At 42.3% G+C, this 55,627-nt stretch overlaps 1 protein-coding gene across 1 annotated transcript; it reads right to left on the bottom strand.

The window, feature by feature from the left end:
- Nucleotides 1–23,096: 23,096 nt before the first annotated feature.
- On the bottom strand, nt 23,097–53,227 carry LOC143109691 (uncharacterized protein C14orf132). Its single transcript, XM_076272493.1, has 2 exons — nt 53,030–53,227; nt 23,097–23,498 (listed from the first exon to the last, which is right to left on the bottom strand). Exons 1-2 carry the CDS (start codon nt 53,054–53,056, stop codon nt 23,265–23,267), a joined length of 261 nt encoding a protein of 86 aa, XP_076128608.1. The 5' UTR covers nt 53,057–53,227; the 3' UTR covers nt 23,097–23,264.
- Nucleotides 53,228–55,627: the final 2,400 nt, after the last annotated feature.

Here is a 55,627-nt window from a genome sequence, read left to right as displayed (position 1 = left end):
TTGAAAACATGTTTTTATCACGAGAAAAAAGAGATCTAATGGATCTGATTAGCAAACATTAAATCTCTACCCCTCACCAAATACTTGGCCTGGAGCCTGTACATTTGATTCAGTACAATCTTGTAAAGGCCACTATGAGTTGGCCTCAAAGTCTCATTGTAAAACTATTGCATTACATAATACTTTCCACATTGGCTCCTGGGTCCACTCTCTAAAATGCTTCATTTTTCCTTTTGGCTCATTGTGGGAATAATGAATCTGGCATGGGAGGTGAGCTCTGGTTCAGCTCGACTACCTGTACTTGTCATCTGTCAGTAAATGTAGATGTCAACATAGATCAAAGACTGCACTTCTGAGTTTCTGATTCAACTCATGGACCCCTCACTCTGATAGCTGCTACCATAAGGGTAACGGCAACACTGTTGCTCACATTCTCATGTCAGTCTCATAGCAGTGGCGAGATGGCATGAGGGTCTGGGTGGGCCCGCACTGGCCTGATAGACAGTTGGCTCATCCAGTCAATGAGCTTGATAATGAGGGCAGAATATGATCTCATATACTATGGGTTAAAAGATCAGAATATCAGAAACTCAGAAGTGCAGTCTTTGATCTAAGATATTCTGATCATTTGATCAGAATATGATCTCATATACTATGGGTTAAAACAACACAAGAAGTGTTGATGAATAATGCTATGGGTAGTCCAGATCGTTGAAGCGAATAGAATAGTCTGCACACAGTCTAAATATGCAGGCTATTTTATTCTCCCTTAAAAGGACAGTGCTTCTATCCACACCATCCACTCATTTTAGAATATCGTGGGGATCGAAACCTTGCCCTTTCAAGACCGCCTGTTCTTTTTAACATATGGTCTAGCAGGTTTTGGATTTGCACACACTTTTCCATAAGTTTTCATTCTCATCCAAGTGTCAGTATAAACCCTTTTTACGTAAAAGGCTAGACAATCTGGCTACAGAGCTGCATTCAGTTCAATGGCAATGCAGTGATTGTCAATGGGAATGTCCTATCTTTGCCAAGCAACACTACTCTTCTTCTACTTCGTCTTGAACGAGAATTAATTTATAAATTAGAGTATGCCAAAGTCAAAGACTGTACTGTGATTCAGTGCAGAGCTTTATGTTTGGTGTCTGGGTGGTCTGACTGTACATTTAGCTGCGTGTCCTGATGAGACTTTGAGAAAGTGTGTAACAGCATCTTATGGTGATAATGAATCTTTAAACTATGACTCACTGCAGGCCAGTCCTTTGATGAGCATTGCATTGCACACAGCTCATCCAGAGCTCCAGAGGCTGGGGAATGCAGCCACATTTCCCTCAGCCGCTGTCGAGTGTTTTTGCCCAATCACAAAGCACTTGTAAATTAGTAAACCTCATCATTGAGAATGCTTACAGCTGTGATCGCCTCATGTAAATATGAGAGCCGGTGGAAATATTTCTCATCTTCTCATCTTCAACTTGTCAAGACAAATAAGGAGTGCGGGAGACTTTGGGGCTTGTTAAAAAATGCTGGGGCTAGGGTGGGGGGTGGGGCTGCTGATTGTGTGGAATCTCCATGGCAACAAAAGAGCCCTGCTTGTTTCAACGTCTGTCTGCTGAGCAGAGTTTAATATCGGCCTCCCTGGGTAGACTCCTATTTACCTGCCAACAAGATGTCTCAAAAGAGGCATGCAGTGAAAACTGAGAAGCGGATTATCTAATTCTTGGCAAGGTGATTCCAGGAAAGGGTGGTCACATGGTTCTATGTTCTGCATTTACTACGTCTTGCGTGTGTGTTGCATTAATCTTCTCTCTATGCAGTCTGTTGTCAATATGGATGTGGTGAACATTTGTAACATTTAGCTAAGTGACTACCTGTATGGCTTAAAACATAAATGAATTATGAAATCTTTGCTTCATTCAGCTCTAGGTTTCAAACAGTAAAATAAGACAGAGTTAAGTATTACACATAAAATCATAATGGAGTCTCATAAAAGTGAGGAACTGCTAGTTTGTCTGTCCTCCACTTTTGCATTAGCAAAGATGGTAATTGTTAAAGACATAAAAGACAAACGGCACTACTTTAACGGTTTTATGGATTATGGCAGACTGAAGAATGGAAGATAGCTGAATAACATCGGCAAAAAAACATTGGGAAGGTACATCTGAGCTTTAGGCAAGTTGAAGATGCTGTTCAAAACATGATCTGGAATTGGTTGATCAAATTGCTACAATTTCCAGTGAACAGAGAATCAGTGTAATCTGTAAACCTTACTTCCCATTCCCTTAAAAACATACTCCCTGGCAACTGACCTTGGCAAACATGTGTTTCAGCGTCCTGGCTACCATGCTCACTTCCCATTCGGCTGCAGGTTTGAGTCCAGTATACCATGCCCACACCTCAGCCCAGCTCTGCTCCTGATGAGGTTATGTGTGCGCCCCCAGAGTCGGCCTGTTCATGAAATTGAATTGGGGAGGAGAAACTGTAGAGAACATTTGAACTCTTCACCCTGTAGGCTATGGTGCCATATCCAATTTAAACATAGCTTCTCTTCTCTCCTTTATTTTTTATTTGTCTTTGTCACAGTTTTGGTGCCATATCCAATTTAAACATAGCTTCTCTTCTCTCCTTAATTTTATTTGTCTTTGTCACAGTTATCAATCAATATGTTGTTATGGTTTAGCTATCTGTTGTGATCATATTCAAAATTGATGTATTTTTTGTGATATTTATTTGTCCATCTGTCACTTTGTATTGTGTGTGTGTGTGTGAACACTTTGTGTTGTGTGATCTGAACCTGACCTTTCTGAAAGGGTTTGCAGTAAGGTCTACCTGCCAGCACAACTTTGCCCAGTTCACTGGCCACTGCTAAGGGACGTCGTCCACACCAGGAACAATAACTATAAAGATGACTATAACTTTAACGCTGAAAGCACCTACACTGACCAGTGATAAGGAAAGTCTGTCCTCATGTTGATGAATGTGATGGCTATAATTTAATGGATTCTGCTTGGCTGTCAGCTTTTTATCGTTCTCAAAATCGCTCTGAAAGTGATTCCCTACAATATCGTCCTTCATGTTGTTATCGTTATAGTTTATGTGTGGACGTTGTCATTCATATTAGCTATAACAATACTTTTTTGTTGTTTTATTGTCATAGTTATTGTTCTTGGTGTGAACGGCCCTTTACACATCCCAAGAGGATGGGCCAACTTGTCTGCGCAGGACAGAGCGACACAAACCATCCATAGAGCATCAGCTCAACTTAAAAACTGGCAATCAGGCAACGCTTATGCCACGTTTATAAAGAATGATTCACCAATTCACAAGACAGGGAAAGTCCTCCTTAATCTTTAGGCATTTTACTCATCCACAGGCAAAGGAGGCCCAGACAGAAATTTCATTATGTCATGAATGACTGTTAGGTAAACTGAGCTATGTTAATCCACAGTCCAGACCTATAAAACCTTGTCTCACAATCTGTTATCTATATACCATCATGATGAAGTGTGGTTATGGAATCTATGAAACCTTTGGCTGTTTTACAACTGATGGAAAAAAAGACTTGAAAATGTTGTGCACCAGACTTTTCAGGCAAATTTAATTGAGATTGTACATTTTCTCCAAATTATACTTATTACACTTCCCAAACTCCCCAGAGAATGTCAGTAAGTGAGTTTGAATCAGCCAGACTAGCTCTCTCTCTCTCTCTCTCTCTCTCTCTCTCTCTCTCTCTCTCTCTCTCTCTCTCTCTCTCTCTCACTCACTCGCTGTCTCTCCTGATCTCCCCAAGAGAGATAACAGCCTAACTTACAGGAACACATTAACCTTGTTATCTGGGGGAGGGGGGAGAGGCACAGATCATTGATGCAAGATCAGGGTGAAAATGCCACCTTATATGCAATCGAAAAATCCTGTTAATCACACTGCTGCAGATTTATAAATGATCAAAACCTGTGCACTAGCAATATTGCATAATGCTTTTATGTATCTGCTACACGTGTCTCATATTATTTCACTATTTTCATCTGTTTCCTTTATTTCACATTTCAGTACCTCTCAAATGCATCACAAAACAATTTAAGAAATACTGTGGTATTATAAAAGCATTTGACTTGGATTTAACATGTGCATGTCTTTCATATGACAGTGTAATAAAAACATGGAAGCATCATAATCATAACCATGATGACCATTTTATCCCTTTCAGATTTATCGGGAGGAAGTCTGTATGGAGGAAATATAAAGTACATGTATTCAAATATACAATACTCAGTTGTTCTGTCTCAGTTGTTCTGCAGTACCCTTAGTAGAACACTTACCGACCTAACCATACATCTGTATATTAAGAGTCAACAAACTAGATTCCTGTAATTTGCATCACATGTGCCAGTGATTTCTAGAGTGACCCAGTGCTGTCAGTGTTGGCTGAGGAGATGGAAAAAGCGCGGGGCGCCTCTGTCCATTTCAGGAACTTCCTCCCTTTGCTCAGCCACACGTCAGGCTTCACGCTCACGCACCCGCGCACATTCTCCCGGACCAAAAGAGGCCTTCCTCCTGCAGCGAGCCAAGCTGTGATATCTCCACAGAGACCCAGCTATTCCCCCCTCCCACCACCACTCACTTGCCTGACACCCACACTCAGATCTGACTGGAGCAAGAGAGAGAGAGAGAGGGAGAGAGAGAGAGAGAGAGAGAGAGAGAGAAAGCGTGGCCTTAAATCAAATTATTTAGTGTTGGAGAGCTCCCATCCAGGCACATTTAACAGCCTCCTCCTCCTTTAGTGGAGGTGGTGTTTGCTTACAAATTCTATTTTGGGACCATTTTCTTTTATATTATTGAAGGTCAACTTGTTGACCCCAGACTCATGTTTGCTGGTTAACACTGCCCCCTCTGGTGATGGGAGGTGAAGGAGCAGTCGCCTCCTCTTAAAGGGGAATTCCGGCGATTTTTCACATAGATCTCCGTTTCTCAAGGTCACCAAGTACTGTCGGTACGAAAAAACCGAAAACAATCAGTTTCACCTAGCTCGAGTTACTGCAACCAGCAGCTAAGGCAGCTACAGTCTGGGGGCATGAAATGGGGCCTGTCCAATGACATATTCACAACACATGATTCTCAAGAAGCATTGAGGCAAGCACGGTCTGAAGAAGATTGGCGTGATATGCCAGTTTTAAACAGTGGTTCATCTCACTTCTTCATTCCTGCCAAATATTCGTTGTTTTTGTTTACATACTCCCATTCTGAAAGCATTTTTTTTTTCATTACAGTGTCTCTATTGAGTCCTGGTCCTGCTCTGATATTCAGGGCCGGCGATTGCTTTGGGGGCGCCCTCGGTCGCCCTTAGGCCTACTTCCTATTAATCATAGAATTACAACGACAAGCAAAATAAAACATATTTATTAAAACTATTAAAACATGATCATCCTAGGACGCCCGCTCAGCCACACGTTTACTTCTCAACCTGATTATTAGATAGAATTGATGACTATTGTCGATCATTTCCTAATTGGGGGAGGGGGGGGTGGGGGGGGGGGGGGGGGGGGTTACATTACATTAGGCAAGTGCTCAGTCAGCTGCTGCAAATGAAGCGATCCAAACCCTCTGGTGCACAGGGACCAAAGCGGAGAAAGGAAGAAAATAAATGGTTTATACAGTACACACACACAGTAACCATTTTAGTGATAGTGGTGGTGTTCACTCTTCTGAACAGTTCCCTCGAATACACTGAAATGTATGTTTTTTTGTTATGTCTTGTTTTTTTAATTGGCCAGATGCACTCTATAAGACTATAAGAGCATTTGGTAACGCTTTAGAATAAGTTAGAAGGTTGGGCTTGTGGAACTATAGGCTACATGGTCCTCGCTTTAGATTGGGGGGCTGCAAAATGTACTACAAATAGGTAAGAAAGGTCTTATAAGCGTATTAGTTATCCACCTCTTTGTCTTATACACCATTAACAAGCATTAACAAGCTGCTTGTTAACACTTACAACTGTTAACAAATATGCTTGTAAGTAACCTAAAAGGCTGCTTATTAACACTTAAAAGCTGCATGTTAACAGTTAGTTAATGTTATTAAAGGATAACAACAGTTAACTAACTGTTAGTAATGAATTGTTAACTGCTTATTATGCACTGTTAATACCTAATAAGCACATGTTATTCTAAAGCGTTACCGAGCATTTTTGTTTGTTCATCCATTGTTTGAGTCATAATTTGTTAAGTATAAGTAAGTATAAATACTCTTGTGATCCCGTGAGGGAAATTTGGTCCCAATCCGTGAATTAGTGAAACACACAACACACAGTGAACAGAAGCACACACCTTGCTCAAGGGCACTTCAGCCGTGCCTACTGGTCGGGGTTCGAAACTGCAACCCTCCGGTAACAGGTCCGAGGCGCTAACCAGTAGGCCACGGCTGCCCTGAATGTTGTTAAATATCCTTGAACATTCTTTGTAGCATTTTATTATCTAATTTACAATCTATAAGAGTGTATCAATTATGTAAATTTGCCTGTTGAAGTGTTGGAGTGACTAAAAGAGCATTATTGTTTGTATAGTTTCTCGAGTACATCCATTCTTTGAATCATTTGTTAAATATTCTTGAGTATCCTTCATAGTATTTTGTATACAATTCATTAGAGGTGACCCTTTTCAGTCATAATTTGCTTGTTTTTTTCAGTGTCCTTAAAAACACTTTTATTTCCACAGTTAATAGAGTTAATTTCATGTTAAATATCCTTAAGCATCTTTAATTTATGTATGGAGGTAGACAATTAGGCATATTTAGCTTTTTTTAAGATTTCTACTATGAGCATCTTTACATTTTATGGAGTTCACCCATGCTTTAAACCAAACTTTGAGTGTGTAATAAAATAATAAAAAAGAAACTATTCTGAAACTTCTGGTGTTTGTTGTCCATTCATCACTTAATTACTTATTGTTTGACTGCAATGTAGAATAGTAGAATTATAAGTGGGTGGAAAAATTGCTATGCAAAGTAAAGCAGTTAAGTTATATACTGTATGATTCTCAGAGATGTTAGGGGGGGCTAAAGCCGACCCTGCTGATATTGGATGTTTAAAGCAGCACTATGTATTTTGTTTTACCTTAATATAACAGCTTTGAAGTAATTTTGATGGTAAACAAACTTGTAATGGGAAGAATCGTGCCCCTAGGATAGCTGTCAGTGCCCCGCAGGCGGAAAACCAGCCTTGCAGTTTGGCTGACGGCGACTCAGAGACATCTCACGAGAATCGTGAAACATTACCTGGTCAGTAAATATAGCTATTTAGAGATTGTCTTGACCTTGACCTGTTTTGAGTCCTTCAGCTCCAAATGCATATGTACCGTGTCCAGGGGGAAGGGTTCAAGACGTGAGAAGTATTTAGAACGTCAAGGTAAACTAGAAAAGCATTTCCTGAAGGAAAAACAGTGCATGCAAAGTTGTTGCTGGGTTGGTTGCTAGAGTAATTATAGTGGTTGCTAGGCTATAAAGTGGTTGCTAGGCTGTTGCTAGGGTAATTATAGTGGTTGCTATGCTATAAAAGTGGTTGCTAGGTGGTTGCTAGGTTGTTGCTAGGGTACTTAAGGCAGTTGCTAGGTTGTTGCTAGGGTACTTAAGTGGTTGCTATGCTGTTGCTAGGGTAATTATAGTGGTTGCTATGCTATAAAAGTGGTTGCTAGGTTGTTGCTAGGGTATTTAAGGTGGTTGCTAGGCTGTTGCTAGGATAATGATAGTGGTTGCTATGCTATAAAAGTGGTTGCTAGGTTGTTGCTAGGGTCATCATGTCAAGTCAAGTCAAGTCAAGTCAGTTTTATTTTTAAAGCGCATTTAACATGCACATAGTGCAACCCAAAGCGCTCCAACAAACAAGATACATAACAAGACAAACGATGCCGGATGGAGCGGCGTAGTCGCCAGCGTGCCCATGACATCAAGACATGACAAATACATTTAAAATACAAAAAATGCTGGACGGAGCGGCGTAGTCGCCAGCGTACCCGTGACACCAAGACATACAAGACAGACAACAAAACAAATAAACAAATAAAAAGTGAAAAAAAAAAGAAAATATATTTAAAAAGGGGAAAGGTGATGTTAAAATTAGTCCAATTTCCAAACCAGCTGAAAATGTCCAAGGGCAATGATGATCCGTGAAAACTGCACAGAGTGTCTTCACAACCGATAGGCTATGCCAACAAAGTTCTTTAACGTTAGCAAATGATCAACCCGGTGAATTCACTGGCAGTCAGGAGATCACTTTAACGTTTAGGCCTTGTAGACTGCAGTCTGGAGATCACTGGAAGCACAGTCTGAAGTAGTGGGCGATTGTGTAGATCCGCAACTCGGTGGACTTCTAACAGCGACCGTCTGTTACTCCGTGAGACTGCAGCCCCTCACCGCTAGGCTAACGTTAGTCTGCAGTTGGCATGGCAGCTCGCAGGCCAGCAACAGCTCGTCGGCCACGGCAGATCTTTCGCAGAGTAGCAGCTAGCTAGCCTAGGTCCAGCTGTCCTGAGAGATTCCCTCGACCAGACAGTGAAATGCACCGTTAACGGATGGATGGATGTCAGAGGCCCAGTTAGTCTGCAGTTGGCATGGCAGCTCGCAGGTCAGCAACAGCTCGGCGGCCACGGCAGATCTCCCGCAGAGTAGCCCAGGTCCAGCTGTCCCGAGAGATCCCCTCGACCAGACAGTGAAGTGCAGCACCGCTCACGGATGGATGGAAGGATGTCCGATGCCCAGCTAGGGCAAAAGCTAGCCATATCAAGCTCCCAATGGACAAACGTCAACGACGTTTCAGCTGACTTAGATGCAGTAAAAAGGACTAAGAATAACACGAAAACTATCGAAAATAACGTAAATAAATAGGGAAAAAATTTAACTAGACAAACCAATACAAAAAATAAATATGACATTACATAAAATTACGAACATTACATAAAAACAAACAAAAACATGATGCCAGACGGAGCGGCGTGTCTCGCCAGCGTCCCCGTAACCTAGCAACACCATTATAGTGGTTACCATGCTTTAAAATGTGTAAATAATAAAATAAAGTAAGAATAGTTAAAAGTTATTGAAATTCGGAGAAATAGAGAGAGGGATAGAGAAAATGAGGGAAAGTGAAGAAAAGGAAGTGAAAGAAAGTTGGGATGAGAAGTGAGCTATTCAGTTGAATGGAGAGGGACACAGAGAAGAGGTTCCATTCAAGTTGCTGCAGGCAGTCAGTGAGAGAGCACAGGTGCAGTTGATTGCATTCTATTTCCTTAATAGCCTATTATGATGTCATAAAGCCAATGTTAAGTCTATGGAGATTTTAAGTTTAGTTTTTATTTATGGTTATGGTTATGGTTATGGATTTAGCAGACGCCTTTGTCCAAAGCGACATATAAATACAAAAACAACATAATAATATTTAAAAATGAACAGGGAACAGATTAAAATCTAGGTCAAATATAGTAAGGAGAATAGTTGTAGTACACAATAATATCAATTCAATCAATAGCCTAATAAAAAAAGCAATGTAAAAAAAGGGGAAAGGCAATAATAAAACAATAATGTCAATTCAATCAATAATATAAAAACAATAACATGCTAAGACTACATTAAGGAGAATATCAATAATAAACAATAATGTCAAATTAATTAACAGCCCAATTAAAATAAAAACAACATTATATAAACCATAACACATAAGCGCTTAAACAACTAAGTATATGTTGAATAGGAATGTCTTTAGACCCCTCTTAAACGACCCAAAACTACCACAGGAACGGAGAGCACTGGGCAGTTCATTCCACCAACATGGAACCACTGAAGAAAAGAGTCTGGAATTAGACCCAGTTTTTATGACTGGTCGACACAACATACGCTCACCAGAAGACCGCAGTGGGCGGTTGGGCATGTAAGGCTTGATTATTGAATTAAAATAACTAGGAGCAGATCTAGTTAGTGTCCTATAGGCCAAAGTGAGAGATTTAAATTTAATTCTGGCTACTCTAGGGAGCCAATGGAGAGTAACTAGGAGAGGAGTTACATGTGTCCTCTTTGGCTGATTGAAGACCAGGCGTGCTCCAGCATTTTGAATCAGCTGTAATGATCTTGTTACACAAGCGGGTAAGCCAGCTAATAGTGAATTACAATAGTCCAGCTTAGAGATGACCATGGTCTGAACAAGAAGTTGTGTGGAATCTTGTGTCAGATAAGGTCTGATCTTCCTAATGTTGTAAAGCATAAACCGGCATGATTTTGCAATAGAAGCTATATGCTCAGAGAAGTTAAGTCGGTCATCAATTACAACGCCCAAGTTTCGTGCCGATCTAGTTGGGGTCAGTGAAGTTGAGTCAAGCTGGATGTTAATCTGTTGGGGAATAGCTGTTTTAGCTGGAAACACCAAAAACTCTGTTTTTGAGAGATTAAGCTGAAGGTGCCGATCTTTCATCCAGGCTGAAATATCCTTAAGGCATGCAGAAATCCGGTGGGAAACACTAGAGTCATCAGGTGGGAAAGACAGGTAAAGTTGAGTGTCGTCTGCATAACAGTGATAGTCAAATCCATGGGAGCGAATGGTATCACCTAAGGAAGTGGTGTAAATAGAGAAAAGCAAGGGTCCTAATACTGATCCCTGAGGCACACCTGTGGTGAGGGCATGAGACTTAGATACCTGTCCCTGCCAAGACACGTTGAAAGAACGCGCTTTAAGGTAAGATTCAAACCAGTCAAGAGCTTTTCCAGAAATTCCCAGTTCAGATAGTATAGATAGGAGAATGTCATGGTTAACAGTATCAAAGGCTGCAGATAAATCTAGTAGAATTAATACTGATGACTGAGCAGAGGACTTAGCTACTCTCAATGCTTCAGTCACAGACAGAAGAGCAGTTTCAGTAGAATGACCACTCTTGAAACCAGACTGCATAGGGTCTAGTAGATTATTCTGATGAAGAAAGTCACAAACTTGCTTGAAGACCACTTTCTCCAAAACCTTTGACAAGAAAGGAAGAAGGGAGACAGGTCTGTAGTTCTTCACCTCAGTTGGATTAAGTGTACTTTTCTTTAGCAGAGGTGTAACCCTAGCCTGTTTAAAAGAATAAGGAACTATTCCAGAACTGAGAGAAGCATTAAATACATGTGTGACTGCTGGTAGAACAGCGGGTGAGATAGACTGTAGAAGAGTGGACGGGACAGGATCTAATGGGCATGTTGTTGGACGACATCGCTGAAGCAATTGAGAGACTGCTTCCTCATCAAGAGGAGAGAAAGAGTCAAATGATGGGGTCGTACTAACACAAGGCAAAGCCCTCCTTATAGGAGCATCAAACTGAGCACTTATTTTAGCAACTTTTTCAGTGAAAAATGTTGCAAAGTCATTTGCTGACAGTGAAGTAGTTGATGGTGGTGGTGGAGGATTGAGGAGAGATTTGAAAGTAGAAAAAAGTTGTCTACTGTCAGTGGCGCTCTCAATCTTGCTTTGATAGAATGCCTTTTTTGCAAGTGTAACAGTGGATGAAAAGGATGACAGCAAAGACTGGTAGTTACTAAGATCATTTCCATCTTTGGATTTACGCCATTTCCTCTCAGCAGCTCTAAGTTCCTTTCGTACTGAGACTATACTGTTCGTCAGCCATGGATGGCGAGGTTTAGAACGAGTAGGTCTTGAGGAAAGAGGACATGCTGCATTCAGACAAGATGCCAGTGTAGAGCAGAGAGTCTTTGTAGCGTCATTAACCTCAAGTGTCAAGAATGAGCTAGGAGTAGGTAAAGCAGATGTTACTAAAGTTGCAAAATGGTCACTTGAGAGGCTTCTGAGATTACGCCGGACCGAAATTATCGGAGGAGGAGCTGCTGGGTTATCCAGGAGACGCACAGAGAATCTGATAAAGTGATGATCCGATACATGTAATGGATTAACCAAAACGTTGTCTGTATTACAGTTACGTACCAGAATTAAATCAAGATCTTTACCAGCCTTGTGAGTAGGAGGACTGTGGACACGTGTGATATTAAATGAGGAGAGTAAGGACAGGAAGTCAATTGCAGACGAGTTATCCAAATGAATATTAAAATCGCCAAGGATTAATAATGGGCATGCATCCATTGGAATAGCAGACAGTAGAATGTCCAACTCGTTCACAAAGTTCCCAAGTTGTCCTGGAGGGCGATAAATAACCACCAAGTATAATTTGTATGGTTCAGTTATCATGATGGCATGATATTCAAACGAGTTGTGGACCTGAGCAGGCAGCAACTGTGTAAACCTCCAATCATCAGAGACGAGAAAGCCTGTCTCGCCTCCTCTACCAGACGAACGACTGGTATGCGAAAAAGCATAACTGGTCGACAACGCTGCAGGCGTGGCAGTATTCTCCGGCCTAATCCACGTCTCTGTAAGCGCAAGCAATTGAAGAGATAACTGTGAGGCCAGAGCAGGAATGAAGTCCGCTTTATTCACTGCAGATTGGCAATTCCACAACCCTACAGAAAAAGTAGGACAAGCCTGCTGAACTGATTGTTGCCTTTCAACACCAGTACGCTTATTAACCTGACCGGATACAGGGATATGTTGAAGGCACATTATTAGAAGGATTGTCAGCTAACAAGATTGAGATTTAATATCTCAAAAAGTAAAAGTTGTAGAAATATGAAAAGTCATAGAACGAAATTTGCAGCAAGAGCTACGCATCAAAGTTTGAACCAAGTTTCTACGATAAGGGGTTCAAGTCAAATTAGGGCCTGGAAGAATAATAATAACTAGAAAAGCATTTCCTGAAGGAAATACAGTGCATGCAAAGTTGTTGCTGGGTTGGTTGCTAGGGTAATTATAGTGGTTGCTATGCTATAAAGTGGTTGCTAGGTTGTTGCTAGGGTACTTAAGGTGGTTGCTAGGTTGTTGCTAGGGTACTTAAGTGGTTGCTATGCTGTTGCTAGGGTAATTTTAGTGGTTGCTATGCTATAAAAGTGCTTGCTAGGTTGTTGCTAGGATATTTAAGGTGGTTGCTAGGCTGTTGCTAGGATAATGATAGTGGTTGCTAAGCTATAAAAGTGGTTGCTAGGTTGTTGCTAGGGTCATTATAGTGGTTACCATGCTTTATAATGTGTAAATAGTAAAAAAAAGTAAGAATAGTTAAAAGTTCTTGAAATTGGGAGAAATAGAGAGAGGGATAGAGAAAATGAGGGAAAGTGAAGAAAAGGAAGTGAAAGAAAGTTGGGATTAGAAGTGAGCTATTCAGTTGAATGGAGAGGGACACAGAGAAGAGGTTCCATTCAAGTTGCTGCAGGCAGTCAGTGAGAGAGCACAGGTGCAGTTGATTGCATTCTATTTCCTTAGCCTATTATGATGTCATAAAGCCATGTTAAGTCTATTGAGAATTTTAAAGTTTCGTTTTTATTTAATATCTCAAAAAGGAAAAGTCGTAGAAATATGAAAAGTCATAGAACGAAAATTTGCAGCAAGAGCTACGTGTCGTAGTTTGAACCAAGTTTCTACGATAAGCGGTTCAAGCCAAATTAGGGCCTGGAAGAATAATAACTAGATGTACCGCAGAGCGGTACAAAATATGACCGCCGCCCAGTCCAGCACATGTTTTCCACAAAAAGAAGTCACGCTGAAAGGCATATATGATTCTAACTGTCTCACTGAATTGCATTATGCACACTCAATTCTCACTGGTATCTGCTAGACAACAAGTACCAAAACATGATTAGTTCATAGATTTCACATGTAATATACATTTTATACAACCCCACCCCCATCTTGCCTGTTCATAATTCTGAGAAATTCTTGAATTGTGTGCATGTGTGCGTGTACATGTTTATGTTTATGTGTGTGTGGGTGTGTGGGTGGGTGTGTGTGTGTGCATGTGTGTGTTTGCCTGTTTATGTGTCTGTGTGTGTGCATGTGCATGCATGCGTATATATGTCTACTGTGTGAGTATGTGTCATACGTAGGATTACTGTGAATGTATGTGTGTGCGTATGTTTTGACCATGTCAGCCAGAGATATTGTGATGAAAACACCTAATGTTTTGCTTTTTAATTTTTAACTAGGTGGCGCTATACATGAAATAAGTGGTAATGGGATAGGTTGACATGCCCCCTGAAGACCAACATACAAAAAAAAGGTGGACCTCCTAGGCCCTACGGTTCTCGAGATATTCACAGAAAACTGTCTCCGGCCACCTACAGGCCAGTTGGTGTATAGTAACATAAATTAATTTATTTTGTGGCCCCCCATGAACGGAATTCCAAGAAACTTGGCGTGCATTCAGAGGGTGTCATAATGATCCTACACTTCCAATTTCGTGAAGTTTTGACTATGTTAGGTCACAGATACCTGCGATTACAACACCTCATTTTTACTTTTTTGTGTTTAACTAGGTGGCGCTATACTTGAAATGAGTGGTTATGGAATGGGTTGACATGGCCCTTTGAGATCAACATACAAAAAAAAATGGTCCTCCTAAACCCTACGGTTCTCGAGATATTCACAGAAAACTGTGTCTGCCCTACCCTCCTTTCGGGGGGTCCAGTCCAGCGGGGGGGCTACAGATCAAAACGAAAACAGGAGGTTCCATGCTATCCATGTGGGGTTACATGCCCACCAAGTTTCATGTACCCCGGTCTTACAGTGTCCCGGGAATCCTTGACGGAAATTTGGACATGCGAAAAAGAAAAAAAAAAAAAAAATCTGACTAGACCTATATGACCGCCGCTTCGCTGCGCGGCGGTCATAATAAGTCGGAAGAAGCCCGTGGAATAACAATACAGTGCATTTGCATGCACTGTAATAAGTCGGAAGAAGTCTAAGGAATAACAATACAGTGCATTTGCATGCACTGTAAATATTAATACTCTGCGACTCTAGTGGGAGCTCTAGAGTTGTCAATATACCTTTTGAACCTTTTAACACAGATAGGGGGTAAAGCGATGCAGTGCTTTGAGCGCGTGCTGACGTGGAGGCGCTCCTTGACTGTGGAGGTCAAAGCCACCCCGTGGCTTGAGGTGCAGGAGTGCGGCGACTCCCTACCTGCTCGGCCCGGGAGTAATGCTTGAGCACCTTGAGTTCCGTTTGAGCTTGACGAGGGAGGATGCTCATTGATTTTCTGTCCTGAATCTCCATGGAAACACCCCCTCCACACACACACACACACACACACACACAAACACACACATACACATACATGCAGACAAACACACTCACACACATGCATGCACAGACACACACTCTCTGTCTTACACACACACACTAATGGACACGCACAGAATCACATGGATGGGTTCACCTGGTACACCTCTTCTCTGACATGTTTTCTCTTTCTCTCTCTCAATCTCTTTCACTCACTCATTTTTCCACTGCCCTCTCCCCCGCCTTTTACCCTCTATTCGTATGCCTTTTTTTTTGTTTTTTCACCTCCATTACTTTTCTCTTTCTTTTCTTTAATCCCATCTCTTATTGTATCATTGTAATTCTCTAATGATTGCAATAAAGGCTATTTAACCTAAATCTCTCTCTCTCTCCCTCTCTCTCTCACACACACACACACATTTGCAGCAATGAAAAAACATAGAGAGGGCCTCTGTTTCTTGCAAGTAGACTCTCTTCATCTTCTGCTTCTCTCTCTCTCTCTGTCTGTCTCTCTCTCTCTCTCTCTCTCTGTCTGTCACTGTCTCTCTCTCTCTCTCTCTCTGTCTGTCACTGTCTCTCTCTCTCTCTCTCTCTCTCTCTCTCTCTCTCTGTCACTGTCTCTCTCTCTCTCTCTCTGTCACTGTCTCTCTCTCTCTCTCTCTCTCTCTCTTTGTCTCTCTCTTAGGAGGTGCACTCTTCAGCATCAGATAAAGGCAGTGAGCATCAGACTGACTGGAGTCCCAGTGACATGCATGGGGCCTACTACCAGCACGGGCCCCAGTGTGACATCTTCCAGGAGAGAGCGCAAAGGCTTGGTAAAAAACAGACATCCAGACAACCAGACATCCACTGCAAATGTCCCTTTAAAAGCTTACACACTCAGCCTTTCAAGATATCAGAGCATCGTGTTTATATAGCACAGACAAGAGTCCCTGCATTGCAATCAGATAAGACACATCGAGGTCTGTTTAAAAATGTGGGCTTGTGACTTCCATGCAAGCGATTCCGGCCATTAATCCGTTCAGGCGGTCAGTGTTTTCCGTAAACGGTCGGACAACCTTGTTTCCTGTCAGTGTGGGTGCATTAACAGTAGCGTGGGAGACAGTAGTGAAACACATTCTGCAGCAGAGTGAGAGGAAGTTTTGTTTAAAATCCCTGTATCACTGCAACATATCTTCATGCTATTACACATTTTTGACCCCAGCTCTTATAGTAAGAGTGATAAGTCATGTGTAGTCAAATATTTGTACTGACATGGAAAAAGGACAAACTTGAAGGTCAAATTGTGTGAATGCCTCATATTAATAACAAAAATGAGCTTGAGGGAAAGATAGCAATCACCTGATTCATTAACCTTCAGCTAGGTACAAGGTCTCTTAATTAAGTGTGAGGTTGGATTGGGTTGCACAGCAAAACTGAGAATATCTAAAAGTTATCATCTGCCAATCATTTCTATATCCAATTTATCTAAATAATGAATGCAATTCATTCCATAATCATGTAGATCTATGTGAATGTATTCTATTAATATATTCTGGAATAAATTCATATGACATATACACTTATGTATGCATATACATACTTTTATGACTTATTTCCTTAAGTTGTAAGTTGTAAATGTATTCCCAAGGCCCGATGAGCCACCTGGGCTTGTTTGTTTACCTGACACCTAAATGTCACACACAGTCGGCTATCCATCACTCTGGCTGCATTACAGGACGTGTGATAATTGGAGCCAGATTTCCCCCCTCCGCCCTGCTGCCAGCGCGTAATGAACAGAGGTCCCCCCCATCAATCTCCCTCACTCAAGCAGCAGGGCTCCCACACCCCAAATGAATCAGGGTGACACACACACGTAGAGACAGATAAAGGGGGAGATGAGATAGCAGGGAAAAGGGGAGAAGAGAGTCGGACTGGGGAGTTTTCAGTTACCATGAAAAGTTTGCGATTTTCACATCTGTGGGTTGCTTGTTATGGAACTGTTCAGCGAGCATCACATTTAATGAGGAGGAGTGATCTTTCATGAAGATTAACTTCAGCCTCGAAAAAAAAATCACAACAGAGCAACACTTTCTCAAGCTAAAAAGGTAATCATTTATCATCTATTTATCATTAATGACCTGAAAACCCAACTGTGTGAAGTGTGAAGCGAATCTATCCCTAGCCTGCCTGCCTCCAGCAGATTGCCTTTAAAAAGGTCTCATGGGCCCAGGTGTCTATAAATATGCCATTCAGCCAATGTCACCGCCAGCAGAGGCTCAAGAGCCTGGGAGTTTGAGAGCTAAACACATGGTCACCATAGCGACAGGGCCATGTCGACAGGAGAGGGCCGACCCACATGTCCACGGGTTTGTCCGAGGTTCTGCTCAAGAGCCTTGCCTGTCTGCCCGGTCACATGAAAAAAATGTATTTCACGGACCTCAGCTAAAGTTCAATGTGCAATGGAGCATCTGACTTGGAATAACAACACAGACATTTCAAGCTCCTCACAGCAGGAACGCAAACTCCATTAGCTAAATCTATTTATAACACACTAATACTGGTGGCCTATTTCCATAAATATGTTTGATTATATATATATATATATATATATATACATATACATATACATATACATACATATACATTTCTCTCTTACAACAATGATGTTTTCTAACCAATACTTATATACTTATACTTATACTTATACTTATACTTAATAGCTGAAAGTAATGTTTGATACACAGTACAGTATATACCTACACACATTTCTATATCTCTTTAGCTCAGGCTGTGGATTCAGGCTGCATTCATATGCAGTCTACCTTTGGTTGAACCCCTTCCTGAATTGCAGATCAGCCACAATGGCACAGATCCATCACGCTGAAGGGGATTCACCGAGTGACCCTGAGGAAACAAACAAGACTAACATGACGCCGCATCCACACAATCTGGGGGGGAAAAAAAGAAAGATGGCTGGCCAAAAAAGAATTACAAATTAATTCAATTTGGAGATTGGCTAGAAGCAGCGCTGGGCTCTGATAAACCACCACTGCCATTGAATGTCACTTTGCAGAAGATGGAACAGTGTGACAGTACTGAAACAGCAGACACATTTGTTGCACCTTTTCTGAGATTGAACATTCATCCTCCTTCCCTTGCGTGCACACACACATACACAAACTGACACACACGCACGCACACACACACTCACACAAACAGATATCCACAGCTACAAATCACATGGGACACGTCCAGCCAGGAAACGGTGAGCACAGTCATTCTTCACATTTGCAGCGACGTGAACAGCTGTGCACTGCGACACCAAATCAAAAGACAAAATAGATGTTCGCTGGAAGAGAACTTGAGACCAATACCTCCTGTTTTTCCTGGTAAAAAGAAACCCAGTTGGGATTCTGCTCAGAGAAGGGAAAGAGAGAGAGAGAGAGAGAGAGAGAGAGAGAGAGAGAAAGAGAGAGAGAGAGAGAGAAGCAGGAAGGGAGAGACACATCCTACTGAGAACACTGACAGCACTACATTGAGAACATGGCAGGTAGGGATGGGTTCTCTGTTGAAAAACCTCCTTCATTAAACATCCCAGTGTAGCGCTCTCTCCAGGAGCCTTTTCTAAATACTTGCTAAAAGGCTTGTGAGAGTCTGCATTTGACAGCAATGGAAAAACATAGAGAGGGCTTCTGTCTCTGGCAAGTAGACCCTTTTCTTATTCTTCTCTCTTTCTCTGTCCTTTCTCTGTCCCTCTCTCCCTCCATCTGTCAGCACAAGCTGGGCCCTATTAATGAGGGATTAGTATGGGTACCCAAGGTTAGCCTCTCCAGTCAGGTGGGGTTGGGGTGCTATGGCTGACATGTTCTGATGAGGCTTGCGGACAAAGAAACAACATTGTGTATGTATGTTTGTGTGTGTGTGTGTGTGTGTGTGCGCGCCTGTGTGTGTGTGTGTATGTGTGTGTCATGGATGTGAATATGTTTGCTTTACTTGCATTTTTGTGTTTGTGTTTGTTTGCAATGTGTGTTTGTGTTTGTAATGTGTGTGTGTGTGCTTGTTTTTATGCATGTGTGTACAGTATGTTGTTTTGTCTGTATATTTGTGTTTGTCAGTGTTGGTGAGTGTTGCGGATGTCCTTGGGGGAGTTTGGTCTTGTCATCTCAGCTTTGGGAAACCACAGTGGCAGCAGCAGAGTGGCAGAGGGGGCCTGGTTGAGTGGGCGAGCACTGATGCAGGAGTCGCCAGAGGGACAAGGGTGAGGAGGGGTGTCCAAGATATGTCAGGACTCACAGCTGGACCTCTCTGACCGCCACACTGTGAGCCACTAACGGGAGGCTTGAGGCGCAAGGGAACTGAAGACAGGCCTGAGATGGGCTTTGTGGTAGCAGAGGCCTGCGGGTGAAGAGCTGTGCTGTGTGTACATCCCTCTGACCAATAAGATGAGAGATGTGCTGGTGACAGACATTAGCACCTGTGGCTTTTAGCCTGCTAGCAACCCCCAACTTCCAAGGCCGAGGCCCCAAGGCTGTCAATCTAGCCAGTGGTTCTCACTATTGTGACAGCTAGCTCTTTGCCAGCTATTCTGTTCAGGATATGATGCTGCTTCTATTCATAATTTCTTACCCCTGTTAGTGTTCTCCTATATTAACCATTAATAATGAACTCCTGTTCTATCTCGTTCTAGTCCTTACAGTACAATGTAGCTTCGCTCCTCCTCCACACCTTGTCTCAGCTATCGAGTACTTCAGCTTGCTGACACTAACGCATGATTGTTATAGCCCTTAATTTCTATTTTCATGGTTTTAATAGCCCTTACTTTGTTGTTTTCTCTTCATTTGGTCAGTTGTGTTGTGTTATACCTCACTTACCATATAAGTTGCACTGGAGTCACAGTCACAGAATCAGCAGATATGGGAGAGCTGTAATAGTCAGCTTGGTCACCGAAATTAGTACACAATCGTAAGGCCATCATCTACATCACATAACAGGTCCAACAGACCATATAAGAAAGGAATGTTGAGAGCTGACACCAAATGACAACACAGAGCCCTGTGACATTTAATGAGGACATTTTTAATATATTTGTACAAAAAGCAAAAAAACATATCTGTGTGCAAGTGAGGTACAATGTGACTGTCTACCACCATATGTAGACATTAGAATTCTCTGTAAAGACTATTCACCCACATCAATATACAGAAGCTCTCTGTTCAGGATATGAAGAGCCTACACAAAATATATATGTATAGAAATCTGTACAGTTTCTAAGCAGATACCATTGCAGTTTACCACGTTTAACTCAGAGAAGACACGTGAATGATGCTGTAGATTTGGTTGAGCAACACTTTCAGTGTAGAAATACTGCCTACAACACAATGTTGGTTTGGACACATCCATGAATTTAACAGGTCTTTTTTACTGCCTGTCAGGCTTGTATCCTCAGGGGGAGGCCAAATTTACAACATCAGTGTTCAGTGAACATGTCAGGATCTCAGGTGTAATACACACAGAGATGCCATCACTTTTACCATTGCGTTCTCAATGTCACCCTTGAACAGTTTAGATGCTGCTTTGCCTTTATCCGCCACTTAGTGTAAATCAAATGCAGCACAACGGAATTAAGAAATCTCTCCCCTTGCTTGGCCGCCTCTTCACCTCTATCTAACCCATGAGTCATCCGTCACAGGAGAGAGGGGGTAAAAAAGATGACCAATCAATTAAGATCAATAGAAAACCCACCCCGGTAAGAAAACAGGCAGCAGATGTGTGTGTGTGAAAGGATTGCCTCGTAAATTAAAACTCTCAGAAAAAAAGGGTCTTCCAGAAATGCCACCCAGAAATGGATCGTTAAGCAACTGTCACAGATGCAGGCGCTGGTGGATGGGATGTGTGGCTATCCACTAACGGCCGACGATTTTTGTTAGCAAGCTTGGCTTGACCTCTCCCTCACACTCGAGGGAGTGTCTGAGATTTACAGACACTTTATTAGCCAACCTCCCCCACACACACACATCTCAAGGGAATTACACCACCCCATCTTACCCTAATGCTTTTACTGATGCTACTGCCAGGACCTAATGCCAGGCAAGTAGTTGGCAGTGTGTGTGTGTGGTGGAGGGGTGTTCCAGCAAAGGTAAAATATGAAGGTGTCAGTTTAGAATGTATAAAGCTGCTTCCTTGTTCCGGGTACTGGGTACTGAGTACTAACCTGACTCTCGCCAGATGAATTTCGTTCTGCCTAGCTCCACTCATCCATCTGGGATCGCTCCATTGGAGAGGTGTTTCAGAAGGCTGGGCATATGATTGGATAAGCCACTTGTCCGTCATCTTTATTGACGTGCTACTTCAACCACTCACATCGAAGCCAACCCTGTGACGCTGATGACGCTTGCTTCCTCGATGCGAGCCATTGTCTGAATCAGAACAGTCTCACAGTCGCTTCTCCGCTACGTCACATCTATGAAACTTCCGCCCTGCGTCCTGATTGGCTCTACCATAAAATCTGGTGCTGAAATCACTCCTAACGGAAGCGATCCCAGATGGATGTGTGTGGAGCTAGGCGGAACGAAATTCATCTGGCGAGAGTCAGGTTAACTGAGTACAACTCACACAGGTGACTCATGAGGATGGTTATTTCTCTTGAGAGAAAAACGAGCCATAGCTAAGGAGAAAACAGTTAGGCCTGTCTGTACTGCGCTAGAGAAGAGCTTTGTTGTCGTTGCACTGCAAATAAGAGTACTCCATCATATCTTGGCATGGGGGAAGTTTGTCAGTGTTCAAGTTGCATGGTGTGTTTTGCAGAAAAGGGGCCGTAAATGGGTACCAAATCCTCTGTGTTCTGAAGGAAGGGGGACAGGATGGACGGGTCACCATGGCAACGGCAGCCTCTTATCCAGAGCTCATTAAGAGCAGGCAGGCTCTTGTTTTGTCGAGCTGCAGTTGGCCAAATACAACAATGAAGAGGCTTTTGTCCACTTCATAATCATTTCTTTCTGCACAGCTATATCGCAGCCCACAGTCAAACTGACTTCTCGCGATTAATGTTGGCAGATCCCAGACGACCTTTTTTTCTGAAATCAGAAAGATTGTCACTGCGATTTGAGACTGCGTCAAAATGAATCTACCTTCACAGCCCTTACCAATCAGATTTAGTATTTATTAAGAATACATAAGGCCGTGGTGGGCCAGACTGTCTGGGAATTTAAATGTTCTCAGTTGCTGTGATCAAATTGAGAATATATCCCTTTTGTCATTTCGGAAGAGACAGAGTGGCAAAAGTTGGCATCGGAGAGAACTGCAGGCAACAGATTGTCTTTAGCAATCAATGCGATAAGAGAGAGGGACTTACTAAGACACACCGTCATCCTCACACTGCCCTGCCTCTCCCAGAGAGTTCGGAGTCTTCGCAAAGCAGAACTGAGCTCACCTGTGAGTTTGTGGATGTTGGCGTAACATGCAGTGGTGCTTCTTGCACGATTGGTCCTTTAGTTTAGATATTTGTGACTCTTTACAGCCCCAATCCCAACTCCATGATTGTTGCCAACTTAATATTTACCTATGACACCGACACCAAGAGCCACTGTTGATTACAAGGCAGTGTTAAGATGTTCAGATCTGTACAATAAACAGCGACAATAATTTACAGTTGACTGTACAGGACTGCACTTGGTAAAGGTAAGTTCTATATACCAACACTGAGTACATTTAAAGCTTATGGTAGTACATGTTGCTCAACTAACAAAAAGGCAAAGTAAGAGCGAGGAAAAAATGCTTAACAGCCTAAACCTTTGGCAGTAGTTTTTGTCCGGTTTTGATCATTCATTTAGGTTTTTGAGATCAACTCACACCGGGGAGTATGCCCAGTCTCTTTTGAGTGAGTCATTTGCAATGTTGCAAAACATTTTCTCCAACCTGTTGGATTTTTTTGTAGTAAAGAAAAGAACCAAACCAAAAAGGAGAAGAAAGTGAAATTAATCTATAAATATTTAATAACTAAAGAAAAAACATGGGGGAAATGGGGGAAAAAGTGCCTTCATTGGGGTTTCCCATCCATGCTCTTGGCAGCTAATTTCTCTGGCTTCTGATCACTCTTCTCCCATACGCAGTCCAACAGGCACTCCATACATCCGTCTGTCCCTTATCGGTCCAGACCTCAAAAGGTGAAGGCGTAGACCACACCGACCACCACGATGTTGCCGATGGTGGCGGTGATGGCAATCCAGAGCCAGATGGCATCGCGCGACATGGGCTGCTGCTGTTCCTCCGGCTGGTTGTGGGTAGTCATGGCGGCGGCGTGGACGCTCGCTGACGAGTTGAAGAGTGAGTGGTCAGTGCTGTAGTCGTCGTTGGGCGACGAGTCCATGAAGGCGCCCGTCATGACGGGGATCTGCGGGAGGGGGAATAAACAAAAAAAAAACTTGATGAATGACATAAATGGTGTTGAGAGAGACAGTCAATTCCTATGGAATAAACATGAATGTGCTTACATTTCGATGAGTACACAATATCCCACAGTGCATTGCACACAGCATGAGTGCCATATACTATGCAAGCTTCAGCATCAAAAGCAAACTGCATATAGTTAAAGATATTCTCAAAACAGCTGGACGTCTTCCCTTGTTTGGAAGATGTAATGCCTCAAATGTGAAATACCTCCGCTTTGAAAGACATAACGGTCATCTTTGGAATTCCAATCAAAAAGCAATTTCCATGACAGTGGGAAACTGCAAACATGGATGATCATGCACCATGCTTTAAAGAATAAACATAGCGTCTCAGAGAGCTTTGTAAGCAGTTTAAAGGTGTGGGTGCTATGTTCTTAGATGGGTGCTCTTAGTGGGCGTTTGGTGACAGTGGTCCTTCTTGGAAGACCAATCATGGACTAAAAATACCACAGAGAGATGAAAAAACAACATCCTTCGTTCCCCCTGGTCTTCCTCACTCCTCCCTTCCCCCAAACATGTCTCCTTGCCATCTTTGCCTGCCTCACACACACTTACTGCCAGAGAGGTCAGTCGTCACATCTTCCTCATATCTGCAAGTGACAGATGCATGCACTACTGATGTGGGGGGTATCTCTGTGTGTGTTTGTGAAGCGGCGGTCATATAGGTTTAGTCAGATTTTTTTTTCTTTTTTCGCATGGCCAATTTTCCGTCAAGGATTCCCGGGACACTGAAAGACCGTGGTACACGAAACTTAGTGGGCATGTAGCCCCACAAGGATAGCATGGAACCATTGTTTTTCGTTTTGATCTGTAGCCCACCCCCCCCCACCGCTGGACTGAACCCCCGAAAGGAAGGTAGGGCAGACACAGTTTTCTGTGAAAATCTCGAGAACTGTAGGGTTTAGAGGACCACCTTTTTTTGTATGTTGATCTTAAGGGGCCTGTCAACCCATTCATTTCATGTATAGCGCCACCTAGTTAAAAATTAAAAAGCACAAAATGATGTGTTGTAATCACAATATCTCTGGCTGACATGGTCAAAACTGCACGAAATTGAAAGTGTAGGATCATTATGACACCTTCTGAATGTATGCCAAGTTTTGTGGACTTTCGTTCATGGGGGGCCATACAATAAATTAATTTATGTGTACATTTAGTGACCGTACACCAACAGAGTTTTCTGTGAATATCTTGAGAACCGTAGGGCCTAGGATGACCAATTTTTTTGCGTATGTTTGCCTCCAGGGGTCATGTTAAGCCATTCCATATGCACACATGTTCATAAACAGATATTCACACACTCACATATTCACAGTAATTATATGTATGACACATACACACACAGTAGACATATGTACGCATGCATGCACAGGCACACACACAGGCACACCCACAAGCACATGCACACACACACACACACACACACACAAACAAACAAACATAAACACGTACACGCACACATGCACACAATTCAAGAATCTCTCAGAATTATGAACAGACAAGATGGGGGTGGGGTTGTATAAAATGTATTTTACATGTGAAATCTATGAACTAATCATGTTTTGGTACTTGTTGTCTAGGAGATACCAGTGAGAATTGAGTGTGCATAATGCAATTCAGTGAGATGGTTAGAATCATATATGCCTTTCACCTTTTGTTTTTAGCCAGCAGCCAGACCAGCAGATACCCTGACTTTGCTGAATTACTAAAGCTAAGCAGGCTTAAGGCTGTGATATGCTCCTCCGTCACATTTGCGCGTGTGGAAGACGTGCGTCATAGTTTGTACTTGGATTAGAAACTTCTTTGGAAGAGTAGGGTCCTGCTGGAAGTGGTGTTGGTGGCTGGCCAGTAGGTGGCACTCTTCCCTGTGACCAAAAGCCACCAAACAAATATCAATCCCAATGTCCTATTGCAGTGACAGGGACAGTGTCTAAATTTGTCAAAATTGTCAAAATTTCACTACATGCTTTACGTTAGTATTTCCATGTGTGACAAATAAACCATCTTGTATCCTTGTATTTTCAAGACATTGAGGTGGACATTACAGTGTTTTTAAACAGGTATTGGGAAAACAAAACTGTATTCACTCCAGGGTAAAGGACAGTTATCTTTTATTTTTCATGCAAAACCCTCCGTTGGAGTTGCACAATTGCATTGAAGCCACTTTGCATCCTCTACACAATCTACATGACTCTGGTTCAGTATGGGAGATTCTTAGCCTGACGAACCAGACCCACATTAAAATGTAGGGTCTGGGCACTCACCGTTCGCAGTGCTCAGTCCGAGGGGCGGGATAATCAGTTGTCTTTCAAATTCCCTCTGCATGCAATAGGACAGCGGCAGCGCTATGAGTCCCATGCGTTTCCCACCAGCGGAGCTAGTTGGCTAGTTCAAACGTTTGCCAACTTAATAAAAGCTTAACTCGTGTCACACTGTTCGCCAACAGCAACATCCATCTTATTTGTTTTCAAGTAGCAGGGAATTCAAGCCAAACCGTTGCAACTCTGCCATCAATCATTATGTTAAGCCCACCTAACGACTCTATACACGATTTCATTGGCCAGATTGAGTTTCGATTTCTGGAGCTCACAAGCCAACGGAGAGTTGCTAGACTAGCCCTGTGCTTAGCCACCATTCGAGACCGGATCAGACAAAGGAGAACAAGACAGAGGACAAAAACTATAGAATCTGTTGAAACTTGGCTGTGGCCAAGACTGATTCGGAGAAAGGGAGAAAAGGGAAGAAGTCACTGGATTCTGGGCTGAACACCAGGGCGTATAAGCCAAACCACGCGGCTAAAGTTGCATCTGCTAACGTGGACACCACTCAGGGAAGGAGGCAGCAGGAAGATGGAGCTCCTGGAAAACTCCAGGACAGAATGAAAGCTTCTCTGCAGGCTTTTGAGGAGCGGCGCAAGCCATACTGGGTGCTCCAGAGAGAATGGAGAGAAAAAAACATGGATGATATAAACAGGGAGGCCTCTCAGGCCAGAGGGAATCTCCAGCCCGGAGAACCAGCTACTGAGAAGGTGAACATGGAGGACACTGAGGCAGAAAAGGATCTTCAGCCTGAACCAGCAAGTAAGACTGCAAATCTTAACACTGATAATTCATGCCCATAGTTCTATTTTTATGGGAACATCATAGACTTTAAACGGATTAGTCATGCCCACAGTTAAGATAGCCTTTTCTAACAGGCTGGGTTGTGGCTAATGGCGAGATGTGGCAGAAGATAGCCCAGGATGGTCCTGTCATTTGCAAAATGCCCATCATGAACTGTAAGTGAAGGTTTTTTGGTATTCTGAGTACATTTGTATTGACAATTTGAAGTTGCTACAATTTATATGGTTAGTTTCCCCTTACACACATTTAAGCCTAAACCTAGACTAAATGCATATTTTCAATGGATATCTTTACTGTAATGGACTATATTATTCCATTTAGTCTTTTAAGTGTATATCACCTTAATAAACTGCTGCTTTTAAATGTGCTTTACAAATTTAAAATGAACAGTGACATAGACAAAAATGGCTAAATGTTGAATGGTGTTTCCTGTTTGACTTGAGTATTTTATTGTTATTTTCACAGCTGACCCATGCTCCCGTTACCCTGCCCCAGTCGAAGGGTCCCTTGACACCCAAGCTGGAGAGGATGTTCAGCCTGATGAACCAGCAAGTAAGAATGCAAATAACATTGACCTAAATCTGCTAACTTGTGATCAAAGTTAACTTTTTATGTGAATACCATAGACTATAAACTGATAGTTAGTGAATTAACATCCAAAAATATTTGACCTTGTAAACCTAGTACCAAAGTACTAATCCTGTGGTGCATCATCAATATTATCGGTGAATTTAAGTACCTACCTACAGTACCTACAGGCTTACTGTACCAAAAATAACCAAACCGTGACTTTAAAACCAAGGTACACACCGAACCGTGATTTTTGTGTGTTACGCCCCAACTTATAGTTGTTACAATTTACATGGCCGGTTTCCCATACAAGGATAAAGCCTAAACATAGACAAAATGTCTATTTTCAATGGAGATCTTCATTATATAGGCCCATGTTCAATCCATCTTGTTTTGAGATCATACAGCAATTGCTGTTGTTTTAATGTGCTTTACAAATAAATTGACATTAACTGTAACATTGACAAAGATGGGTGAATGTTGAATGGCGCTGCTGCCTGTTTGACTTCAGTGTGTTATTGTTTTTGTCACGGCTGACCCATGCTCCAGCTACCCCGTTGCAGGTGAAGGGTCCCTTGACACCCAGGACGGAGATGATCTTCAGCCTGATGAACCAGCAAGTAAGACCACAAATACCATATACTTCAACCTGCTAATTCATGCCCAGATGACTGTATGGGAATAGAGTAGACAAAAACTGCTAATTCATGCCCACAGTTAACCTTTTCCAAACCTTTTCTAACTGGCTGGGTCGTGGCTAATGCCCAGATGTGGCAGAAAATGGCCCAAGATGGCCACATCGTCTACACAACGGCCATCATGAACTGTAAGTTAAAGTCTTTAGATATCCAGAGTACATTTGTAGCGACAATTTACAGTTGTCACAATTTATATGGCCAGTTCTGAGTACAGGGAATAAGCATAATCCTATACAATGCAGATCTCCATTGGAAATAGGTATTTAGACTACGGTTTTTGAGCAGCTGCTGTTGTTTATAAATGTGCTTTATAAATAAACTGACATTAATTGTGACATTGAACAAATGGGTGAATGTTGAATGGCACAACTTGTTTGACTTGAGTGTGTCATTGTTATTGTCCCAGTTGAAGGGTTGCTTGTCACTTGGGCTGGAGAGGAGCTTCAGGCTGATGAACCAGCAAGTAAGACAGCAAATCATAGACCTAAAAATGCTAACTTGTGCCACTATTCCATTCCACAAGTCCACTATTCATACCCAGAGTTGACATTTTTTAAACTTTTTCTAACAGGCTGGATTGTAGCTAATGGCCAGATGTGGAAGAACTTGGCCCAACAAGACGGGCCTGGAAGAAGGCCCTCCCAAATCTTTACGGAACTACATCCTAAATGACTGTGAACAGCCAAGAATGGTTCAACTACTGTTATCATCTACTATTCTTCAACAGTTCAGTTGTCCCTCAAATGAGCTACATTATATTACATTATTATAACATAAAGGATTACCATTGGTAAAGTTATATTATTGATTATTATATTGACATTTCATTAGTATTCTACATGAAATAAATAAATATTTCTGCATACTTTACCGGATGAAACTGTCTGTGTGTGTGTGAATGTGTGTGTGTGAGTGTGTGAGAGTGTGTGCATGTGTGTGTGTGTGTGTGTGTGTGTGTGAGAGAGAGAGAGAGTGTGTCTGTGTGCGTGTTCATCATAGTCCGAGATGAGGTTGCAGCTATTGTACAGTACTCTCCTCACTAGTGCATGATGGGGATTGACAGGCCTAGGCCTCGTCCAGGAGCTACCTGTGAACCCTGCAGGTGATTGGCTAAGTGACCAACACAACGTTTCCAAGCACAACACATACACAGACTCTCTCAGAACCGAACTAGGAACCTATCCCCTCCATATGGCATTTTCCCAGGTCCTCTGTGACAAGTTCACTCCAATTATTTCCACATAATAAAAAAACAATTAGCACTGCCCCTGGCCTTCAGTTTCTGCACTAGCAGAAGAATAAAACTCACTATGCAGTGTTGAAAGCAATCACATGAAACTTTGACATGTGGCAGGGCTATTGAGTGTTTGATCATCAATCAGGGGAAATAAAACAAGAGCTGCATTAACACTGGATGAGGACAGCGTGTTGCAGGTGCTACTGTGTTTTCAGTACACAGCACGCTACTGCCAAGCTAATAAAATATAGAGGCAGCTGCCTGCTATGTGAGCCTGCGCGCTCCCTTTGCCAAGGGCAACAGTGGAGGGACATGTGGGATTAAGGTCAAACTGACAGACTGAAACCCCAGGTTTGCTCCAAGACCACAGGACCATAAACAGAGAGCTAGGTTGCAACTAATGTGTGTGTGTGTGCGTGTGTATGTGTGTGTGTGTGTTTGTGTTTATACTATATATATATATATATATATATATATATATATATATATATATGTATATATATATATATAGTGCGGGAGGGGGATGATGAGTGTATCGCCCAGTGCTTTTTTCCACTAGACTGCTTTTGCCTCCCTCTCCGCTTCCCGGAATCAGGCCTCAGGTATACAGCAGACATGAAGGAAGAATAAGAAAAAAAAAGAAATAAAATCAATCATGAGAAAAAGGTGTGCACACACGCACACACAGACACACACAAGTGCAAAATGATAAAAGGAGTTTAAGATATCGACATCTATCCAGGAAGGAATAAAAGAGCCTTTCCCTACGCAGAGAGAGATAAAACTCAGTGAGAAGGTGATGCTTTCGTCAGGCTTATCTTGCCTCCTCCAAAACCTCCCTTAGAGGCCTCGTATCGATCACACAAGACGAGAGCATATTTCAATGCTGAATTTGAATAGGAGACATGGAGATGAGTATGTCTTATCTGGTCCCAGAGAATAACAAGGAGATGAACGTGTCTGTGCAGAATTCCATATTCAGTGCACTAAATGTCATTTGTGCGGCCTTAGTCTTTGGTGTTCAGCAGTCCAAATATCACTCTTGCTCTCTCTCTCTCTCTCTCTCTCTCTCTCTCCCTCTCTCTCTCCGTCTCTCAGCCTATTCTCTGAATAGAATTACTCCAGATCATTACAAAGTCCCTCACAAATACGGCCATTCTGTGTGGTGAATCAGAGGTCAATGTCCCCCTCATTATCTCCTAGTATGAGAGCGAGAACTGCCCAGTAATCAATACAGGACAGCCACTGCTGGGTCTCAATGTTCCAAGCCAGTGAGGTGGGCAATGGGGGAACTGGGGGTGAGAGAAGTGAGGTGGGCAGTGGTGGTGGGGGTGAGAGAAGTGAGGTGGGCAGTGGTGGTGGGGGGCAGTCAGTAGCTGGAGAAAACAAAGTGCTCTTGTACAGGCTGACCATTTGTTTGATGTGAAATGGATGTACTGTATGCATAACGCTATAGGATCACATGATAAACATATGTCTACACAGTATGCACATATTGGAGCATATGAGGAAATGTGCAAGATCTTCTCCATCTCTGGAGATCTCTATCTGTAGGGCCACTGAGTTGTAGGGTGGACAGAATTGTGGAAATTTATTGACAAGAAGCAAGTTTGTTTCTAGCATTATCTGCTATAACCAGTGGCCTATGATACAATACATAGTTCTATTGCTATTTCCTTACAATATGGTAAGGTTATGTGAGGATACTTTGATTGCAGTTGACTATTCATTAGTAATAAGAAATCTTACAAACATTTTAATCATTACTAATGCATCACCTAACCCAGTGGTTCTCAAACTTTTTCTTTCATTCCCCACTTTGATCAAGGGGGCATTCTCGAGCCCCACCTGTCCCTCATCGCTCTAAGAAAGTGGTAGGTCAAGCTTAAAATTGTCAAATTTATTGAAATAATAATTCTAAATATATCCTCTTCAACAGAGTTAAAATCAGCTGGTGCTGCAGATATAATAATAAATAAATACATAACACACATATTTCTGTTTTCCAGCAACATATTAGGAAGCATAGGCCATTTTACTAGCCTGGCGGGCCATCCTATATCATTGACATGTATAGTCTGGCATCGAATCATTCACTTCGCTTAATCCAAGGGGCGGGCAGAGAATTGTCTTTCAAACTGCCTAGGCATGCAATAGGCCAGCGCTACGACCATATCCGTATCCGGTCGGCAAAACGGCAAATACATCCTTCTTCGAAAGGAATGACTTAAGTGCATTGTGTTGATCTACTTTCAAAGAAAAGCACAAGTCCAACTCCTCCAAAGTTGACGCCAACGCCGATTCAAACAACCGCTCCTCGTTTGCCATAGCCACCTTCCTTGTTGTTCACCGTCGCAGGATGTCGTTATCCTGTTAAGCCCGCCTTAAGACTCTCTAACGAAATAGAGCGCTGTGATTGGCCGTCATCCACGGTGTTAAGCCAATAGAAATTCCTATGGTTCGATACTAGACGTGCAAGCTGAGCAAATTAATTTGCCGCCGCTAGGGTGTGTCTAGATTTCTAGGCTACCATTTTACAGCATTGTACAATATATTCAATGAAATACCAACATGCTGCATTAAATGGATCCATAATCCAGTCATACTGAGCACTGTTGGTTGGGAAATATTTTTGAAATAAACTTTGCAGGGATGTAATGTAGGCCTACTTTTTAATACATGGGATCACAAGAGTGGCTCCCAATCAGACGTTTCAGCGATTTTGCTCAGAAATCTCAAAGGCATAATAATACTGTCGCAATCGAGGCGCCTGTCCCATACTCAAGTTTTTTTGGTGAATGCAGTATAATCTTATTTGCTAGGTGAGGTAGGTGCTTGTCTTTGCCTTATAACTAGACATTTAACTCAAATGTATCGCTAAGATATATCAAATATATCGATAAGATAGGCCAGCTTCGTCAAGAAATGTTCATTAGTGAACGTGCTTGCAGATTCAAACATGCGCTCTTCCTCCAAGAAGAGGCGACTCGGAGCACAAACACGCGAGACAGCACTTTACCTTGGAAAAGCCACCTTGCCTCGCTGTGAAAAAGTATAGCCTTTTGGTCAGCTACCATCTCTTCGCTGAGTGCGGAGAATAGACGCGCTTTTAAGGGCCGGGTTTTGATGAAATTCATCACTCTCACAGCAACGTTCAAAATCTCATGTAGGTCGGGACTAACTAAGCTGCCTTGACACGAGCGCTTCCCTGTGAATAACACAGTGCGTCCATTGCGCATCGGGTGATACCTGGGCCCAGGCTACAGATAAAAAAAAATAATTAAAAAAACTCCTGTTTTTCACGTCAGTTCGCGCCCCACCTGGCATCTCTCCGCGACCCAGTAGTGGTAGGCGGGTCAATATATATTTAAAAAAAAAAACCTAACCTCAAAAAAATTGATACAAAAGGTTTTTCAACTGATTATGATACCTTTAGATGTACTTAATAACATATTAAAAATCTAGTAAAATCTGACCCCAGTAAAGGGGTCATTTTCAAGATGGCGTCCAAGATGGCCACCAGAAGCTAATTTGGGAAATCTGAAGCATTAATCAGCCTAGGAAAGTGTTTTTCGTGTTTAATCAGATTTAGAGGTCACTGATTCATATATGTCACACTAAAGTATCAGTTCATAATTTTCAAAGACTTATAATTTTCAAGATGGCGTCAAAGATGGCCACCAGAAGCTAATTTTGGCTATATCTGACACATTATTCAGCCTAGGAAAGTGTTTTTCATGTTTAATCAGATTTAGCGGTCACTGAGTCATATATGTCACACTAAAGTATCAGATCATCATTTTCAAAGACTTAGAATTTTCAAGATGGCGTCCAAGATGGCCACCGGACGCTAATTTTGGCTATATCTGACGCATTATTCAGCCTAGGAAAGTGTTTGTCGTGTTTAATCAGATTTAAAGGTCACTGATTCATATATGTCACACTAAAGTATCAGTTCATCATTTTCAAACACTTGTCATTTTCAAGATGGCATCCAAGATGGCCACCAGAGGCTAATTTTGGCTGTATCTGAAGCATTATTCATTCCCGTACCGCTCCCTCAGTTTAGCTTTCAGATACTGATTACCGAATGGAATAGAATCAACCTCAATCAAATACTCTTTCATGTTAGATCCAAGTACAGAGACAGTCAACTGTTTTTAATTGTGTGCATTTCTGTAAGACACTCCGCTGTTCGTGTAGAAGATATGGATTACTTTGCACTGCTGCCTGTGGAACGTGTCAAAATGAACAATGTGACAATCCACACAAGTTCCTTTCAGAGGAGTCAGAGGATGATGAATAATGATATAATAATTATTTCTGATCTACTTATGCATATAGTTTAAGATTCAGTTTAATTAGCTCCCCCCTAATGATAGATGCCAACAATTATTGATCTACACAAATATATAATGCATGCCTATATAGTACATGGGTCATGGTTCATTAAAGTCATAAAACAGCCACTTACTCGCAAACGCTACTCTACATATTGTAAAAGCATATACCCTGTACATGAAATATAACATTAATCAACAAAATAACATTTCCATCTTCCTCCACACCAAGCATAATACATACTCTATTCTGTATAGGCAAATATAGTGTAAAGCCGATACATTTTGGCATATACAGTCCAGGGAAAACAAATGAAACACCCTAAAATATATATTTTCTGAAAGCATATAATCTGTAGATAAGATATAGCACCATTTAAAACATGTCCCATCTTCCTCCATGCCATGAACAATACAATGCCCTCTATAATGTATAGGCGAATCTAGTGTAAAGGGGATATATGTTGGCATGTACAGTCCAGGAAAAACAAATTAAACACTCTAAAATATATATTTTCTGAAAGCATATAATCTGTAGATAAGATATAACACCATTTAAAACATGTCCCATCTTCCTCCATGAATGCACAATACATTGCCCTCTATTCTGTATAGGCGAATATAGTGTAAAGGGGATATATGTTGGCATGTACAGTCCAGGAAAAACAAATTAAACACTCTAAAATATATATTTTCTGAAAGCATATAATCTGTAGATAAAATATAGCACAATTTAAAACATGTCCCATCTTCCTCCGTGAATGCACAATACAAAGCCCTCTAAAATGTATAGGCGAATCTAGTGTAAAGGGGATATATGTTGGCATGTACAGTCCAGGAAAAAAAAATTAAACACACTAAAATTTATATTTTCTGAAAGCATATAATCTGTAGATAAGATATAACACCATTTAAAACATGTCCCATCTTCCTCCATGAATGCACAATACATTGCCCTCTATTCTGTATAGGCAAATCTAGTGTAAAGCGGATACATGTTGGCCTCTTTTGTCCAGGGAAAACAGATTAAACATCCTAAACTATATATTTTCTGAAAGCATTTAACCTGCAGATGAGATATAACACCAGTTAAGACATGTCCCATCTTCCTCCATGCCATGAACAATACATTGCCCTCTATTCTATATTGGTGAATCTAGTGTAAAGCAGATACATTTTGGCATGTACAGTCCAGGGAAAACAAATCAAACACCCTAAACTACATATTTTCTGAAAGCATATAACCTGCAGATGAGATATAACACTAGTTAAGACATGTCCCATCTTCCTCTATGCCATGAACAATGCATTGCCCTCTATTCTGTATAGGTGAATCTAGTGTAAAGGGGATACATTTTAGCCTATATTGTCCAGGCAAAACAGATTAAACACCCCAAACCATATATTTTCTAAAAGCATATAACCTCTAGATGAGATATAACACCAGTTAAGACATGTCTTATCTTTCTCCATGCCATGGAGATGGTTAATAATCTTATATTGCATTATTAAAACGCATTGCTTTTAATTTATGGCTGAAAAAGGTAGAGCATTGAAACATTTTCAATTTTAACATTTAAAATCCTATTCTTGTTTAATTTGGCCATCATTTGATATCAATTTCACCCCTGTAGGCTGAATAGTAATTGAGATATAGCCATTCTAACCTGTTGACAGCCATTTTGGCGGCCATTTTGAAAATGACCCCTTTCCCAAGGTCAGATTTTACTAGATTTTTAGTATGTTATTTAGCATGTCCAACAGTACCAGAATCCATAAAAAAACCTTTTGTATTTATTTGTATATATTTGACGTTGAACCCTATATTGATCCGCCTATGGGTCGCGACCCACAGTTTGAGAAACGCTGACCTAACCCAATGTTGCAAGTAAACACACCTACAGGGGGATTTGTTCAATTTCGACAGTTTGTTTATTTATTTCCAGATTGCAATATGTTTAAATTTGTTATTTAAACATATTGGTAACATGAATGAAATCATGTTCTACCTGACCGAATTGCTGAAGTGATTTGTCAATAAGCGTGATGAAAAAATTACAGTCCAGGGGCATCTGTTTCCTATGTGAGAGATGTTTGCTCACAGAGGTCCATTAAAAATTCAGGTGAGCATGATTTTAAATAATGTATCACTGGCTTGAATATGTAACAGATGTTTGAAGTCTACATGTCTCCTTTCCGCTTTGATCCCAAGCCTTGTGTCTTGGGGATGCCTTGGAAAAATGCAGAACAGTCTCAACAGACGTAGCAAATAAACTGGGACGAGCCTGTTAAATGTGACCACTCTGCAAAAACATGCCACTCTTTTGATTTGATTAAATCCAACATTCGTGAGTTGTGCGGCTACCACTTCCTTTGCAAACCTTCTGTGTGTGTCTGTGTGTTTTTGTGTGTGTGTTTATATGTTTATGTTTACATATTCTTGCATTCCCTGATCTATTCCAGTTTACCGAGATCCAATCAAAGACATTCAATATCTCAGGATCCTTGTCTGAGTAAATACTCACCTAGAGAATACATCAAAAGATGCCCTTCCTTTCATCTGCATTGTAGGCCCTATACAACAACTTCTACAAAGGGGTGTGTATGTCAATAACTCAGTGAGCTTTAGCACGACTGTTAAAGGGCTGTTCGTTAACTCCAGTAACTCACTTTTGTTGCTGCATTTTTCTCTACAGAGCTCCCCCTACATGGGTTGCTTATTCCACAACCGTCTTTTTGGTCTTTTCGCTGGCTCTGCCATGATAAAAAATGAAGCCATCTAATAGCTAGCCGGCATGGCTAACCAGTGCTTGAGGGGGGCGTGTGTATGCCCAATGCTAGAATTTTAAGCATTTTGTGTTTCTCGCTCGTTCTCGCTTCTCACAGAACTTCCTGATTCAGACACTGCCGGGACTCTAGTGCAGTGATCTTGCAAAGATGGTTTTCCGCTAGGAGACCGTAGAGGGAGCAGGGAAAGCTGCCACAAGAGGTCATTTAACCATCACAATGATTTCTAAACTGTTGCATAGGGGGCCTTTAAGATAATATACTCTGGGTTTTTGTTTTTGAGAGATTGAATATTCTGGCATGTATTCTGTAACATGCAAACCCATATCCCAGTCTGGATGTTTGACCTGACAGATTACAGAGAAAGAAATAAGACTAAGGGCTCTATCTTGGCGATCAGAAATGAATTGTCAGAGACGTAAAGTTTATAGACATTAAAGGCATGGCCAGTCCATATTCACTAATTCATTGGCGCGATTATGTGATCAAGCGTCGGGCGCTTGGCGCAAAAAGGTTGTTCTTATGTTTCTTAATCAGTCATGGGTGTGTTTTGGGCGTGATATCCTTTAAACCAATGAGAATGACATTGTCATTCCCTTTAACAGAGAGCAGCGCAACTTCAAACAGTGAACTGGTATTTTGATAGTCAGCGGTGCATTTGAAGGAATCTGCTTGCACGCGAGACAGTATGGAACAGGTATTCCACTAAACCATGCTTTGCTAAAACCTGTTTGTGACTAGCAGAGTTTAGCCTACACGCATCCGCATTCGTCTATTATTTGAACTCATAGGCAAAGTGAAACTAACTTTACTGTGGTCTCATAGTCAATAGTGTACAAACGACTGAATACAAATCCTAAGGATATTTGTCCTGCAGAGGAATTGCTGCTTACATTTCGTGTCAATGCGTCTTCAGCTGTGCTTTATATGCGCCTTTCGCTATTGATCAAGTTTTTCTTGATCAGTGGTGTAATGATTTTTAGAGATACTCATTTTTGGATCATGCGCCAAACCACACCTTATGTTGCTAATTACCACAGCCCTGGGCGCGAGGCTTAATAAAAGTAAAAAAAATCCGCCACTGACTGGGTGCAAGATAAGAATAAGCTTTCGCGGCACTTTGCGCCACCTTGCATCATCGGGTGCAAGATAGGGGCCTAAGTTTGGAGTTGCACTGCTGATGTGTTCTCGGATAGGAGATGACTGATCGGAAGTAATCCGACACACGGAGAGAAGCCATTTCTCTAGGTAGCATAAATGAGCATTAGCGCTGTGCTGAAGATAGAGCACCCTCGACACAGCCTAGTCGCATAGCTATTTTTGCCCTGCCTATCTTCTAATCCTTCAGTTCTTTAGCTCAGTCATTTCTTGAAAGAACAAAGGAATGGAAAAGAAAGAAAGAAAGAAAGAAAGAAAGAAGGAAAGAAGGAAAGAAAGAAAATGAATGAATAAGGTTTTGAAACAGCTGCCCTGCCAGCATGGTTTAGTCAGTTCAAATTTATTTAGTGATTTGCAAGCAGTGTTGAGGTAATCAACACATGAAAATGGAGAGAAAGAGCAAAAGGGAGAGAGAGAATGTGAAGGAAAGAAAGAGAATGTGAAAGACTTTGTTCTTTGAGTGTTTGCTCCCTTCAGCCAGGTGAACAAACAGAGAAACACCAGACGCGCAGAGTGACCTGCCCTGAGCAGAATGACAATGACAGAAAGGCAAGAGGTCTCTGTGACTGTGCAAATGTCAACCGGATAAATACATCAAAGGGCCCCACAGTGTCAAACGGAACCCAAACCTCGCTGATTGCCCAGGTGATGCTACAATCACCTCAAGAGACCAAAACAAGAGATGCAGGGAGGCTACACTAGCAAGTCAACAGATGGATCCAGGATGAAATCCCCCAAACATATCTACGACTGACAATCCATCTCTAAGGTGGAAAAAAAACCCAGCATCCCTCCTCTGGGGCACCTTGCCGAATGCTTTTAGAGAGCATTCATGTTTGCACTTTTTATTTTCTTTTTTTTTCTCAATCATGGCACTGATCGTGGAGATTAGACAATGGCACCGCTGGGAAACAAAAAGCTAACAGCTAATAGTCCTGCTGTGCCACTGCTAAAGATAAAGGCAAGCGAAGGCTGCAGGTGCCTGATAGAGGCGTGAACCTGCCTGGAGATAGAGGCGCCGTTGTTTGACAGCAGCATCTATTACAAACCCCACTGCACATTCATAGGAGATGCTGGGGTGGATCAGGGAGCAACAATAAGAGCTGGGCTGCTTTATTTCCTGTTTATTTTGCAAAGGGCCCTGACAGTGCACAGAACTAATGAGAGAAACCGGGTAAAACTATGCCAGAGTCTCCTCTTTTTTTTGACGTTGAAATGCATCCCTGTATGAGTCAGAGGTGCTGCGTTTCATCAACCGCCCGCCTCCAGGGAGAAGCGACAGTGATTACATAAGTGTTACAGATTTCTACAGCCGCAACAGTTTGCCACGAGACACAGGGCTCTGACAGCGCATGATCGGGGTGTAAGATATTTAGCCGGAGTAATGCTATCACACTACAAAGTGTACAGCATTGATATCTGGGCAAAGTCTGTGACCCCATGTTAATTACACACTGGCAATAATCACAACTTTGATCCACTCACAATGGGGCATTTGTGGACAGATGAAATTGTTATTTGCCCACACAAATATAAAGAATTATGCTCAAATGAAGAAAATGTGACTCCATTAACCTCCAAATGCTTTCCTCTGCCAACTGTCATTACAAAGTGCTTAAAGAGAAATGTCCAGGAAAAAACCCCATGAAGCTCAATTGTCTGTTTCAGCTATGAATTAATTAAAAGCAATAGAACAAAAGAGCATTAACTAAATAGTTATGAAATGACTGACGCCTTCCCAATCCTCGTCCATTTCTGAGGCACGGAAGAAAAGAACTTGAAGCAGTGTCTCTCTATTTAGAGTCTCCCATGCTTCCATGATGAGAGTTAGATGAGCAAAGTTTAATTTGCATACTAATAACTGCCAACTTTAATGGAGTTGCACATTAACTTGTGAAATCTACCAATTGATGATATATGGAATGCAACGTGTTGCAGATGCTTTGATCTACAGGGGTGGACATTCTTCACCTAACTCCTGATGAGGCTGTGAAAGGCTCTTCAGGAGACCTGGCTTTGATGTACAACCCACTTCTGATATTGTAGAGATGCAGAGGCTCATAATACATCCCCAACACCATAAAAGAGAGAACATCAGTGCTGTAACAAGCCCTTATTTCCACATTTATGAGATTATTCATGCACACTGAGTATTTCAGTTCTGCAGGGGAAAAAAACAGTGCATCATCTGGACGCTTTGCATCTTCATTCTCATTCAACCACTCTTTTCCTCCCAAGACCCAGAAGCTCTGAAACCCCTTGTAACTAAGCTAACATGTTTCCTGATTGGTGCCCATCCTCCAGACATGTGCAAACACACACACACACACACCTACACACGGACACACACACACAGTCATGCAAACCAGGCTGGTCAGTGGTGTGAGAACTGTGTTCGTGCCCATGCCCGGTGATATATATAACGCCACGCCGGGGGGGCTGAAGCGTGGGAATGTCCACCTGGATGTGCTCGGCTGCCTCCCTCCAGGGCCTGATTATTTTGCCGTACAGTCACACTACAAAAATCACTTGCTGACCATCTCTTTTTCTCCTGCCATTTTCTTGATAATTTGTGAATTATCCATCTGTTCAGGCATTTGTACTCTTTAAATGTTTAATTTGATATGAAATCGTACCAATGTCATATCAGCTGGGTTTTGACCTGCCATGTGCTGATTTTGTTGAGTGGGTTGCTTGGTCTAGATCTAATTTTCAACTTTTTCCCCTCTATAGTGTGTAATGTGATGATTTTTCCATAGGTTTAAACTATGTGTTTGCTATGGGTTTTTACCTTAGACCTAGTGAAGTAAAGCTTGTTATAATGGAGCTAAGAAAATAATCAACATTGAATTGAATTGATTTTAACTAAAATAATTGGAACTTCATTACTGTAATTGCTCCTCAATAGCATGTGATTGTTTTCTATCCATGCCTTGAATATTAACATACAACAAAAGAACCATGGAGCCCTCTATCATTACATGATTAACTACGGGCTTTAATCAGTGATCCACTTAACAGTGCTCACCGTGGTTGTGCCCGGAGTGTGGATGATGTGGATAAACCATGAGGAGGGATTATCGGACAGATCTTTCCTAGCAATAAAACCCTCGCCACACCGTCCTCTGTTATTAGCTGGTTGTAGCGGTGATTACAGCCTACAAAAAAGCTCTACAAAACAGCTTCCCACCTCACCCACCTCTGTTGAGTGAATAAATGAAATGTTGCATGGAGAGGGATCATAAGCAGCCATCTGAATGCTATCCAGAGCCAGAGTACACTGAGGGGAATATTAGCTATAATAATGTGACTGTCAGCTGCCCACGTTGGTCATTAAGTCATGCTTCTCTTGGGGGGGGGGGGGGGAGCGAGAGAGAGAGGCATCCCCTGGCTACAGCATATGACTCACTCTCCACTGACAGGATTGGTGGCATCCCCCACAAAGCAGTGTCATTTCCTTTTTCATTCCATTCTCTCAAAACAAGTTCCCCTCAGTCCATTCCATCTTGTGCCCAGTGCCCACCCAACACACCACCACCCCCACCCACAAACCCATCAACATTCAGGCAACCATAACAAGCAATGGCATTCAAAAGGGCTCGCCATTCCATCATACTGGAGGCCCATAACTGTTACAATACAAAGTAATGTCTTCTTTTTTTTGGTCAAGAAATGCAATATCTGCTAAGACACTACAATTGTATCATTCCGCTTTTTCGTTCTGATGCTATAGTCAAAAAGTAAATTCTAATAACATTGCAATGCATTTGGCACTGTGTGGTTGAAATGACAGTCATACCACAGTTGTGCTCTTTTTTGTCAACAGCCCAGAGCTTCATTGTCTGATGGTTAATTCTCTCAGATGGCCAACTGCTGTCTTCATTGTCCCACTACCCTTCACCCTCACCCCAACCTCCAAAGGGCACAGACTGGGTAACTCATCCAGCAGTCGCAATTAATATCAGAAGCGCTTTGGCCAGAGGCATTCAATCCGCCACCAAATATAATTACATTCCAATCTGGCACCATCTGATCTGGCTTCTGCCGGTGGGACCAAGCCCAAAAAAGCAAGACGGCCATTAAGACCATTTGCTGTCTTTAGCTGGCTCAACACACGGCAGGGGCACAGCGAACATACAGGCAGGCTGTCGAGATGCCTCGAAGCAAGAGAAGCCAATTACTGCCCTCAACTCCCCCACCCCCACACAGACACACCATGTGATGTGGGGTACACACCACCGTGTCCCTATTCCACGCGCCAGTTTTCAGTTTTCTTTGGAATGTTAAGAGCCACAGTGAAACAGGCTAAGAGCGCCCAAGTTACAAGATGAGAATATATGACGGGCCCGAGCACATTCTGTTCCACAACCTGTGACATTTCTCCATCCAACAATGCACTCACATGAGATGTGTGTCAAATACACCATGTGAATGTGAATGTGCGTGTGCAAATCCTGGTAGTGCTGTAAGATGTAAGCTGTAAGATTTGTCACATGCAGATGGCATTAGGTAGCATATATGCATAAATAATTCTGTGTGATTTGAGCATCCTTCTTAACAACCAAACCTCTGCTGTGTTTTCGAAAAATGGATTAATTACATTTGGCAAGGCTTTCAAATTGTCAACCTCACTTAATTGTCATCATCTCTTTTCTACTTATGACACCAATGTGTAAGAACCAGAACTTGAATTAGAAGCAAAACCAGAACTAGATCCAGCCCATCCCCCATTGTTTTCCCCTTGTAATGCTCAGCCCTGACAATTGTATTCCCTACATTGTAGAACATTAAACCTATGACATAACACAAAATAAAGTAATATTTCATGTAAGATTCTTAAAAGTGACCACTGTTATATAAAGTGACCTTTATACTGACATGATCATAACCAGATTCATGACAGTCACCTAGAGCCATTTTCATTTAGTATGAGTGAAAGAAAGTCAGCCAAAAAGTGCTGAACATGGAAGTGCTCAACTTCATCCAGACTGTTGGAAACCACTCCAAGTGTCAAGCAGGTTAAGAGAATGCAGAGCCTGGGAGGTGTCATTGCAAGATTTTGTATATTGAGAAAATGTGCGATGATTTTATTGTGTGCTCCTTTTGCTAAATTGTGCATTAATTTTACTCACCAATCATTTTAATAAATGGTGTGCTCATTTTACGAAATTGTGTGCACATTTGACAAAAATCAAAAAGAGAGCACAATTTAGAAAAAAAAATAATGCACTATGTAGTAAAACGTGCGCACAATTTACTAAATTGAAAGCACAATTTATAAAATAAGAGCACTATTTAGTAAATTGAGCACACAATTTAGTAAAATGAGCACACGCTCTCTGGATATAGAGAAAAATATATCTGGCTATGACACTCTTGGGGTTCCATACGAAAATGCATCTCTTGGGATACTGACTATTTCAATTGCAGCACCCCAGATGGAATTTCACAACACAAGATATTGGCACATGCATGTTTTGGCCTTTTTGCTGAATTTTTATTATCGATTGGAAGCCACTTTGATGAGTACCACAAATTCATTTTTAGGAAATGTGAGCAAATGGCCAAGTGTAAGTGTAAGTGTACAAAAAATAAATAATCTAAATTGTAGCTTTCATGTCAATTTCAGTATACACATGTGTATGTTATAGCTCCCCTTTAGATGGAATTTCACAATATTTGGTATGTGACCAGATAATACTGAGATCTACATTTGATGCACATTGATGTTTCAGTAAAATGTTGACCTTTGGTGCAAAAATGGACTAAAAAAGCAAATTTATGACACATTTCCTATTTATGTGATGAGATATTTAAATTCATCATATCACCATTTAAATTCATCTTATCACCATTTTGACACAAAGGATATCAAAAATCCTAGCCTGGCCATGCCCACCTAGATCTCCTTTCAGTAGTACTTACTAGTCTGGAGCACCATCATTCACTAGTCTGGAGCACCATCATTCACTAGTCTGGAGCACCATAATTCACCAACGTTTCCATCAGACCCCAAAAGGACCAGCCAATCAACAACGAGAGTGGATGACACTATAACTTCAAAATCGAAAGCTGTGGCTATGGTAAACGGTTGTCCATGCCACGCAAAGTCTATGCCCATCACCATGCTAGAGTTGGAAACGTATCCCAATCGTGAGTCCCAATCGAGACTTTTATCCAGAGTACAAAAATTCCTTTGCGATACAAAAATTGCAACATCTTGGGATGATTTTTCCCAAATTTGACATGAATTCGATGAACCGTCAAATCCAAAATTGCAACACTTCCTGTTGGGTGTGGCTAATGCAGTGTACAAACGTTCATCTTGGGGAGCTCTACACGCCTGTCTATTTTTTTTGTCACTGACACAGGGTGCTACGGCGATCCAGAGCCATATCACAGGTATCAAAGGAGTTTTTGCCAATGGGAACCGCCTCAAAAAAGGCAAGGTCTCGACCTGCACCTCCGGTGCTCGGACTCTAATAAGGGGATTCAAGGGGAGACGTTCAGATGAAAGATAGATACTTTATTGATCCCCAGGGGAAATTCAAATTCATTAAGGGTAAATGTTGTCAATGCCAGACATGGACGGATTATGAACTTTCGGGCCCCTGGGTCCAGATGTCTTAAGGGCCCCACACTAATTGTCACATATGTGGGAGGGGGGTTTGGGGGTCCTCCCCCAGAACATTTTTAAATTGTTTGAAGTGATTTCCTGTATTCTGGTGCATTTTGGGGATGGCCAATTTTAATTCAATCAGATTCATAGCCTACATCCTGATTTGTTGATATTGAGGCAATGATTCCATGCAAAGGCTTGGTCTTCAGGGCCCCCTGACCCCTTGGGCCCCTGGGCCTGGGCCCGGTAGGCCCGTGCAGTAATCCATCCCTGATGCCAGAAGCACAGAGCAGATGGATGTATAGCCAGCCACACACCACAGACAGCAAATGGCACACCCAAATGGCACCACATCCCCAAGGCTGAGATTCAGTTTACAGATAGGACAATTCACAAGGTAATTTTCTCCAATCTAACACAACCTGGCCGATGATGGTGTTTATTTGGTGAGGCACACCGCCAACGGCAGGGAATGAATAAACACATAAGAGAAAAATAATGCATTCGGGGAGATTGCTTCTCTAGGATGGGTTACGGGTCAGCCACACAATCTCACAATCAGCTCTGGACATACAGTATGTGAAACTACCTAGCCTCAGTGTCTCAGTCTTGCCATGGGATATATATATATATATATAAGGGCTGGGACAACGCGTAATCGATGACGTCGACGCAAAATATGCGCGTCGATTCGTTAAGTGTGCTGCTTAATATTTCAAATTTTACACCTTCAGTGTTTTCCATACGTTGACTAATCTGTGGCTGGGCGCCACAAATCAAAATCGGCCAGCACACATTGATGTTCTATGTTGTACTATTTAAATTAAAGATAAGATAAAATAATTTCATTGAGCTGCACTTTTTACTCACGCAGCCTTTCCTCGCCCCGCCCGCTCTCTCTCGTAACGAGCCCGCTGCTCCTCCTCTGCATGTGCATTTAACCAGAGGCCGTTTACGAGACAGATTTACCAAAATATTCACGAATGTTAAAGGATTGTTGTTGCCACATAGAAGCACTGCATAGAACACAGTGGGCTAAATTGCTATTAAATCCGCTTAGCATCGTGGCCATGCTGCGCAAATTTGTTCAAAACTGCTGCATTAAAGTTAAAGTAAACTCTGCTAAGGTCTTATCACAACATAGTACATTGAGGAGACTAAACTAAGTTAAGTTACAGTATGCAATCAATCGGTATCTCAAAGCTAACATTAGAATACTGTTTGGATGTCAAGTTTGCATGCTTACTTACAGCTGCTTGTATTTCGTTACTCAGGGCTCATTTTATAATTGACTCTGAATGTTTGCAAAATCCCGATGTAAATGGAAAGGTGTTTTCCAAGACTCAAAAGTGCTTGTCCCAAGGAGAAGTACGAACCGTTATTTGAACTAACTACGTAATGAATTGCATCCACACATCAGCAGCCTTTTAACTGTGTTATGTTAATTGCAAGGATTCCCTCACGAACGTCTCAAAATGACTCAATTAGACATACACTAGCCTACTGAACTTTATTGAATGCTACCTCTGACTAAGAATGCATTACTTTGCACTTGTATAGTCTTTTATTTTGGAATCTTAAGAGCAATAAACAAACATTGCAATGTTAAAGAATTCATGTTTAATTAATTCAGATATGTAAATAAACATGTATAAGTTGCTATTAGTCAATTAATGAGGAGATAATCGAATCGAATCGATATCTAATCGGACTGAAAAAATGAATCGTTAGATTAATCGATGCATTGAAAAAATAATCGCTAGATTAATCGTTTATCCCAGCCCTAATATATATATATATATGTATATGTATATATATATGTGTGTGTGTGTGTGTGTGTGTGTGTGTGTGTGTGTGAGAGAGAGTAAGTGTGTGCCGTAGGGAGCAGGTGTTCCAAATGAAATCTCAGTGGCAGTAGCACTTGAGCCAGTAGGGCTGGAAGTGGGCCAGATGACCCCCCCCCCCCCTTTCCTTTAATCCCCACTCCACACACACACACACACACACACACACACACACACACACACACACATACCACTCCACAACCACACACACACATACCACTCCACAACCACACACACACACACATACCACTCCACAACCACACACACACATACCACTCCACAACCACACACACACACACATACCACTCCACAACCACACACACACACACACACACACACATACCACTCCACAACCACACACACACACACACACACACACACACACACATACCACTACACAACCACACACACACACACACACACACATACCACTCCACACACACACACACACACACACACACACACACACACACACACATACCACTCCACAACCACACACACACATACCACTCCACAACCACACACACACACACATACCACTACACAACCACACACACACACACACACACACACACACCACTCCACAACCACACACACACACACACACACACACATACCACTCCACAACCACACACACACACACACACACACACACACATACCACTCCACAACCACACACACACACACACATACCACTCCACAACCAAACACTCACATACCACTCCACAACCACACACACACACACACAAACATACCACTCCACAACCACTAAAACACACACACATACCACTCCACAACCACACACACACACACACATACCACTCCACAACCACACACACACACACACATACCACTCCACAACCACACACACACACTAACATTCCACTCCACAACCACACACACACGAACACACATACCACTCCACAACCACACACACACACACACACACACATACCACTCCACAACCACACACACACACACATACCACTCCACAACCACACACACACACACACACACACCACTCCACAACCACACACACACACACACACATACCACTCCACAACCACACACACACACACACCACTCCACAACCACACACACACACACACACACACACACACACACATACCACTCCACAACCACACACACACACACACACACATACCACTACACAACCACACACACACACACACACACACACATACCACTCCACACACACACACACACACACACACACACACACACACACACACACATACCACTCCACAACCACACACACACATACCACTCCACAACCACACACACACACACATACCACTACACAACCACACACACACACACACACACACACACACACCACTCCACAACCACACACACACACACACACATACCACTCCACAACCACACACACACACACACACACACACACACATACCACTCCACAACCACACACACACACACACATACCACTCCACAACCAAACACTCACATACCACTCCACAACCACACACACACACACACAAACATACCACTCCACAACCACTAAAACACACACACATACCACTCCACAACCACACACACACACACACATACCACTCCACAACCACACACACACACACACATACCACTCCACAACCACACACACACACTAACATTCCACTCCACAACCACACACACACGAACACACATACCACTCCACAACCACACACACACACACACACACATACCACTCCACAACCACACACACACACATACCACTCCACAACCACACACACACACACACACACACACACCACTCCACAACCACACACACACACACACACATACCACTCCACAACCACACACACACACACACCACTCCACAACCACACACACACACACACACACACACACACACACACATACCACTCCACAACCACACACACACACACATACCACTCCACAACCACACACACACACACACACACAGACACACACACACACATACCAGTCCACAACCACACACACACACACACACATACCACTCTAAAACCACACACACACACACACATACCACTCCACAACCACACACACACACATACCACTCCACAACCACACACACACACCACTCCACAACCACACACACACACACACACACACATACCACTCCACAACCACACACACACACATACCACTCCACAACCACACACACAAACCACTCCACAACCACACACACACACACACACACACACACACACACATACCACTCCACAACCACACACACACACACACACATACCACTCCACAACCACACACACACACACACACACACACACACACACACACACACACACACACACACATACCACTCCACAACCACACACACACACATACCACTCCACAACCACACACACACACACGCACATACCACTCCACAACCACACACAGACACACACACACACATACCAGTCCACAACCACACACACACATACCACTCCACAACCACACACACACACACACACATACCAGTCCACAACCACACACACACACACATACCACTCTAAAACCACACACACACACACACACACACACACACACACATACCACTGCACAACCACACACACACACACACATACCACTCCAAAACCACACACACACACCACTCCACAACCACACACACACACATACCACTCCACAACCACACACACACACATACCACTCCACAACCACACACACACAAACCACTCCACAACCACACACACACACACACACACACACATACCACTCCACAACCACACACACACACACACATACCACTCCACAACCACACACACACACACACACACACACAGACAGACACACACACACACACACCAGTCCACAATCACACACACACACACACACATACCACTCTAAAACCACACACACACACACACACACACACACATACCACTCCACAACCACACGCGCACACACACACATACCACTCCACAACCACACACACACACACACACACATATCACTCCATAACCACACACACACAAACCACTCCACAACCACACACACACACACACACACACACACACACACACACCACAACCACATACACACACAGTCCACAACCACACACACACACGCACATATCACTACCACCTTCAATCTGCCTTCACTGGTAAAAAAAATGGTTTGAGGAAAAAAAATCAATCTACTTTACCAATTTACGGTGCAAAAAGAGGTAAACAAAAACATCAATCTATTTCACTGATCTAATTCACTGGCGTAAAAATGGACCAGAAAAGTGGCCTCACCCATCTACTTACTGAACTACTGAACAAAAATTAACCTGCCCTTGCAATCCACTGGTGCAAAAAAATATGTCTGGTCAGCTGTATCCATACCACCCACAGCCTGAAGGCTCAGACTTCAATTTCCGAAAGGGCTTTCCCCCCAGGCACCAGCTGTGGTCACTCTGACTGACACTGGCTGGCAACAGCTGTACCGGTGCCCTTCCCAATGGGTGGGTGGTGCCCATGGGCAAGTGCCCAGCTGACTGCCAGCCTACGATGCAATTAGACAAATGACAGGAGTATGGCACAAGAATATGGCAGGATGTTCGAAAAATGAATAGAAGACAACTGAAAGAATGATGAGTGGTCTATTTCCACCTCCTGGTTAAAAGCTGTGGAAGAATCATGTCTTTTCCAATGCCACCATGCACCGGTAGAAAGGACCTGGTTAAGGCTCTGGAAAAGTGGGGATATTACAGTAATGCATTGAACCATGTTATGTGGAGCTTGAAAGTCCCCCATTCAAGTACAAACATTCAAGGATGAATAATAAAAGCAAGACTGTACGCTCCAGTGGTCCATTGCTTCACATGTATTTCATGCAATGGCAGCATATTTTAGCATTCATGAAAACTGAAGCCATCCACAGTGAAATATGGGAAAACATTGAAAACAAACTTTTCCAAATGTGACAGGAGCTTTTTGGCATGCAGAACAGATACAGGCCTCTTCATCTTTAGTTATTGGAGAACCTTAGAAGACACCGAACCAGATCTTACAAAGAGGCCCTCAAAACTTCACCCCTCTCCGTTCAGCACCAGTCGAGCTGAACAGAGAAATTCAATTAGAGATAGAAGAAGGAGCGTCGCTATCTGCAGCACGAGATAAACGGGAGGAGTCCGGGAGCAATAATGGAAATCTCCACGGTAATCAGAGCCATTATGAAAAACCATAGCGACCCCAGCCATCCGTCATCATCTGCCACAAAGAATAATGCCGCAGATTCATTTGCATAAAGGACACAAAATGAAGGATAAGATGAAAGAAATTTTGGAGACATAGTGCAGGGGCTGGAATGGGGAAAGGTCATTTAGCAATGAACTGTGGATCATTACAACTGGGGCTATTACGGAGGAGCACTGACTCAGCCTGGAGAGAACGGTGAACTCAGACTGGGGTATTCAGACGGGCAAAAGTGCCGGAGATCAAACGGTGGCTCGCACCATGAGCTGCCCACGACTCAGGCGGCTTTGAACCTTCATGCCTTTCCCTGTGAGGTGACTGGAGCTTGGTGAGGCAGTAACTGTGCAGGTGTCGAGCATGGGGTTGGGGGGGGTGTGTGGTGGGAGGGTGGGGGGGGTAGGGCCACCTATTCTTAGTTCTCGGAGACACCTCTCACTGCCACGCAGTTCCGCTGGCAGGCATGTCTGAAGTTGGCCTATTGCATTAATATTAAAGTGACAGCCTGCTGCCAGTCTGCAGGGTAGAACACAGAAGGAGAGAGAAAGGGAAAGAAAGAAAGAATGAAAGAACGGTAGGTCTGATAAAAAAGGAGGTAAGGCAGATAAAGGGAGGAGAGAGAGACAGAGAGAAAGAAAGAATAAGAGAGGAAATGAGAGTAAGAAATAACAGATAGAAACAAAGGAGGAGTGTGAAAGAGAGAGAAAAAGAGAGAAAGAGAGAGAGAGATAAAGAGATAGAGCGAGATAAAGAGAGAGAGAAAGAGAGAGAGAGAGAGAGAAAGAGAGAGAGAGAGAGAGAAAGAGAGAGAGAGAGAGATAAAGAGATAGAGCGAGATAAAGAGAGAGAGAGAGAAAGAGAGAGAGAGAGAGATAAAGAGATAGAGCGAGATAAAGAGAGAGAGAGAGAGAGAGAGAAAGAGAGATAGAGAGAGAGAGAGAGAAAGCAAGACAGACAGCATGCTAGAGATGACACTGACAGAGACTAATGGAGTGCTGGCTCTGGCTGGCGAGCGGAGCAGTGTCAGCTCCCCCTCTGTCCGCCCTTTGATCTCTACGCACTCGCTGCTCGCAGGTGTTTGCAGCTGGGGAGAAACACAGCCACCGCCAGCCAGTCAAACACCTCTAACAACCAGCTACACACAGATAGAATGAGACATACGGAGAGACAGAAAGAGAAGGAGAGAGAGAAAGAGAAAGAGAGAACAAAGAGACGAAGAAAAGAGACTTCAGCAATCAAAATAGACATGTTCTGAACCAAAGAGGAAACTATGAGATAGACTCTTTAGGCCTGAACAGAAAACGGATAACATGTAGCAGTCTCTACCTCTGTCTCTATCAACTGGTGACACAAAAGCCACTTTCCTTTGAAATACCCCTGACCAGTTAACACAAACAAAATCTGATTGGCTTACGTGAACTGTGAACTTCAGTGAATGTCTGTGCACATATTTCAAACATTGTTAGACACCTCACCTGTCTTTTAAATGAGTGGCTCTCATTTCAGCCATGAGAAAACAATGAGGTGAAAATTACAATCACGGGCGGATCATTAGAAACTTCTCAGGACCAACAGGCAGCAAATATAGACATCCTCGGTTGCCATTGGCAACACCAATATGATCAAGAGGCCTAATTTCCACATGAAACACATTTAGTGAAACACTGTTCATTCCTTTCTTTTCATTCAGAGGCTGAATACCAAGATGTCCACAGAAATATTACCTATAAACACCAACTAACAGCTGGTTTTAACAGTCCACTTAGAAGGCTAGTGTGGATAGATTGATTAATTGACATTAACAAATGGGATGTGTTTCCATGGGTTGCAGATTTTAAGATAATAAGAACACTAGTGGTGTTTCAGAATGCTATTACAGCTGTGACAACAGATTCATGGCAGGTCATGTCATTTGCTCAAGTCTCTAAATGCAGGCGAAAATATTCAAATTATATGCAGGTGACATTTAGACATGGCTTTAGATGCTGTTCATGAAACCCAAATAACAAACAAGTTTGAAAATAAAGAATGTCAGTAGAAATGTCTCTTTCATTTGGGATTCTCTCCATTGGGATTTGCATTGAGATATTTTTCACCCTCTACCTCTCACTGACATCTTCAAATTGCCATAGAAGGTTACTAAGTGGAATGAATGGAATAGGGAACTTCGGGTGCAATGACAAACACATTATTCAATAGTTAATGTATGTGTTCAAGAAAAGTCATCCTCAAAATAAAACCACAATCTAAAAATGGATCATTCATTCCATTAACAGTGTGAATAATCATATAAGTATTTAAGTATCCATGCAAACCTGATGGTATACTCATCGAAGATGTAGTCCAGCTGCATTCTAACTGCATTTGATTTGAGTTAATTTAGCCGACCATTTAAATTAATCATGTCTAACTGTAGAGAGATATGGCATATCAGGTGTTTGTGTTTGTGTATACATGTTTAGGAACATAAGTGTGCGAGTATGTGCGCGCCTGTAATTGTGCGCGTCTGACGACATGGTGGAAAAATAGGCTTCCTTAAGCATACCTTTTCACCTGTAGAGAAACGCTGTTACGCATATTCAAGTAAGCGGTAGGCTACATGAAAACAGGCAAACATTGCATTACACTGTATCTACATTGAAACCGATAGCATCACTACACTCACGATCAAGTTCGAAAACTGACGAGTCTTTTCTCCTTTATAAGAAGGTTGTAATTAAAAGCAATCGGAATATTATGGTGCACGTGAAGTGTCTATCTTCTTGCAACTTTCTTTAAAAACTATGTCCAATACGTAGGTTATTTTCATAAAGTTGACTGAAAACGACATCAAATTCTCAACAATGACATTGGACACATAGATTCGACTTACCTGCGCAGCCATAAATGACAAATCCATGGTGATTTGCGCTCAAGAGACCACGGGACAAATTAAAACGGAGAGGAAGGTCGAACAAGTCTAACCGGGGACATGAAAACGAATTCTCCGGTCCAATGCAACCTTTTTGTTCTTAGCGCCAGACTGTCTTCATGGCTCGCGCATGATGGCAGGATGACTGTATGAGGAACAGACGACTACCGGGAGCGAAAGAGCGAGCAACTGGAGAGCGAGAGAGAGATAGGAGAGGTAGAGAAGGGTGGTGAGGGGAGGGCGCAACAGCTTTGTCAGACGACCCAATCTCTCGACATCCGTGTAGCATGTAACTTTCATGAAGATTGTTGCAGTAGCCCACGTTATTTGATCGTTTTGCACTCTTTGGTATGTTTTAGTTTGTCAAATTGTACATTTGTGCAAACAGGTCGAAAGAGATTAAAAAAAAACATTTAAATATTTAAACTGGTATTGCAAGAGGACATGTATCATGTAACGGACATGCTACTGCTCTAAAATACCTTTCCGTTTTCTTTGTTTTGGTCAGTATTGAAGAAATTCATCATATTGCCTAATCATTCACAGATCCCAGATATCAAAATGTGTGATATCAACAAATGAAAGAGTTACACGGAAACCCAGTTGTCAGGCTACACTACCAGCATAAGAGAATATGACCCAGCAACAATGCTCTATAGCCTCTTGCAATGCCCTCAGCAATGTTGCTGCATTCATGTCATGAGATTGTGTTGTGTAGGCATATGCTGATTCATGGGCTAATGTAACTCTCTTATGCTAAACTTGACCTGAAACCTGACATTTACCAGTGCATGCAAGACTGTAATGTGAATATTAGCCATTTTGTTTTAGCTTTATTTAGGGCTTCAATATTCTAAAGTCCCCTCTGGAATGACTCTTGCAATCAGTGCTCAGTCTAATTGAGGTCTGAAGGACAATCCAATTTGTATTTAATTGTAGGCTATGCCATATATCACAGCAGATCCAGGATGATCACATCCACACTGTTACTTGGAGATAGTGTGGGCCATTTGTTTAATTGATAACACTTTTCATAGCATATAGTAGTACATGGGCGGACTGGCCATCTGGCATACCGGGCATTTTCCCGGTGGGCCGACGCACCTTTTGGGCCGATAGAATAGGCTATATATATAATTTAATTATTTTGGCCAACGATCGGCCCAAACGAAGGACAATCAGCGGCCCATTGGTTACATTTCAATATTGACACTGGACTGATCCAATAACAGCTCACGTCAGGCCCCACCCCTCCCATTTTGGCTCAGAGCCAGGATTCTGTGAGCGCATCAAAAGTTAATCGAAGTTGCCTACACGAAATTGCGGCGGGTGCCGGTAGTAAAAATTGTGCAAAATGAACACCAATGTAGAAGCTTCAATACTATATAGCAAGTAGGCTAGCATATGTCAGCAACATGTTGAAGTTCGTTGAGTTTGAACGAGGATATACAGAGCAAGGGACAGTGAGCAGGTGGTGGAGAGTGCGAGCCTAGTTGAGGCTACATGAGAACTCAGTCGTGGAGCAGGTAGGCTGTGACATGCCATGCTGACTATGATGATTATTATGACTTATTAATTGCGATAATGTAATGATATGGTTGCCTAATGATAACATAGTAAAGCCGTGCTGTGATTATGATAACAAATAGCGCAACTTACATTTTCTAAATGAATGATTTGCGAACCCGGACAGCAAAATAGTGTCAAATCGACGTTAATTGTTGGTCAGATTGATCAGTTTCCGTCAGACGCCCAAAATTCAACATCGATGGCATGAGTGTGGTGGTTCTATCTTGGGACGGTTATCATGGTAAAGAAGGGACAAAAGACTGTAGACTGACGGAAACGTAGGTTACAAAACGTCACGTCATGCACAAGCCAACTAAGCTACAATAACCTATAGGCCTAGGTCAGACACTAAAGACAATTAGTTCATGTAGCTGTACACTGTTCCAAAATGTACCAGCAATGTAGGTAGGAAGTATAGCCTACAGGAATAAAATATTTCCAGCAACAGCCCTGTTTATTTTGTGTTTTTTCAGTTGTCCTACAGTGATAACATGGTATAAATTACATTAATGTCTAAGACAATCTGGGTAATTTAACTCTTTACACATAGGCTTCAGTAATTTTTGGTGCTGCTGTCAATTGTAGCCCATTGAATAATTTGAAATGATACTTTGAATTCAAACAGAAACTATTCTTTAATAATTGCTTGTTAGTCTACTTGAATATGGAGATCATATGCTCCATGCCTACCTCTGATCAGTCAGAGAGATAACCAATGAGGCCTATATCACTTTCAGTGCTCCATGACAGTTGAAAAGATATGCATATTTAAGGGTAATGCAAAGATTTTGTATTTAATTAGGTGTGCCCGACCGATTTGAGGGCCGCTTGGGCCAAATATGCCAGGGCCGATTTTTGGTCCCAGTCCGCCCCTGTAGTAGTAGTATAAGCTTGACAAGGAAGCAAACCTATAAAACTTTGCATAGGCATGTTGCAACAGACTACAACTAATTAAAGATCTTATCCTCATAAAAGACAATGTGGGACGCA

Source organism: Alosa pseudoharengus, unplaced genomic scaffold (assembly GCF_046254945.1).
Source record: "Alosa pseudoharengus isolate Yale_2024_CS ecotype anadromous, Long Island Sound unplaced genomic scaffold, YU_APseudo_1.1 YU_APseudo_1.1_scf_7, whole genome shotgun sequence".
Classification (NCBI taxonomy): Eukaryota; Metazoa; Chordata; class Actinopteri; order Clupeiformes; family Clupeidae; genus Alosa; species Alosa pseudoharengus.
This window is presented reverse-complemented; position numbering and strand designations above follow the sequence as displayed.

Bases quoted from the DNA above. Each gene is read 5' to 3' on its own strand.
- LOC143109691 (XM_076272493.1), bottom strand. From the start codon at position 53,056: ATGGATTTGTCATTTATGGCTGCGCAG. The intron at 23,499-53,029 runs GTAAGTCGAATC...CCCCTCCCGCAG, and splicing joins TGTCATTTATGGCTGCGCAG to ATCCCCGTCATGACGGGCGC.